This window comes from Nicotiana tabacum, chromosome 1 (assembly GCF_000715075.1).
Source record: "Nicotiana tabacum cultivar K326 chromosome 1, ASM71507v2, whole genome shotgun sequence".
Lineage (NCBI taxonomy): Eukaryota > Viridiplantae > Streptophyta > Magnoliopsida > Solanales > Solanaceae > Nicotiana > Nicotiana tabacum.
In genome coordinates, this window is record NC_134080.1 from 189,583,838 (window position 1) to 189,655,926 (window position 72,089).

A 72,089-nucleotide genomic window follows, 5' to 3' on the forward strand; every position below is an offset into this window, starting at 1 on the left:
ATCACTAAAACATAAATAAAGTAAAGATTATGAGTGGATACTTATGACTCAATTCTATCGCACAATCTGGATTAGGAAGAAAAGTAACAATCCTAAATATCATGTAGCCTCCTGTTTATAAATGTGGTGCACAACACACCCATAAACAAGACTCTACGAGATACGGCTTATAGACTCCCTAGGATAGAACTGCTCTAATACCACTTTTGTCATGCCCCGAGCCTGGGGACGAGACCGGCACCTGGTGTATTACCTATCCTTGCGTGCCACTTACGATTGAGAGGCTCTAAATATGTAATTCCATACTCTGTCCATAGGCCACATTACGAGATAATGTGCTAAGCAAAATATAAAACGGAATAGAGGCTAACACTGACTAAATGTCAAAGCTGGCTCGGCAAGGCCGTCATAACTACTATAACTGACAAGCCAACAAAATATATATTGATGCCCAATTTTTCCAATAATATTTTCAAAATTATGCTTTGGCATCAATTAGTATTTTCATACAATTTCTGTATTTTTAAAATATTTTAATTAATTTCTCCCAGCATTTTATTTATAAAACAATCACTAATTGCATCACAAATAATTTTATAATAATTTTTGTGGCTTAATTTTATCATTTGCATTTGTACTGAGTTTCAATTATTGCACAAATAACCACATTTGTATTTTTAGAATGCAATTGCAATTATATCCTATGCATGCATTATTATATTATGTTGCTAGAAAATAGCTTTTATATTTTTAAAATATTAAGTATTTTTTTAAAAATATTTCTAGGAATGAAAATCATTTTTTACAACCTATTAGCTATTTTTTAAAATTGTTTTATCAATTAAATAGGTATTTAATAAATGGCCTTCTTATTTTTCGGATTTAGCCTAAATTAAACAATTCAAACCCCTAGCCCACCAAGACCAGGCCCACCAAATCCTACCCAGCCCCAAACCCTCTAAATCCTAGCCGTTGATCCTAGAGATCAACGGCCACCATCACTTCTTACCAAATTTAACCAAACGACCCCCCTTCCAAACCTAGCCATTCTCACCAAGCAGCCGCCCTGAAACCCTCTCATCTCTAATTCTCTCTGAAACCAAGCTTAACCCTATCCGCTGCCACCCAAAACCAGCCTTAATCCCTGTGATTCCTACTCGATCTATGGCTTTCCATGGCTGTACGAGGCCTCTACTTGTCTCCTATCTCCCCTGGTTGCTCGATTGTGTGACCTTAAAGAGTCTATCTGTGGTCTGTGAGTGCTTTCTATCAAAGTTTCACAGCTCAAATCCTTGATCCAAAGGCCAGATTCTCTTTACCCTTTCTCTTTTCTTCAAAAACTTAGCATTTGGACTTGAATCCGTCCAGATCCTTGTAGATCTGGAGCGATTTGAGTTCATCGGTGCTTTTTCCTTAAGGCTCCTTTATTTCTTCACTGATTAATCGATTTCTGAACATTTTTTGTTATGTTAGGGTTTGTTTTATTGTCGTTTGTTGGTCGAACCTCTGGCTATCTGAAGTATTTTCAAACATTCATGGCTATTCTTTTGGGTTCTTTTACTTCTTTACTACTAACCGATTTTTAAGCACTATGCTACTTTAGATTTCGATTTCTACGATTTTTGTTGTTCGAATCTCTATGTGTTGACATGCTTTCAAGTTTTCCATGGTTGTTTCCTTCTTTAATTGTTTCAAATTAGAGTTCTTACCATACTCCTCTTCAAGAGGTTTTTCTACTTTCAATATTTTATATGTTCATCTCTTTACATGTTTGGTTAACTTCCGTATGTATGAACCCTAGATGTTCTGATGGTAGCACTGATTTCTTCTATTATGTTTCTTTCTGTGAACTAGTCATATTAACTGACTCTATTTAGGGTTTGAGTGATTTTCCTGTTAAATCCAGTATTCTTGGGGTTTTGTCGCTTAATTGATTTCTATTTAGGGAATTTGAATGATTCTTTCTTGAAAATCAGTATTTTTCGGGATTTGTTTCCATATTATGACAAATTACCCTTGCCTTAATTAGTTATCGGTCTTGGGGATTTGATGGACTCCTTATATGATTTGGTGTTGATTTATTGCCATACTTAAGTCCCAGTTCTGATTGCCCCCAATTAAGGGGTTTATTCTGAACTTTTTTTATAGGAATTGACTCTGTGATTGATTAATTGCTCCTAATTGATTGAACTATGATTCTTTACCTTATTTGTTGTACTCTCTAAAGTGCGATATATACACTCTCATTCTGTTCCTTCAAGACGAACATTAGTTCATCAACTACTCTTACACTGTAAAAAAGGCTCTTTGTTCTTCCTGCTACTTGTGATCTTCACTAGTCTAGTCAGTTGTAAGCCAAGGCTAGAAATTGCACAACACTTGTCTCAAATCTTGTGTTCTCTTTCCCTAACTGGTATGCCTCTAATTAAATTTTAGAATCCAAACCTGTGTATTTATTTACTGCCTAGTTCATCAGTCTTGAGCTCAATCCTGCTTCTGTTTACTACTTATCTAGCATGCCTAATACACCTTATTCAATATGTGATTAGCATGTATCAACTTACTTGTCTGTCTACTGTTTATCTAACATGCCTAAATACTGCCTTGTTCAAATATGTGATTAGCATGTCCCCACTTTACTTGCATGTTTACTATCTTGTTTAGCATGTCTTACACTGTCTTATTCCATATGTAATTAGCCTGTTTGCCTGACTACTGCTTATCTAGCATGCCTCAACTTTATTTTGTAAGTGTGTGATTAGCATGTCTACACTTGTTAATACTTACCTAACCTGTCCATTTAAGTTCTTGCATGTTCTGCCTTACTCCTGCTAAGTTATCTAGTCTCTCCAAGGCAACTCTAGTTGTGTTGTTTATATGCCCTAAACATGTTTCTGCTGTGATCTTTGCTTCATGTTTCAATGACCCACATTATAAATAACCTATTAATTCTGTAGAACCCCTTGAGAACTCTATGCACCCTGCTGTTTATGTGATCCACTATATACTAAGGTGTATTCTATGTGTCCCCAACCCCTCTCTCCTTGTGCGGAAACTGCTTGCCAAGTGTTTCTGAATAATGGTTGTTCTGTGATTGGTGTTTGACTTAAAAATGTTTTTCCATACTTTTCCCAAGCTATTTTTACCTCCAAAATCAGTACTGATTTTCAGAAAATCTATTCACTTCTAAGAAACCTCTCCATATTGTTTGCCAAAACTCTTTCAAATCATGTCAAGTACTCTCACTTATTCTTAGGTTATTAAGTCTTGTCCCTCTGGTATGTATACTGCTTAGAGGTCCCTGAGATCTCTCTAAACTCTGGCATATCAGGGCTGGCTCTTCCATACTGCACATAATCAGTCTTTATTTGAGAAAGTCTGGGTGTGAGCACTTCCCGGGAGCCTTGAGGTCCTTAGGGAACTCTAACACACTTGGACACAAATGTGGCAATGAATCTTAGGCATTTGAGACAAGTGAAGGCCTGGTACACCAGGATTTGCTTTGGGCCTACTTCAGGATCCCTGTAGCTTAATTTCTATCCTATTGATGTATTTTTATTCAATCATTGGTCTATAATAATTAATTGTAAATAGATATTGGGGTGACTAGTGAAAAGGGAGGGTAGTTGTATACTGTGGATAAAGTTGGGTAGATAATATGCCTATAGGGTTCATTTTGATTCAAATAAGTTTTGTTAGATAATATGCCTATAGGGTTTTGCTTTGGTCAAATAAGTTCTGCCTGCTTTACTTTACATGATTAGACACCATGCATATAGGGAATAAAATAACTAAGGTTCAGTTTCCATTACGGCATATATTTAAATTTGTCTCTTTAGAAATCATGCCTATAGGATCTAAAGTCAGTTTTGATTAGAACTCATGCCTATAGGATCTAAAATTAGTTTAATTAGAACTCACGCATGTAGGTTCTAAATCAGTTTAATTAATTATCCTACTCGTTTCTTTAATAGTCTTCAACGTTGTGTTAATTAATATCAATAGAAAGCATGACTATAGGATAAAGGACTTCAAAATGTCTTCCCAGAATTATGACTGCATATACACTTAGGCAAGACTTAGGGCATTAAATAACTGTGAAAGCAGTTCTGTTTATATGTGAGATTATCCAGGCTTAACATGCTATAAAACCAGTAGGCAAACTGGTTAGGATTCTGTCACTTTCCTTACGCATATCCTGAATCTGCAACATTCATATAGATATCATGTTCTTAGGATTTCTGAATTTCTTCAAAATTTGTATTTTAAACGTGCTGTTTGTTTGACTATATACATGCGGAGGTAAATGTGAGCATTCTAACTGCTTGTCCTATATGTTATTTGCCTGTCGCCTAGATTTTTACCTTTTACAGACCTTAGGCTGTCCAGAACTGTCCAGGTTTAGAGGTCCCAAATTCCTCCGGGACCATAAGGAAGGGACAGGTAGCAGCACGCTTAGAGGTCGATAATTAAATTCGCTCATATAACCACTAAGGGGAGGGTAATGGGTAGTAAAAGGATATGATGACCTGCGCATTAATGTCACATGTAGCCCCTCTCATTGAGGAGAGATTACCGGGCATTGCATGGGTATGATCCTGTAGGCTAGTCAACTTAGGATTTCCCTTTCCTAATTTCCCCTATGTGTTTAAATTTTATAAATTTCCTTTTCTTTACATATACATGTGCAAGTTGTTCAAACCTCTCTCTTGCTTCCATTACCTGAATCATACATGTATTTAGAATATGAAAACATGCCTTTATTTGCAAATATGTGTTGAAACTGTTTACTTGTTAATTGACTAATTCACATAGTTTAATTTCGGCCAGGACCCACCGTTATGGACCGCGAGGGGTGCCTCACACCTTCCCCTCAAGGTTATATCGAGCCCTTACCCTAATCTCTGGTAGTGCAAACTAGTTACATGAGTTAATTGCACTAGGTGCCCTAACGCACCATAATCCTTTAGGTGGCAACTCTTCAAATACCCAATTCCCAAAATGAAACAAGTTATTCCCCCATGAATGTTGAAACCCGAAACTTCCCCACAAAAAGGGAAAAAAGGGGGCGCATATAGGGCCTACAAGCCCAACATACTATACTAACTGACAGGATATATCTACAAGCCTCTACAACTGGATGTACTATGATCGGAATAGGGCCCCGACCTACCCATAACTCGTATACCTATATATACTGGATGTACACAAAACTCTAGACCCGGCAACTCCGAAGGACGTGGACTTACTGATAAAGCTGAACTCGAGCAACACCTACTGAGGATGTAAAACTGGGTTAGATTTTTTCGAGGGGTGCAATTTGCTACTACAAATGTGGATGATTGAGCATCTGTGTCACCGCCCTCAATATATGAATTATGGATCCACGGAGAAAAGTTGCATTGAAGATTTCGACAAAAAGGATCTCAGGGTTCAAATTGCCAGAAGGGTTTGGAGATTGGGTATCCTACCTTCGTTCCATAATTGCGGGGAAAATAGAGTGGACACTGAGTTGGCTTCCTATTGAAGAAATTGTGTATATGCCTGCCACCGGCCCATACCTCCTCCTAATACGTCTTCAAGGCATTCAGGAAGATGCCAGGTGACACACCCAGATGAAGATCTTATTGTTTATGCAGTCGAAGTCAGCTCCGATGGCCAATTTCATGAAGAAACAGTTCGTCATAATTGGAACGAGTGCCAGTATTTGACAGCAAACACTCGAGTGCATGACCTATCTAGAGGCGAGGTCTCACCCGCCTATCTTGTTTGGTATAGAAAGAAGCACACTGCAAGGGCCGAACCTAAAAGAACAACCCAAAGGCCCCACATCTAGGAATTTGTTGAAGCGTCACAGGAACAGTGGACTTGGTTGGCTAAGGAGAATGAGTACAAGGCCACAATAGGCAAATTGGAAAAACAAGTCAGGGATCTTCAATTTGAGAATGGTTTGTAAGTCGCCGCGGATGAGGGTGAAAAAAAAAGGTTAGCCAAAGAAAATGACGCCCTCCGAGCCCGAATTCGAGAAATGAAAATAGCAGTGGAGAACCCCGCCAGAAGTGCAAAAGATGAAAAGCTTGTAGATAACCTTAGACGCAAAGTGGGTGAATATGGTTTTGATCTTGAAAAGACCGAGGGAAAACTGGCAAAGGCTCGAACAAAATTGGCCAAGAATGCGGAGGAACGAGCACGCTTTGTTCAATCATTAAAAGGAAAATATGACAATGGAATCATGGGGTTGAAGAAAAAGATCACCGTCCTTGAGAACGAAATGACCAAGCATGCAAGATATTTCAAAGAAGAAAGAGAACATTGCTATGCCCTGATGTCGCAGCTAGAAAAAGACCTGCAACAGCTTTAAGAGCAAAATCATATAGCCGAACAAGTTTGGGGGCCAGATCAGCAGATCAGACGGTTGCTACAAGAGAAGGGTATTATCAGGGAAAGGGTTAGGAGGATTGCGGACTACATTGTGATGAAGTGCAACGAATGTGAAACATGACCAGGTCCATGTTCTTCGCTTCCATTATGATTTTGTCCGGCAGATTATGGATGACCTATTTTGCCTCCAAGAAGATATGGCGCGTAGGCCCGCGACGAGACAGACTGATGTCTCGCGGGCCCCTGGAGCAACAGTTGAGGCACTCATGTATTTTTTATTTTATTGTTCGAGTCTGTATTTTCAGTTTCTGTTGGAGTTCATTAGTCCATTTTTGAGTCTGTATTTTCATTTTTCTTTTGGAGTCTGTTTAGTCCACCTTTCAAGTCTGTTTGTATTTATGATTAATTATGTAGGAGAATTCGTTGTAATCAGGATGTTTTGTTTTTATTTTATTTTATGAAAAAGTGAAAACCCAAAAAAATGTATATTTCTTTTATTTTACACTTATCCCCTGAACTACGTCATGATCTGATTCATGCGGCATCATGATACGTAGGCAATCCCTATAGGATTCGATCATAACCCTAAAATAAAAAAAATGATGAAAAAAAGAGAGAAAAAGGGAAAGGGAGTAAAAGAAAAGAAAATTGAGTGGAAAGAAATAATGGCAAAACAAGAGAGAAAACGAGTGCAAAATAAAAAGGAACAAAAATAAGTGGGAAAGGGAAATAGTGATTAAAAGAGGGTTTGGAGTGAAAAGAGAAAAGAGAGAAGAGAAAGTGCAAAATGCGAAGAGTTAGTTAAAAGCCGGGATGAAGCATGCAGCCGTTCAAATGCACGATAAAAGCTTTAACTATCTAGATGCATTGCATCCCAAATGTGCGGTTGCCTGTCTGTTAATTCTTTAAAACTAACAAGTTCGTTGTTGTCATTGAGTACAGGAAGGTTGTTAGTTTGTTTGGCATTCTGGCAACCCATCCGTACAACACCAGGTCTAATAACAAGTTGATCATGGCTGGCCAAGAACCGGACGCAAGTATTATTGATCCACCAAGAGAGGTGGAAGAGTTTGAGGTTGGTTTGAAAGAGGAGTTAAATAAGTTAAAACACCAGATGGCAGAGATGTACCAGGCATGGATGAAAGGGCATCCCCCACCATCATGCCCCGCCAACCCTGTTTTCATCCCATCGCTAGCTCAGTCCCAAGAACCTCCCACTACATATTCATCCCCACAACATGAACCAGGCTTCACCCCTTACCACCACTATTATGGCACCACTTCCCAAACCATACAAGCTCCACCAACCAAAACAACCCCATACCCTCCTCAACCAGCTACCCCTATTTTTATAGCACCTCCACCAGCTACACTCCATCGATTTTCCAGTGAGACATTATTCCAGACCCAAGATAATCAGTACTATCCCCCAGAGCCTACTTTCAAGGCTCCAGATCATTACTCCTACACTTCTCATTTCGACCTCCCTGTTGAGACTGAGAAACCACCTAAAAACCTGGAACAGGAGGATATGTTTAAGAAGGTGAGAAGCTTGGAACAATCGCTCAGAAATATGCAAAGGTTGGGAGGTCAAGTAAGTGTAGCCTACAAAGATCTGTGTTTGTTCCTTGACGTACATCTACCTATTGGGTTCAAAATGCCCAAATTTGATTTGTATGATGGGCACAGAGACCTCGTGGCTCACTTAAGGGGATTCTGCAGTAAAATGAGAGGAGCCGGTAGGAAAGATGAGCTGTTAATGGCATACATTAGCTAGATTCTGAGTGGCACGACATTGGAGTGGCACACTAGTCAGGATCACAGCAGATGGTATACCTGGGATGATTTGGCCCAAGCATTCGCTCGTCATTTCCAATACAACATCGAGATTGTTCCAGATCATTTGTCTTTGACTAAAATTTGGAAGAAGCCTAGTGAAAGTTTCAGGGAATACAGTTTTCGCTGGAGAGAACAGGCAGCAAGGGTTAACCCTCCAATGGAGGAGAACGAAATGGTGGAATAATTTCTTCAGGCCTTGGAGCCTACTTACTTTGGTCATCTAATCTCGGCCATAGGTAAGTCTTTCAATGATGTAATAAAAATGGGAGGGATGGTAGAGGAAGGGCTCAAGTCAAGCAAGATCATGAGCTACTCTGCCATTAAAGCAACTACGCATGCAATCCAGAATGGTACCGGAGGCGTGCGTGGGAAAAAGAAGAAAGAGGATGTCGCTATGGTCGTTTCAGGATCATGGCACGGACCAGGGGATTCTCCTACCCACTACACCCAACCTCGAACCCAGTTTCAAGCGTATACCCCAACTCCATATAGTCCACCCCAGCACTACTTCCCCCTACTAGAGCCTCAATACTTAGTCAGGACACCCCAATATCATGTCCATCATGCATAGTCATATACTCAACCCCTTCCTCACCCGCAATGCCAGTCCCACGAAACCCTTACCCACCACCATAAACATACCGAAACCCCACTGGTCCAAATTTTCGAGCCAAGCCAGAATTCAGGAATGAAAGTTTGCAGTAGAAGAAAACCTTCACCTCACTTGGGGAATCTTATACCAACTTATTTCAAAGATTGAGGCAGTTGGATGTTCTGAGTCCAATTGAGTCAAAACTACCAAACTCCCCCTCCCCCAAAGAACCTAGATTATTCTCTCAGGTTTGCGTACTGTTCTGATACTCTGGGGCACGACACAGAAAAGTGTTGGCACTTGAAGAACGCCATCCAAGAGCTCATTGATATGAACTAGATTGTGGTCCAGAGCCTAGAAGCACCCAACATCAATCAGAACCCATTGTCGGCCCATGCTGAAACACACATGATTGAGATAGTGCACAAAGATGGGAAGCCCGAGAAGCCTTCACATTCTGTCATGATGGCCCGGTCTAGTGAAAGTATGTCAGTAAAGAACCCGGTTGTCACAAAAGCAACCTCTTTGATAGCTGAAGGATCGATGGACAAGTCGAGCATGCCAAATGATAAGCCAGTTGTGGTAGTTGAAAAGAGGTCCCCAAGTGATGTTGTAGCAATGCAAGAAAAGCCAAAGGTGATCGTGTTGGGGGTCGCAAGTAAACTAGTCATAATTGTGGAAGGTGCTCACACAGACCCTATCATTATCAAACCTGTGACCCATCTACCGGTGGCTGACACCAAAACTGTCCCATGGAACTATGAGCGAGTGATAGTGTCCTATAAGGGGAAGGAAGTGAAAGAGAAAGTTAACGAGGCCCAGGGATTAACTCGTTTGGGGAGATGTTTTGCCTTGGAAGAGTTAAGGAAAGCTAAAACGCTCAGAGACAATCCAGTTCTAGTGAAGAAATCGGTTACTGAAGAAGAAGCGGAGGAGTTTTTGAGAAAAATGAAGGTACAAGATTTCTCCATCATAGAACAGTTGAGAAAGACTCCTGCTCAGATTTCCCTGTTATCATTGTTGATCCATTCAGATGAACATCACCGGGCCCTGATGATGATTCTGAACGAAGCTCATGTCCCCGACAAAATCACTATGAACTATCTGGAGAAGATTGCTAATAAGATATTTGAGTCTAACCGGATCACATTCTCTGATGATGATTTGCCTCTGGAGGGTACAGAACACAATCGAGCCCTTTATCTCATAGTAAAATACGAAGATTCTATGGTCACAAGGGTGTTGATTGACAATGGTTCTAGTGCAAACATCTAGCCTCTCTCTACTCTGAACAAGTTAAAAGTTGATGATGAGAGGATTCACAAGAACATCATATGCGTCCGAGGTTTTGACGGAGGAGGAAAAGACTCTATTGGAGACATCATACTCAAGTTGACAATAGGACCAGTTGAATTCACTATGGAGTTCCAGGTGTTGGATATGGCTGTTTCGTACAATTTGCTGTTGGGTAGGCCTTGGATACATGTTGCTAAGGCAGTTTCGTCCTCTTTACATCAGATGGTGAAGTTTAAATGGGATAGACAAGAAATCATCGTACATGGCGATGAGAATTTATGTGCTTTCAATAATACCTCCATCCCGTTTATTGAGGGTGAAGAGGATAAGGGGTTGTGGGTCTATCAAGAGTCTGAGATGGTGTTAGTTGAAAAGGTTCCGAAAGGGGCATACATCCCAGGTCCAAAGTTAGCGTCTGTAATCGTCATGGTAGCGACCGAGATGTTGAAAAATGGTTTTATGTCGGGCAAGGGTCTGGGGGCATCTCTACAGGGTATCACACAGCCAGTTTCCTTGCGTGAAAATTTGGGCACATTTGGTCTGGGGTACAAGCCTGCAGGGGATGATGTGAAGAAGGCTCGAAAGTTGTACCCATCTGTCTGTCTGAACCTTCACGCATGAAATGCAGCGCCCCCACAAAGGGACGTTAGTACGAAATAATGTACCTAGTATGTAAGGCAATATACTGAAAGCTAAAACTGAACTGATAATATAATAACTGAAAGTAACTGGGAGTCAAAGATAATCTGAAGATATGCTCACCTGCTGATACTGACTCAACTCTCTCAATATAGTAAGTAAAATAGTTGTCCGGCCCTATAAGGCTCGGTATATATATATATATATAACTGCTCTACTGTAGTAGGCTCGCTCATAGGTGCTCGGCCATACTAGGCTGCTCTGCCATAGTAGGCTCGCTCATAGGCGCTCTGCCATACTAGGCTATGTATCTCGACCATGCTAGGCTCGCTCATTGGCGCTCGGCCATAGTAGGCTCGGTATATAACTTTCCATCTGATCAGAGGTTGCCCAATAAGGGCCTGCCCATCGATTATAGCTCGATATTAATGAAATTACTATAATACTGTATATATAGACTCTCTTCTCTCTTGACTGGAAGAAGGAAATACTCAATTGAATATGCAGTCCCCGATAAGGAGAATATTATCACTTACAAGACTAGGAAATATACGTAAAAGACGGGATATGAATTTTTCTTTATGCCTCGTTATCAAACGCGTGTAATCACAAGATCGTGATAAAATGAAGGAAGGGCTTAGCCTTAACATACCTAGAGTAGAGAAAAATTTGTATGATGTTCTTGGAAAAGGTTGCACCGTACTCCTTTAGAACTGTAAAATTTTACGTTGCTAAAGTGCTAAGAAATCTCGTTGGTTGAAGAAATTATGTTGTAGTGTCTTTGTAGGAACTTGTAGGAATTTGTAAGAAATTATATTGCTAAGGTGCTAAGCTCATGTTTTTTTATTATAGTTGTGTAGGGAATTTAGGAATCTGATTGTTGAGAATGAAATGTTACTTGTAATTAAAATCCTAAATGAAGTGTCTTGAAATCCATACATTAGGTTGCCACCTAATCCCAAATGACCCTTAGTCTTTTGTTTGGTTAGCTCCTTGCTTCCACGTGGGAAATATCAATTTTTATCCTCTTATTAGGTAATTAGGTAATGTCCAGCTACCCGATAATTAACCAATTACCCGCATAATTAAGAATTGTCTCAAATTACTTAAAATTCTATTGATTTTTATCTTTATACATCATACTATCACGGTCATATGGTACTAGTCCATAAATATCGGGTATTATAGCTTGGACCGTATTTTATCCCAAATCGACAACCTTCAACGAAACTCATTTTCTTTAATTCGTGTACCCTTTACCCTTCATGGCACTTACTTATAGCTTGTTATAAATAGCATAAATATGCTAACCTCAAGATAATCTCATCCCCGAGTCTATGTCAATTAATTAAAGACGAAATGTTAACGTACGAAAAACGCGAGATGTAACATTCTTCCTCCCTTAGAAACATTCGTCCTCGAATGTTTACTCTTAGATACCTTGGAAAATTTTTGCTAGAGTCTCCTCGGTACACTAGACTAAAACCACCCTACACACAGCCAGAAAATATACAATACATGCCATACTTGGCCTCGCATAGCTATCTATTATGAATTCAAAATGTCAAAAACAGGATCTTACCTGAGGACCTACTTGCCTGAATAGGGCTGTGCATAGGTATCCCATCTCGAGCCATATCTCCGGTCTGAAATAGGTGGGGGTATTTAGACCTCATTTATCCCTCCGCTTCCCACGTCATCTATTCCACATTCTTACTTCTCCATAAGACATTCACGGAGGCTACCTCCTTATTCTGTAGCTTGCAGATTTGTCGGTATAGGATGGCAACCGAAATTTCCTCATATAACAAGTCCTCTGTAATCTACACATCATCCGTGGGCACCACTCGGGTAGGATCGCCAATGCACTTCCATAACATAGATACGTGAAAAATCGGATGGACAGACTCCAATTTCGAGGACAATTCTAACTCATAAGCTACTTGGCCCACCCTTCGAATGATCCTATATGGCCCAATATACCATGGGCTAAGTTTTCCTTCCTTGCCAAACCTCATCACACCCTTCATAGGTGATACCTTTAAGAATACCCAGTCATTAATCCCGAACTCTAAAACTGGTCGCCGCACATCAGAATATGACATCCGATGACTCTGAGCTGTCAACAGTCGCTCCAGGATAAGCTTTACTTTGATACCACTTTTGTCAAAGGTTCTAAAAGAGAAGAAAATTCCTTTACAAGTTTCATGTAATAATCTGCCAAACGGAGAAAGCTACGAACCTCCGTCGGTGTTGTGGGTCTAGGTCAAGTCTTTACTGCCTCAATCTTTTGTGTGTTACCCCGAATACCTTCACCTGAAATAATATGCCCAAGGAAAGCTACATAATTCAACAAGAATTCACATTTAGAGAACTTTGCATACACCTTCCTTTTCTTTGTAAAACTTTGAGCATAGTATGCAAATGATCTGCATGCCCAGTCTTTGAACGAGTTTATACCAATATATCATCAAATAATGCAATCACGAATAGATCTAGAAAGGGTCTGAACACTCAGTTCATCAAGTCCATGAATATTGTTGGGGCACTAATCAAATCGAATGACATAACATGAAAATCAGGACTGGGTGAATAGTATGAGAATGCGGCTACATAATTGCCATAAAACCGGGACTACAAGACCCAGGAACAATAATGTCTCACCAGGACTAGGTACTACACGACAAACCCCTTAGAAATAAGTTGTACAAGTTAGTCACTTGTATTGGCAATTTTTTTCAGCAAACGAATGCTTATGTACTTTTGAAGATAGAAGGAATAAAATAAAGTCCTTTTGTTTTTATCTTGTTTATTGTCCAAACGGTAAATTGATTTTATCATTTGAAAGTTAACTAAAAACTCCAAATGCTTGTGCCAGAATGAATGGGAGACGTCCTCTTCAAGACTACCGTTAACATAAGAGGGTCCTCTCTTATGAAATCCTCATAGTAAAGGGTTGGTTCCGAAAGAGTTTATGCCTGGAACTCAAAAGCTATCAGAAGAAAATACACTCGAAGCCTTACCTAATTCGATGCAAAAAAAATGAATTTTGCGCAATATTTAAACAAAAAGTCTTCTTTATTTATCAAGCATGCCAAACGGTAGAAGTGCAAAGGTACAAATGGAAAATAGCAAAAGAAAAACGAAAAAATCTAAACTTTATCGCCAACGGAACTCGGGAAAAGAGAGGCATTTATGCCCCATCCCCGGGAGAAGTAGGCAAATCTGTCATCGGTGTAGTGTCACACCTCCTTTTTACACACCCGAGGGTAGTATAAGGGAGTTTTTCCAATTAAAGTGACATTAATCGAAATGGGATTATTTTATTAATTTCTTCAGAGTCACCACTTGGGATAGTTTATTTGGTGTCCCAAGTCACCGGTTTATTTTAAATCCCAAATCGAAGAAATTTTTATTTTTTTAAAAATTTGCGAACCAGAAATTCTAGATAAGGAGTTCTATTAATCCGGGAGAAGGTGTTAGACACTCCCGGGTTCTGTGTTTCTACCATGGTCGCTTAAACTATTAAAAACGGCCTATTATCTGATTAACTACATGATTTAATCTATTGTGCATTTTTAGATTTTATAACCGCTTTTAATTATTTTTTAAACCGCTTTTTAGGATTAATGGAATTATTTTTTGAACAAGTTACAATTATCGTACAATTGTCATTTTGGAACACACCGCGAACCACGCTACATGAAATGCACCCGCGATTCGCGATATGTTTATTTTTATTATTAATATTCGAAGTTGTTATGATCGGGTCACATGAAATGTACACCCAAATTGGGGATTATGTACCGTGACCATGCCATGGGAACCGTATCCATGGTCACGATGTTTATTATTAATCGCGCCTAAAGCAACTAGCGCAGTTGAATTATTTTCCTAATCTTTGAGATTGTTGTGATGGCAAATTTATGAACAAGATATTATTGGGGCAAATAGGCTAGCTAACATGATCTATTACTTGGCTAGATTCCTTATGGTCCAAAACCCACCTTATGGCCCATTCTTATTCCTTGTCAAGAAAGAAACAACTCAAATTTTTCTATCTACCCAATTAAAAGCACTTATTCAAGAACCAAGACCACATACATCACAATCGAAATAGAACTAATTAAAACAATTTAAATGAAAAAACTAAAACATGCTACTCAAACAACGTAGGATCACAAATCAACCAACACGAGCACCAAGCAATCATAACACAATAAAATGAGAATGAAAATTGAGAAATGGACCTTTTATTGATAAACAAAAGTTGAAAATTGCAAATCAATCGGACTAAACAAAGAAAAAATCCTTGGACCAAAATACCGAAATTATAAACCGGAACCTCGAATCGACACCGGAAAGCTCGAAACCAACACGACCTCAATATTAATTCCCTGTACTTGTTGTACCGAAATCACTGTATAATAGCTCCTCAAGCAAATTACAGTAATGTAACAGGAATTGGAATTGAAACTCGGCGGACGAAACCTTAAGAGTAAAAGGATGAATAACCAAAACTTTTCACCTTTTCACTTGATTTCATAGAATAATTATTTTTCGGTAAGTGAAACTTGAAAAGGAATGGGAGCTTTTTAGTGGACTGTGATAGAAATTGTGCTGCTATGTCCTAATGTTCATTTGGAGAAATGCAAAGATTGAACAGAAAACCAGCTTTGCATTGGGTCGTCGTTCTTTGTGAGGTGTAGGAATTGAAAGACTTAGGGTAGGGTTTCTATGATTGGATATTTTATATGGAGGTGGGAAGGGATGATGGTCATTAGATTAGAAGGAAATAGATGGCTAGGATTAAATCTTGCACTTAAATGGGCTAATGGATTGGGAAGAATGCACTAAGGGTAATTGGGTTGGACCATATCTTTTGGGTTTGAACTTAGGCTAAAAAGATCAAATTATACAATGTATCTATAAAAATGTAAAAATCACTCTAAATTAAAATAAACTAATATAAAACTAAATACTACGAGTGAAACTAATTTTTTTTGTATTTTATAATACTATAAATATAAATATACTAATTGACTTTAACCTAATGATGAAAATATTTATTTTATTTTTTATGATAAAATAAAGTAAAAGAGCCAAAACTATTTAAAATAATGATATTAAACCTAAACTAAATATTTTATGCTAAAATGTGTATAATCTTGGGGAGGGTCAAAAATCATATGTCTACAATTGCCCTTCTTTGACTGGAAACGTGAAGAGTTTTCAGACAAAGAATGAAAAGACAAGTTTTTTGACCCGACCCTTATTTGGAGAGGCCAAAAACTAAGAGAAAGGAGAATGTGATCGAGCCCTGGTATCTGAGCTGCCTACATATCCTTGTCTATAAAGGAATCAGGTCACGTGTAGTTCAGAAGTAGGAACAGTGATGGAGTACAGAGGTGGAGATCCGATTGAGGTGCCGTCGAGGTTTCGGTTCGCGGTCCTATTATTACATCAAAAATCAACATTGAAATGACTAACTAAGCCTACCAGCTACGAGTTATAAGATTCCTATCTATGAGTCTTTTGAAGCTTGATCTTGAGTCTTGGTTGGTTCTTCATACGAACTCTGACCTGAATCTTGATACTTGTTAGCTGCAGGTGTTGGTTCGATCTTCTTCAGATCAAGGCAAGACATGCAAAGCTTGTGACTTCGATCACGTCTTGAGCACTCCACATCTTTTCTCCGTTTCTGCACTTTGAATTCACTTATTGTTGTTTTTTCTTCTTTTCTCTTTTATTCTGGATTGAGACTCCTTTTTTTTGTCGTTTCAAACCCTGTGCCTCGAGGTAAAACCTGCTCAGACACCAAAACAAACAAACAAACGAAATTTTTCTGCCCCAGTTATCATTAGGAAAATTTCGTGAGTTATTGTAACAAACTTCTAAACTACTTTTTTATTGAAAGCGATAAAAGGTCAAGATTGTGTATCCCTGGGAAAAAGATATTAAGGAGTGGAGACCCTATATCTAAAATGAAATCAACTAGGGATTGGAGACCCTAAGTTGGAAAGATTACCAGGTTATGCTGGCATCAACTAAAGAGTGAGATCCTATGTTGGGAAAAGATTACCAGGTTATGCTGGCATCAACTAGGGAGTGGGACCCTATGCTGGAAAAGATTACCAGGTTATACTGGCATCCTATGTTGGAAGTTCATCAGACTAAGATTTCTATCCTAGGAGAAAGTTCATCAGACTAGGTCTTCTATCTTAGGATAAAAATTCATCAGACTAAGACATTTATCCTAGGAGAAAATTCATCGGACTAGGTTTTCTATCTTAGGAGAAAGATTCATCAGACTAAGACATCTATCCTAGGAGAAAATTCATCAGACTAGGTCCCTTTTTTGTTATCTTAGGAGAAAGATTCATTAGACTAAGATTTCTGTCCTAGGAGAAAGTTCATCAGACTAGGTTTCTTATCTTAGGAGAAAGATTCATATAACTAAGATTTTGATCCTAGGAGAAAATTCATCAGACTAGGTCCCTTTTTTGTTATCTTAGGAGAAAGATTCATGAACCTAAGATTTCTATCTTAGGAGAAAGTTCATCATACTAGGTTTCTTATCTTAGGAGAAAGGATTATCAGACTAAGATTTTGATCCTAGGAGAAAATTCATCAGACTAGGTCCTTTTTTTTGTTATCTTAGGAGAAAGATTCATCAGATTAAGATTTATATTGGGAGAAAAATCCATCAGACTAAGACTTTTTATCCTAGGAGGAAAAATGTGAGGATCAATGGCAAGATTTTATGCACAATAGCAAGACAAATATAGGCAAAGATTTGAGAAATTTCCCTTTGTCGGCTCTTCTCTTCTTTTCTTTTTTTTCATTTTTTCTCTTTTTTTCTATTTTTCTTTCTTTTTCTCTTTTCTTTTCCCTTATTTTTGTTTCTCTCTCTTTTTTTTGAACCATATTCCTTGTACTACTTTGTTCCTGTTGCAAACAAAGAAAATTTTGTTAGTTTTGAAAGTGGTGATCGATTTGTGGCCTTGAGTCTTGGGCGGCTTGGCTTTTGCTTCAATCAGCTTGAGTTGGCTTCAAGAAACTTTTGCTCTGCATGAACCATAATTGTTTCAAATCCAGTACCATTTGTATTTGTGGCTCAATCAACCTTATCCCAACTGGAGATCTTTCTTAGGTGACTTTTTCTGATATCTTGAATGACTTCATGCTTTTGAGCAATTTATCTGTCAGAGTGAATCACAAGTTATCTCTGCTTGCGTCAAGTAGGCTGACAAGAATCTTTTTTTGGGGGGAGCATTTGCATGAATCCTCAAGGCATGTTAAAAGTAACAACTGAGTGTGTTGGCCAAATTTACTTTGTGCAAGTGAAAAGCTGGTAGCAAATTTTGAAATCTTTTATTGCTTGTTTTGACAAGGACTGACTCAGAGTGAAGGACATAATGATACAAAGAAACAAGTATTAACAAGAAATGCCCCTGTCAGAAGGACAGAAGGAGGAGTGTTTTTTTTTTCAATAACTAGCCTTAATGAATCATGACATGCATTTTGGACTTAATTGCCGATCTATCAAACTAAATCCTATCTTCCCTTTTACCATTCTTATGACCTTTGAAGTCGGGCTTGTTTGTGTCAAATCTTTGCATCAACTTCACTACTCGCTTTCGACTAGTGGTGCCCCGAGGGATTTTCACCAACAAGTCCCTCTCATTTATTTATCTCTGTTTACCGTCGCTTTACAGTGCTCGTGAAGGTTTTCACTAATAAGACTCTCTCATTTTCTTTTATTTTTCTTTTTCTTTTTCTTTTGCTTTCTTGTACGAGCATCTTGACAGTGTTCTATGTCACGTGACAACCATTGCTCATTGCATGCTTCTCTTGGCATTATTGAAGACTGATCAGGAGGTCTTTATTTGGAAGATTTTTGGATAGGGTTAGAAAGAAAGGACGGCATGAAGGCTCAAAGTAGACTCAAAATGAGGGGTTATGGACTTACAACTCTTGGAATCGACTCTTTCAAAAGTGAAATAAAATCTCTGCCCCAATTTCAGATACTGGGGATTTTTGGATTTTTCTTTTTCTTCTAAATTCTTATTTGGTTGGACTGAACCGTGAGGCTACCTACGTATCCTTTTTAAAGGAATCAGGTCTAACATAGTTCAAATATCTGACCTAACTATTTTTTTCATCTTTCTTTCTTTACCTTTGTCTTTTTTTCCTTTTGTCTTTTTTTGTTTCTTTTTGTTTTCAAAACAAGTTGCCCCCGCTTCTATTTTTGAGGGCATGGACCTTTGACAATTCTTTTCTTCTTCTTTTTTTTACACTTAGAACTTTCTAAAAGCTGCCCCAGTTTGTACTCTTGGGGCATGGACTTTTATTGTTATTTCATTTTTTTTTTTACTTTTGACTCTAAACTTGATTCCAAAAGAGAGTGGTCAAAGAAAATAACACAGGCTCAAAGGGGTGACAAAGGGTATTGTTTGGGTAGCAGAAAAAGGGCCTCCCAACCTCGAGAACGCCAGACATAGTAACTTTTTGCGATCACGACATTGGCGAACATGTTTGTCTTCTTGGTGTGTCGTGGTCACAAGACACTTTCCATCCCTTAATGTCAAACTTTCTAACAAACTTCAATTGATTAAACATCTTCAAGCCCGATCTTCACAATGATTTGAAGGTGAATTTTACTCGACCTTAGTTCCAAAGTACTTCAAATCTTTATTCATCCTCAAAAGTGTTTTTTTTCAGTTATCCAATTCCAGATTAAATCAGTTTCTAAGATCTGGCCAAAATTTTTGCATTCATGTCATGTCATTAGAATTAGCGAGAAAAGAACTAGAAATAGAATGACACAAAAGGACAAACTATATTTTATTGAATAAGGATGTAAGGGTTAAACAACAAGGGTAAAAAACCTAAAATCCGAGTTACAACCCTAAAATAACCCGGATAATGAAAATAGAAAGTGAACAAACAGACAAGACTCACACAAACAGAATGGAGGGATAGAAGAGTTTGACTCAATAAAACAAATAAAATCTGGGTAACAACCCTGAAATAACCTAGATAGTAGAAAAAAACATCAAAACAAGCTACCAAGATTCCTTCCTAGTAAGGAGAGAATGACTTTTCAATTTCTAAGCTTGACATTTAGCCACAAATTTGCTCATCAGAATCACCATGGCCTTCTCCAATTTCAGTCGGCAAGCTCCCAAGAGGATTCTCATACTCCATGTCACCGGGAATCATCCCCACAAAGTGTGCATCATCATGTGTAGGTAAAGGGTTCTGCACGATATTCTGGGTGTCACTGTCTTTGGTCACAATCAGTTTTTCCTGGATCATCCTTTCTATTTCTCTTTTCAAATCTCGACAGCTTTCAACATTGTTCCCCTGGGCATTAGAATGGTATTCACACCTTTTAGAAGGGTCAAAGCTTCTTGAACATGGATCCACATGATTTGGAGGAATGGGTGCAATCATATCATGATGCTTTAACTTCTCAAATAAGCTTGCATAGGACTCTCCTATTGGTGTAAAATTATCTTTTAGCCGTTGTTCCCTTCTATACCCCTGGCTTGGATGTGGGTCGTAGGGCACTTGAAAATTTTGTGGAGGCTGGTAGAGATTTTGTGATGCTCGTGCTCGCCTTCTTGGGTGATTTGGTGGCTGAGCAACATACTGAGGTGGAGCAACAGAGTATTGAGGGTTATGAGGTGGATAATAGTGCTCAGGGGAGTCATGGAAAACCTGAGGAGGCTGCTCATACCTTTGAGATGTTCTCCTGGGACCTCTTCTCGACCCTGATGTCATCATGATTTCTTCAACCTTCTCATTCGTGTCACCAAAATTATCGGATTCAATCTGGACAGCCTGAGTTGCAGCTTTGAGAACTGCTTGACTTATAATTCTGCCTGTCTTAAGGCCATTCTCTACCATTTCTCTCATTCTAATTGCTTCCGAGAAGGATTTTATAACTGTGGACATCATGTTTTGAAAGTAATATAGCTCTTGAGCCTGAAGGAAGACAGTGATTAGCTCGTGGTCATTCATGGGTGGCTTAACTCTAGCTGCTTGTTCTCTCCATTTAATGGCATATTCCCAGAAACTTTCAGTTAGTTTCTTCTTCAGGTTTGCAAGGGAATTGCGGTCTGGGGCAATGTCAATGTTGTATTGGAACTGTTTGACAAAGGCATGTGCCATGTTATCCCAGACGTACTAGCGAGATGTGTCTTGATCCATAAACCATTCGGATGCTACTCCCGTAAGGCTTTCCCCAAAATAAGCTATTAACAATTCTTCATTTCTTTCCGCACCTCTTAGTTGATTGTAATATCTTTTTAGGTGGGCTATGAGGTCTCCATGTCCATTATACTTTTTTAATTTGGGAGTCTTGAAACCAGGAGGCAAGTGGACATCGGGGAACATATATAGATCCTTGAAGACAATACTCTTCTGACCTGACAACCCTTGCATGTTTTTTAACTGTTGTTCTAAGCTTTTCACTCTTTAGGTCATTTCTTCTTGTGCCATCTTTCGGGCAGGCTCCTCAATATTTGCAGGAAGGTCAAACAAATATGAGTGGTGCTCAGGAGAGTGGTACTGCTCTTGCTGGGTAGCAAATTGTGACTCATGACTTGGCTGTCCTTGGCCATTGGCTCATGCTTGACACATTTTGGTCATTTGCTGTTTCAGTATTCTATTTTCCTCAAACACAGTAGACTCTTGTCGAACCTTCTGACCCTGAGTCTCTTGTGCACTTGTAACATTTTCAATGTCAGTTATCATTTTTTCTTGGATCTTGTGTTGTCCGCTTACCACAAACCAACCACCTCAACTTTCTTCACAATTCAAAACAAAGCATGTTAGAATGGACTCAGTTAGTCCTTATTATTATCATCTTTCCCTCTTGTTTTTCATTTATTTTCTTTTTTTCTCTTTTCATTTGATCGAACCTGATGTGGGTTACGTACATATCATGCGGGAACATGAATCAGATCTTGCGTAGGTCGAGAAGATCAGGAATAAAGTAAATAAACTAACTTTTTTTCGAATTTTGAATTTTGAATTTTATTTTTCGAAAGAAAGACTTATAAAGAAGAAAGAGAATATTTTTGGATTTTGATTTTTCTTCAAAATATTTGCAAAGAAAGACTTCTAAAGAAAAGAGATATATTTTTTTTGAATATCAACCTTTTTTCTTCTTTTTTTCTTTTTTGGAATTTCGAAGAAAAATTTCTAAAGAAGAAAGAAAATATTTTTGGATTTTTGGAATTTTATTTTGAATTTATGAAGAAATGCTTCTAAAGAAAAAGAAAATATTTTTGAACCTTGAATTTTCTTTTTAATTTTTGAAAGAAGAATGAAAAATATTTTTTTGGATTTTGAGAAGAAATTAAAAGAAAATATTTTTGTATATTTTTTAAAAAAGAATATTGGGGTGTAAAAGAAAGACTTTCTAAAGAAGAAGTAATGAAAAATATTTTTGGATTTTTTTAAAAAATTGTGGGCCGAAACCAATGAAGTTTGCCTACGTATCTCATATTCGGTGAGAATCATACCCGCGTAGTTCGGCCGGTTTTGACGGAACAAGGAAACATGACTTTGGAAACATTGGCTTCTTTTTTTTCTCTTTTTTTTGAATTTCGGGAGAGTTTCAGAAATTTCAAATACCTACCTCTCACTCTTGGTTTTTCCCTTTGATTTTCTTTTTTTTTTCTTTCTTCTTTTTTGATTTTCTTTTTTCTCGTTTTTTTCATTTTCTTTCCCTATTCTAGAATTCGGTCAACATGCAAGCCGAAACAGACAGATACGCAAGTAGTACGTAAGATGCATCAGGATGGTCTTTTAATTTGGGTACACATGTCCTAGATGAACCCAACCCCTGTGTTGAGTCCCGAAGGTCAGATGCACGTGATGCAAACAAGTATTCCTACTAGGGATCCGGCATGAGGCTATGTTATTCTAGGTTTAAAAACTTGGGTTTATTTGTTCTAGACCTGGCTTACCCAAGCGGACAGCTCAAGCCGAGAGGGTGCAACGTACCGGGAATATAGAAGCTTCACCAGCTTTGCAACTTGTCCGAACCTCGTTCTAAAATTGAGATATGACTCTAACAGAAGAGAAGTCACACGAAATACATGCTTCCCAGATGATTTAGAAGACTCAGGGAGAAGAGAGTTTCGTAACAATTTATATACAGTCCAAACAATATCAAAACGGTAAAAAACGGCATTTAGTACATTAGGCTCAAACATGTAAAAATCACATAATAAATAAAGTCAAGTATAACAGTTATTCTAAGCTCGAATTCTGAACCCTGAACCAGAAGTTCTGGGTTCTTTTCCCCAGCAGAATCGCTAGAGCTGTCACACCTCCTTTTTTACACACCCGAGGATAGTATAAGGGAGTTTTTCCAATTAAAGTGACATTAATCAAAATGAGATTATTTTATTTAATTTCTTCAAAGTCGCTACTTGGGATAGTTTATTTAGTGTCCCAAGTAACCGGAATATTTTAAATCCCAAATCGAGGAAATTTTCTGCGAACCAGAAATTCTAGATAAGGAATTCTATTAACTCAGGAGAAGGTGTTAGGCATTCCCGGGTTCTGTGGTTCTAGCACGGTCGCTTAAATTGTTAAAAATGGCCTATTATCTGATTAACTACATGTTTTAACCTATTGTGCATTTTTAGCTATTATAACCGCTTTTAATTATTTTTTAAACCGCTTTTTAGGATTTATGGAATTAATTCTTGAACAAGTTACGATTGTCGTACACTTATCGTTTTGGAACACACCGCGAACCATGCTACATGAAATGCACCCGCGATTCATGATATGTTTATTTTTATTATTAATATTTGAAGTTGTTATGATCAGGTCACATGAAATGCACACCCGAATTGGGGATTATGTACCGTGACCATACCATGGGAACCGTACCAATGGTCACGATGTTTATTATTAATCGCGCCTAAAGCAACTAGCGCAGTTGAATTATTTTTCTAATCTTTGAGATTGTTGTGATGGCAAATTTATGAACAAGATATTATTGGGGCAAATAGGCTAGCTAACATGATCTATTACTTGGCTAGATTCCTTATGGTCCAAAACTCACTTTATGACCCATTCTTATTCCTTGCCAAGAAAGAAACAACTCCAATTTTTCTATCTACCCAATTAAAAGCACTTATTCAAGAACCAAGACCACATACATCACAATCGAAATAAAACTAATTAAAACAATTTAAATGAAAAAACTAAAACATGCTACTCAAACAACGTAGAATCACAAATCAACCAACACGAACACCAAGCTATCACAACACAATAAAACGAGAATGAAAATTGAGAAATGGACCTTTTATTGATGAACAAAAGCTGAAAATTGCAAATTAATCGGGCTAAACAAAGCAAAAATCCTTGGACCAGAGCACCGAAATTATAAACTGAAACCTTGAATCCGGAAAGCTCGAAACCAACACGACCTCAATACTAATTCCCTATACTTGCTATACTGAAATCACTGTATAATAGCTCCTCAAGCAAATTACAGTAGCGTAACAGGAATTGGAAATGAAACTCGGCGGACGAAACCTTAAGAGTAAACGGATGAACCAACCTTTTTCCATGACTTCCAACCTAATCCTTTTGAAGAGATCAACAGTGACCCGCTCTTGAAAAACGTATTTGAAGTACCAAATGGGAATTTTCAAGAATCATAAAAATTGAACCAAAGATCTGAACTTTTTAGTTTTCCAATTGCTTTTCAACTTGTAATAAACGTAAAGAAGACTCTTCAAAACTCAAATCTGACTCAAAGGCTAAATAGTTTGGTAATCTAAACTTGGTTATTCATTTTTCTAATACAAAAAATATGGTACAACTGGAAAAAGAGAAGAAGAGCGCAAGAAATGTAATACTACCCCAAAACTTTTCGCCGTTTCACATGATTTCATAGAATAATTATTTTTTGCTTAGTGAAACTTGAAAAGGAATGGCAGCTTTTCAGTGGACTGTGACAGAAATTGTGTAGCTATGTCCTAATGTACATTTGGAGAAATGGAAAGATTGAACAGAAAACCAGCTTTGCATTAGGTCGCCGTTCTTTGTGAGGTGTAGGAATTGAAAGGCTTAGGATATGGTTTCTATAATTGAGTATTTTATATGGAGGTGGAAAGGAATGATGGTCATTGGATTAGAAGGAAATAGATGACTAGGATTAAATCTTGCACTTAAATGGGCTAATGGGTTGGGAAGAATAGGCTAGGGGTAATTGGGTTGGACCATGTCTTTTGGGTTTGAATTTAGGTTAAAAAGATCAAATAATATAATGTATCTATAAAAATATAAAAATCACTCTAAATTAAAATAAACTAATATAAAACTAAATACTACGAGTGAAACTAATTTTTTATTTTGTATTTTATAATACTATAAATATAAATATACTAATTGACTTTAACCTAAAGATGAGAATATTTATTTTATTTTTTGTAATTTTTTTATTTTTTGTGATAAAATAAAGTAAAAGAGTCAAAACTATTTAAAATAACGATATTAAACCTAAACTAAATATTTTACGCTAAAATGTGTAAAATCTTGGGGAGGGTCAAAAATCATATGTCTTCATGTAGGATCTTAGCCTTCATCATCCTTCTCTTCAAGTTCATCCTCGATTCTCGAATACTCAGAACCGGTACTCGAAGAGTCAGCTGCGTCAAGCTTAGCTGGGAGACGTTCCCGAGTAGTTAAATCCAGCGTTCGGGCCTTGGTGGTTTCATCATTAATATCAATGACGCTCGCTTTAGCCTCCTCTAAGATTTCCCTCCTCATATGATACATAGAGTATGTCTTTTCAAAGACGAGGGATTCCCCTTGGTGTTGGAACTTTGCCTTACGTCTATAAACTTCGTCCAAAAGGCCATCCCACTCGGATCTTGTAGTGCCAAGGCTAAGATCAAGATCACAAATTGTAGATATGTGAACCCGATTTTGCTCCATGATCTTTTTATACCTCTCTTCCATGCGGGCCCGCTTTTCCTCGACAGTAGCAACTTCTTCATCTTTGGAGTTCAAGGCTGCCTCCAAATAATTCACTCGTTCATTGGAGGCAGACTCGCACTCGGCAGCAGCGAGCACATCACCTTAGACCTCAGCCTATTTAGCCTTAGCTTCTTGAAACTCTACATTTAGCTAAGAGGGTCTTAGCTAAGGGCCATCACTTCCTACTCACTTAGCTACAACCGAGCCTCTGGCTCACTCGCCTCAACAACTTTTGCTTCCAGCACCGGGAGGTGAGCAACAATTTTGTCCCTCTCGACCACAGCTGATCCCGTTCGGACATAAGTCCCTCTTTATCGAGGAATAATCTCTGAAGGCCCTCGAAAGCAACAAAGTTGGCCTGCAAAACGTATATCAAAGTCAAAAACCTTGTTATAACAGATGAATAAAAACAAGCAGTAAAAGAACAAGCACAGTACCGCTGCCGCATTGTGCATGGCATTATTCAACATACACTCCTTTGAAAGGGAGTGTATTTTCTTCTTATCTTTTCCTGAAGCAAGCAGCTCAGATAGTTGGCAAACTCCACCGGCCAGGACAGTAAATGGCACCCCTTTGAAATTAAGAGAGTCACACTCCTCCTTCCTCGTGAATTTGGAGAAGGGGGTGAATAATTGTGCCCCAAATTCCCATGATCAGGAGATTGGGGAGGAGAAGCAGCCTCCTGTTGGACATTTGGGACCGATGGAGAAGATGTAGCAGTTGTTGGTGATGAAGGCGCAACCGATTTGGAGGGGGTAAAGGTGATGGTGTTGTAGGTTGAGAAGCAGCTATGACAAAGGCAGTGCTGATTATTGGTTGCTCATCAATAAAAGGCAGAAGAGGACCGGTTTCCGACCTTACAGGATAGGAAGTGGCAACTGGGACCGAAAAGCGAGAATTGACATTCTCTACTAACTCCATTTCTCCCCAAAGCGCTCGAACTTTGCCCTCGGTTGGGGTTCTAAGCTCTCTAGATTGAGCATTTATGTTGAGTTGATGAAGATCGTTGTCTCTTTTGAATGGAAGCCTCTCCATCACTAGCTTCCCCGTCATCTTCAATGACCACAATAGTTGCGTCCGGCTCCGGCGTGGCCTTCTTTATTTTCTTATTTTTATCCCCAGCCGAGGAAGAACGCCGCATGTTTAGTTGCTTGTTCTCTAGATGTGGACTCCGATAGGAAGCACCTGCACCAGAGGCAGATCCGAGGGCACCGCTCCGAGTGAGAGCCTCCTACAACAACCTTGCAGCCTCCGCAGGATCGGCCAAAACCTCAACTTTGAGGCACGTAATAGAACCTTGCGAGAGTCCTGAATCAAATAAAAAGATATGGTTTTCACATTTTCTTATGTACATAGAGAGGCGGAAATTAGAAAGAATCAGTTTACCATGGTTCTTGGCCTTCCACCCGTATTTGGGGGCCAACTCCTTCCACCGATGGGTCTCTGGCGTAGTAATATCCAGAATCTTCTGAACTCATTCGCCCAGGCCTTCAACCCTTGGTGGTATCCACCGAGTAGCTGAAATAACGGAAACAAAAGGGTTAGCAATGATAGGGAACAACCTTTTACGGAGAAAGAGATAGATTACAAACTTACGTGAACGACTCCATGATTCGAAAAAATATGGAGTTGTGGCTGGGATGATATCCCTAGTTGCAATGATGACAAACTGCTTCATCCATCCACGATCATCGTCATCATCCATGCTGGTAAGCAAAGCATGGTGGCTACACTAGCTGAAGTTTATTACTCCCCCGTCGAAGATTTTTGGGGGAGTAGAGGTTTATCATATATGCCAGGGTTACGGTTTTCCCCGTCTCCGTGCACAACCGGCGCAGACAAGCCACTGTTCACCACACTGAAGGGCCTACTTATGCCAAGCAGACCTGCTACCGGTGGCATAACTCCAAGATCATGGGGTCAAGTCTCCCGCTCAAAGAAAATGGGCCTAAAGTGAAGGGGTACGCATAGGCATACGTAAAATCCTTCTTGGTGAAGCTCACCCGCTCCACCAGGTCAGGGGCAATGATGTTTAGGTCATGGCAATTACAATCCTCCTTCACAGTAGGATTACTAAAATGGCAAATAGAAGAAGGATACCTACTAACAACCTAAGTTCAAGTATTTGCAAAAGGGAACTTCTCTTGAAAGTCATTAACAATGCTCAAGTGTTTGGATATAATGGTGCTTACTGTAGGAGGATCAACATCGACATCAATCTCTTTATCTTTACTTCTCTTCGGACCTCCGCTGAAAAAGAAGACTAGAGTTTTTAGAGGATTCACTAAAAGAAGCCATGACAATAAAGAGTTTATTGGTTAAGAGCAAAGAAAGTTGGAAAGAGATAAAAGCAGAAGAGCGTTAAGAGCAAAGAAGGTAATAAACTTATGATTTGTATGTAAAACTCGTGATTCCTTTGCTTTATTGATGCATGAATAAGAGACATATATAGTTTGATGGACAAAAAAGTTTCTCAAAAAGCGACAAGTAAAACATTTAAGAATACCGAAAGAGTATTATTATCAATATAATTGGTTTATATGAAATTCCATTCAAAAGAGTAAATTAATTAAATTTTTTGTAGAATCATCTACCATTTAGAATTTACTGTCCATCGTAATTTATATTTACATAGCGTAGAGCCCATAAGGGAGAAAACGCTAAATTTTACAATCTTAGATTCAAATCCGAGTAAATTTTATATTAGTAGTGTAAATAGTTGTAAAGTTACTTTAACGCGAAAATTATAAGAATGTTCAAAGTTGACGTGCTATATTCTGGAAATGTTCAATGGAGGTGCTGGTAGACTTCCGAAGTCAACGGAAATCACTTTGGAAATTTAACAAAAATAGAGAAGAAGTCAACTGGTCAACCGCCAACTGTATAGGAAAGTGGAGAACCAAAAAATTGAATTTTTTTACAAAAACCCGTGTCTGCCGACCCACACAGAAGCTCCGTCGAACACGCACACACTGAGTTCAAGTGGGTTTCTTTGTTCCTGACCACTGTTTGCATCAAGCGTAGGATTCAAATAAGTGAATAAAGGTTAAAACTGGTTGAAGTAAACAAGTGGATTAGCTTATAGTCCACTCAAAAGTTTTCTCAAGTAAGACGGATAAGTAAATTTAGACTAATTAATAGGTCTTAAATAGTAGTAACTTATAATTCAAAACATCCAACCCGCACAACTTGAATAATAATGTTTCTATGGGCTACTTTAACACATAATATGATTAAGTAATTTAACACAGGAAGCCACAAATTAAAATAATAATTTGATCCTGATTAAAAGTTAAAATATTATTTAAAAGATAATTTTCATGCATATATTAGTTTAATAAAATTATCTATGTGAATAATATCTAAGATAATTGACAACATTTGAATTTTTTGGGTAATTAAGTAGGCTTTTTATTAATCACCAAAACAATTACAAATCAGTAGCTCAGCCAGCTAGTCTCAAAGTAGAAACATAATAGTATCAAAACTTCCAGTTTTCCTGTACAACAGTGCTATGTCTAGTTTAAGGAAGCAAACTTGGAAAACTAATTTTTGCACTAAGCATTTCATAGGCCCAACAGCCCTATAGCAATAATCACGTGCTATCTCTTTTGCCACTCCTTCACAATCTCTGGACACCCTTTCAAAGACTCTTGAGTTCCTCTCCTTCCATATGGCATATATAACCCAGCATATATCATCTTAATGAGATTTTCCTTTGTTGTCTTCCCTTGTATACTTTTAACAATCTCTTGAAATTATAATTCCCAATTACTGCCAGCATAGAGTTGTTGTTGCGCTCACTTGCTGACTTTGTTCTAAAGTGCCTGAGCATATCTGCTTTCAGCAAATAGATGGCTTCTTGTTTCATTATAAGATTGACATAGAACACATGCAGCTTGTGCATTGAGGCCCCAGTTCAGCAATCTATGCAACCATATTGTGAATAAGGTTTTTGGTCTTGCAGAGTTCTGGAACATTAGCTTTCTCCACCTTACCTTTTGGTATTCTGGTATCAGTTGTAAGTATATTTTCCTAATGACACTTATATTCAACAAGAGGCCTATTCAGTTGCCTAATGATATCTCTTGCCCACAGAATTCTTCTAACCATCCAATTGGAGGTTTGTCGAATAGTCATAGTTTCCACATTCTGATACTTGATGTAGTAGGCATGGATCTATTTTATCCAAAGTTTTATCTCTCTTATGAGTCAAATCCCAGTGTGTCTTTGCAATTGCAGCATTGTTCCATACCTAGAGATTGTGCAAATTGAGCCCCCTTGTAGATTTAGGTAGGCAGATCTTCTTCCAAGCAATAAGAGCCTTCTTTGCGATTGTATTACCCCTAGACCACAGGTAGCTTCTGCAGTGGGCTTCAACCATTTGTATCACCTTAGCTGGTAGAGTGAAGATTTGAGCGCAATATGATTGTGTTAGTTTGAATGCCCGTATGGATTATTAAAGAACTTGGTTCTTTACTGTGTTCCATAAGCGTAAAGTAAATAAGCAATAAAATGAACACATCGATTTTTACGTGGAAAATAACCCGATTCAAAAGGTAACCACAACCTACCACGTAGGATTTTCAACTCCAATTTCACTAGAACAATGAGCCAAAATGTGTCTATTACAAGATTGTAATTAAATACTCTCCAGTCCTACTACTCCTATTTGATTCACAAGTTACTCTAACTTGTAATGTAAAATACTCACTCCAACTCACTAATTGTTTATGACACTTGATTACAACTCAATTACCTAAAACACATTCACTAGATTGACTCATGAATAATACAATGCAAGTAATAGACTCAAGTAAATGACTTATGACACTTTAGTTGATGTATGAAAGGATGGTTCAGAAGTCCAAAGTCGATCATATTTAAAACGCTTCATCTTGAGATCTTCTAGGAGCCATATTCATAGTCATCTTCCTTTATGATAGGACTCCTACTCTTCCAAGGATTCCACAAGCTTTGGGACTTTTATCTCTACCTGAATTATCCGTATCTTCTTGAGCAACGACCCTTATCACATATAGCAGCCTTCTTCCACCAAACTCGAACCTAGGTAACTTTGAGATAAAGTTACTATCTTATACAAACGTACAAGTATCAAGATGAGTAGCTGTCCTTTCTCTTGAGGAGCTGGTTCTTCAAAACAATTAAGTAGCTACGTTGAGTACTTGGTTTTTTGAACATTTAGTCATACTTTTTAGTCATCAAAATTTCAATACTCAATAGATCACAAATAACACTGTTTGAATCCCTTGGACTCTTCCGGCATTTGATAGCTTCTTTGCCATCCATGAAGAAATGTTTGCCATTATTTTTGCTATGAGTGATTGCCACTGTATCATGGTTAGTGTCTTAGTGTCTAATGGCACCCTAGGTACTTAAAAGGAAGTTCACCTAGTGAGTAACCTAGTAGTTGAACTATAGCCTCTCTCTCCCTCTGTGCCATTCCCCAATATTTGACTTGCACTTTATTTTTTGGTAACTAAAATTTTTATTAATCACCAATTGAATTTACAAAACCATAGCTAGATATAATCTCTGCTAGCTATCAACTCATCTCAAAACTACTACATAACAACTTATCTAAAATATATAACTATGTACTATGGCTTTGATTCTAGGAGGGGATCGTACACAGCAGGCATAGGCAATTTCTTTTGCTATTGAGTCCCAGTTCCTACTTCTCTTTTCAAATATCCTTAAATTCCTTTCAATCCAGATATTATACACCCATTCTGTATATATCATTTGAATATTTGAGTGTTCTGTGATTTCCCTTTAGCTCTGTTGATCACCAACTGCTGATGTTGCTCCTAGTTTGTGGCATTAAATCCTTGTACCTGCATCCACTTTGATAATTTGTCCCAGAGTCCTGTACCAAATTCACATTTCACAAATATTTGTTCCCTAGTTTCATTAGATTTCTGACACATGATGCACTTTGCCTCCGCTTCCATACCCTATTTGGCCAGTCGATTGCCATGCATTTGCATGCATAGACAGGGTTGTGGTACATAAAGCGCTTCCATGGAACTCTAGGTCTATCTTCTAGGATCTGAAGATATAAGTGCCTAATTAAGTTTTGCCCAGGTTTGTTATTGTATTGGTTCAACTCCAGAGTTGTTCTAGCTTCATATATTTTCCTTATCATCCAACAAGCCTGTTGTGGCACATGATTTCCTCCAAATGGTTGGCCTTTTATGTAGTAAGAGTGCACCCACCGTATCCAAAGTTTGTCTTATTTATTTGCTAGATCCCAGCATGTTTTAGCAATGGCAACCTTGTTCCAGCAATGAAGATTAGTGATGTTCAGTCCACCACAACTTCTAGGTGTACACACTTTGTCCCAAGCAATTAATATTTTTTTTTTGTGATTGAGCTGCTTCCAGACCACATATGGCTCTACAGTGTGCTTCAATAATTTTAAGAACTTTAGATGGTAGGGTAAATAATTACGACCAATAAGACTGGCTCCCAAAGATGATAGATTGAATAAGCTAAATTCTTCCTACATATGATAAATTTTTCGTTGTCCAGGAATAGATCCTAGCTGTGATTTTAGTAATGAGGGGTTGCCACTGTACAAGAGATACCTTCTTTGTAGACACTGGAATGCTAAGATATTTGAATGGCAAATCCCCACATGTAAATTCCTAACTATGCAAAATCTTCCCTCTTTCAACTTGTGTGACGCCCCCAAAAATACTAAACTCTTTCTTAAGTTTGCTTGTAGTCCAGAAGCTTTAGAGAACTGAGTGAAGCATCTGTTCAAAACAGTCACATATGAGAGATCTCCTCTAGCAAATAACAGTAGATCGTCTGCAAAACATAGGTGAGTGATGCCCGGCTTTGCACATCTAGGATGGTGGTGAAACTCTTTTACATCAGATAGCCCTTTAAGCAACCTACTGAAGTATTACATGGGGATAGTAAATAAAAAGGGTGATATGGGTCACTTTGCCTCAACCCTCTAGCAGCATTGAACATAACATAATAGTTCATTGTTCTCGGACATTCCATTACCCATGATATGAACTTCCCGGGAAGCTTAATTCTATCATGACCTGCTCCGGGTATACCCATTTTACAGAATCATAAGCTTTCTGTAAGTCTATCTTAATTATGCACTTGGGCGAAATATGTTTCCTGTTGTATCCCTTGACTTGCACTTTAACAAGACATATTTGAGCTCTTTTTTTTATTACCGAAATTTTGTTTAAGAAAATATGCATATTTTTTTTAATTTCAAAAATGCATATTTTAATATGAATTTCATATTAGAAAAACAGTAACATAATTTTAATAAACATTTACTAATATTTTACTTGAAATATACTTTTATTTTCACAAATACACATTAACAGAATGTACATTAGTATTTTTCAGTATTACTAATACGGAATAAGATTAATACAACATTTAATCTATCTACATTATATTAAAAGAAGGATAGTGAAGCATGAGGTTAAGCCAAGTGATATGTTGAGAAAATACCACTTGGCACTTTTAAGAAATAATCTAAAAATATTTTAGACAAATCTAATAAAGATTAAGACAAGATTTGATCAAATTTAATTTACATAGTTATTAGATTGTCTTTGACTACATATCATTTTAATTTGGTTATAAGATTTTGTACGTTCTGGGTTATTATGTAAGGAAACAATGATTTAGTTTGAGTTATCAAAAAAAAGTTATCGACCCATATAATTTTCTCATTAATGCTACATTAAATAATAAAATAAAGCAAGTAATCTATATTATATTAAAAGGAGGATAGTAAAGCATGGGGTTAAGTCAGGTAGTATGTTGAGAAAATGTCATTTGGCACTTTTAAGACATAATCTAAAAATATTTTAGACAAATCTGATAAAGATTAAGACAAGATTTGATCAAATTTAATTTACATAGTTATTAGATTGTCTTTGACTACATATCATTTTAATTTGGTTATAAGATTTTGTACGTTCTGGGTTATTATGTAAGGAAACAATGATTTAATTTGAGTTATCAAAAAAAAGTTATCGACCCATATAATTTTCTCATTATTGCTGCATTAAATAATAAAATAAATCAAGTAATCTATATTATATTAAAAGGAGGATAGTGAAGCATGAGGTTAAGCCAAGTGGTATGTTGAGAAAATGTCACTTGGCACTTTTAAGACATAATCTAAAAATATTTTAGACAAATCTATTTTATTAAAAGGAGGGTAGTGAAGCATGAGGTTAAGCCAAGTGGTATGTTGAGAAAATGCCACTTGGCATTTTTAAGACATAATCTAAAAATATTTTAGACAAATCTAATAAAGATTAAGACAAGATTTGATCAAATTTAATTTACATAGTTACTAGATTGTCTTTGACTACATATCATTTTAATTTGGTTATAAGATTTTGTACGTTCTTGGTTATTATGTAAGGAAACAATGATTTAGTTTGAGTTATCAAAAAAAAGTTATCGACCCATATAATTTTCTCATTAATGCTACATTAAATAATAAAATAAAGCAAGTAAATACTTAATACTCAAAATAATATTTATAAGTTTAAACACTATAAAATGAATATTAAAAGTAAATGGAAATTTTATTTTAATAGAAAGAAAGCTCATATTCATCTATATATAATATGTTATAACGGAAATAGCGAACAAAGGTATGAAGTAAGTAGCAAGCTAAAAAAAATCACATAAATAGTGTGACAATATTAAGTAATGGATAATGCAATAACTCTTTTAAATTTTGCCTCCAAAATCTAGGATTTAAGATAAATATATTTATAAAATTAATTACAGTCAAAAAATAGATCATAAATTTAAAAATAAAATTAAAACTCAACATTTCGATTGAAAATAAAGAGAACGGATATTTAAGCTTGAAATAACTACATATGCAATAAGCTATATATTTTAAATTTATGTAAGTAATAATAATAATAATAATCTATATAATAATAATAATAATAATCTATATCGATATTATATTAAAAGGAGGATAGTGAAGCATGAAAGTAAGTCAAGTGGTGTATTGAGAAAATGACACTTGACACTTTTAAGACAAAATCTACATATATTTAAGACAAATCTAATCTATATCTAAATCTATATCTATCATATATACATTTGCGATAACTATGTAATTGTACCTTTTTATTTTGAATTAATATGCTTGATTTTTGGCATTCATTATCAATTTTTCTTCGTTAAAATTCGGCTATTGCATTTATTAAGTTAAGTTGGAATTATGGTTTGTTCAAATATTTTATTTTGAAATATTGACTATCACGTCGCTTAAAAGTATTTGACCCAAGATATAAAGAAAATGAACTAAAGATATAAATTCATATTAAAACGAGGTAGGTGATATATAAATTTTTTGTGTAATTTGAATTTTCAAACATACATTGTATAAAAAAATGTTCCTTATAATATCTTTCCACAATTTTATTTACCGTGTTACAAAAAAAATTTAAATAGTAAGATTTATTTGAATTTGAAATCAGAAAGTATTTCTGAGTTATGACGAGAACAATTATACATTTTTATAATAGCACGTAATTCAAATTTTAATAGATAAAGCCAAAAACCAAAAATATTAGGCAATAAAAAAATTCAAAGCAAAAACTTACAATTTTAAGAGATTATTTAGTATGATAATATTTATGTTTAAAGTTCAATATTTTATATTGTGATGACCCAAAAGGTCATCACTTGTTTTAAAACAAAACTTCCGTATTTCGAGACCTTGAAAACCTCATTTAGAGTTACCTCGATTTGTGTGCGCAATCCGGGCGCATAGCCGGAAAGCTTAAATACGATAATCTGTGAAAAATGATAAGTTTTGATTATAAAATGAGCTAATTTGACTTCGGTCAATGTTTTGGGTAAACGGACCCGGACCTATGATTTGAAGGTCCCGGAGGGTCTGTAGGAAAATATGGGACTTGGGCGTATGCCCGGAATCGAATTCCGAAGTCCCGAGCCCGAGAAATGAATTTTCAAAGAAAATTATTTTCTGATACTGTTTAAAGAAATTTGAAATGAAATTTGATTAGAACATGATGGTATTGGGACCGTATTTTGGTTTCGGCGCCCGGTACAAGTCTTACATATCATTTAAGACATTTCTGTGGAATTTGGTGAAAAACGGATGTCATGTGACGTGATTCGGACTTAAATTGCAAAATTTATGTTTAAAGAAGTTTAGAGAAAATTTCATCGATCTCGAGATTTAATTTGATGTTCATGAGGTTATTTTGATGATTTGATTACACGAGTAAGTCCATATGATGTTCTTGAGTTAGTATGACATTTGGTTTGGAGCCCCGAGGGCTCGGGTAAGTTTTGGGATATTTTTACACTTAGGAAAAAAAATTGCAGATTCAGAGAAGTTCCAGGTCTCTGAAGCCAGGCTTCGCGATCCGCGGTGGAAGCTTTGCGGCCGCGGTGGGGGCTCCGCGACCGTGGTGGGAATTGTGCGGTCCGCGGTGAGCAAGGCCAAGCCTTCGCGGCCGCGCTCGATTTCTTGCGGTCCGCGGTGGAGCACCGTGACCGCAGTCCTTTTTATGCGGTCCGCGGTGGTGCTCCGCAGCCGCAATCCTTTTTATGCGGTCCGCGGAGAGGGCCTGAGAGGAGTATATTTAAACGGACTTTCCAGTTATTTTTCACTTTTCAAAACCCTAAAACATAAGAGGCGATTTTTCAAACAACCTTTCTTCTCCAAATCAATTGTAAGTCATTTTTAACTAATTTTCTTCAATCATTAACATCTTTTAACATGATTTCAACTTCAAATTAATGATTTTCATAGGGGAAATTTGGTGTTTTGGGTAGAACCTAGGTTTTTCAAAAATTGGGGATTTAGATCTCGATTTGAGGTCCGATTTCAAAACAAATTACATATATTGGCTTGTGGGGGAATGGGTAATCGAGTTTTGGTTCGAACCTCGAGTTTTGACCACGTGGGCCCGAGGGCGATTTTGACATTTTTGGTAAAACTTTGGAAAACTCATTTTCATGCATTCAAATTGATTCATTTAGCGTTTATTGATGTAATTAAGTAACTTGTGACTAGATACAAGCGAATTGGTGGAGGAATCGAGGGGTAAAGCTATAATTGAAGCTTGAGTTGTGTTCGTGGCATCGAGGTAAGTGTTTGGTCTAACCTTAGCTTGAAGGATTAGGAGTTGTGTCCTATTTGCTATTTGCTTCTTGTCGAGTACGACGTATAGGCATGGTGACGAGTATCTATACGTTGGTGTCAAACATGATCGTGAGTCTTCTCTTGTGATTTTCATGATCTTATTGTATTATTCGTGCCTTGGTGAAGATTTCTATTTATTTTGTAAAGTTGTGGAGAGAATTTTGACCTATGAACATTGAGCAGTGTTGGCTCCGGTTGTATAACAAATTGTGAAAGTATAAGTGATAATCGAAACCTTAGAGCATTGGCTCGAGTTGTGCAGTGAATTGTGAAGTAAAAGTGAGAAAGAGAAGAGATCATTATGTTGCCCCCTTTTCGGGCTATTGTTGAGTTGAGGTTCCCTTGCATTGTGTTCTGAATTGATATTACGAACGCTTAAGTTGATGATTTTTCGTGTTAGATGTTGAAACTAGTTGAGTTATAGTGGAGATAGTTAGATGTTGGAACAGGTTTGGTTATGGCTATTTCTCCCTTGCCGGGACGGTTAGTTCTGATTATTGTTGATTGTATATAATTGGATCGGGTTGCACGCTACAACAGATATTATATTGGATCGGGTTGCACGCCGCAACAGTTATATATGTGGATCGGGTTGCACGCCGCAACAGATATTATATTGGATCGGGTTGCATGCCGCAACAGTTATATATGTGGATCGGGTTGCATGCCGCAACAGATATTATATTGGATCGGGTTGCACGCCGCAATAGTTATATATGTGGATCGGATTGCACGCCGCAACAGATATTATATTGGATCGGGTTGCATGCCGCAACAGTTATATATGTGGATCGGGTTGCATGCCGCAACAGATATTATATTGGATCAGGTTGCACGTCGCAGCAGTTATATATGTGGATCGGGTTGCACGCTGCAACAGATATTATATCGGATTGGGTTGCACGCCGCAACAGTTATATACGTGGATCGGGTTGCACGCCGCAACATATATTATATTGGATCGGGTTGCACGCCGCAACAGTTATATATGTGGATCGGGTTGCACGCCGCAACAAGGTTAAATGATAAGGGATCGGGTTGCACGCCGCAACAGTATTATTATCGTATTCATTGTAGACATCGAGTGTTCTTTCATACTTTATTAAGTTTCTGATAGAATTGGTATGTTTCCCCAAAGCATGTTTTCCCCTCCCTTTTAAACTGTTATTACCTGTTTATATTTCCGTTGTATATTATATAACTGCACAGGTTTATCTGGAGTATGGTCCTAGTCTCGTCACTACCTCGCCGGGTTAGGCCAGGCACTTACCAGCACATGGGGTCGGTTGTGCTGATACTACACTCTGCCCTCTGTGCAGATACTGGAGCAGCGTTTGGTCAACAACAGTAGTTTGGGAGCCAGCCTTCAGTCCACCAAGACACCGAGGTAGCCTTGCAGACGTCCGCAGGCTCGGCGTCTCCTCTATCCTATTTTATGATCTGTTATCTCATGTATTCGAGACAGGCAGTATTATCTCTCTTTCAAACTGATGTATGTAGTAATCTTAGTAGTCCGTGGATGTTGTGACACCAGGTTCTGGGTAGAAATATGTATTGGTTTCTAGATATTTGGGTTTCATATTTATTTAAGACTTCCGCTAAATTTTATTTTTCGCTATTATTTAAATGCTTGATCATGGATAAATTAACTGGCTAAACATGTATAGAAATGAATGAGTTAATGGTTTCTAAGCTCATGGCTTGCCTAGCTTCTACGAGTAGGCGCCATCACAACTCCCGATGATAGAAATTTCGGGTCGTGACATATATTAATGATAAAAGAAAAGAATAATTTAATTGATATGGCGTACAATAAGAAAATATCAAATATTTCAAATATTAAAAAAATGATAGATTTATAACAAATAAACAGAACTTCGGTTTATACTTTGGAACAATTTGAAATCACAATTTAGTATAAAATGTAATATTATGACTATAGAAGAATTCTAAATGGAAAAAATTAATTAAGATATCACATAAAATGTACAAAAGGTGGACAAAAATAGTATGAGGATATTATACTTTGACTTGATTTAAAATGAAATAAAGTAACAAAATAATACACAAAATATTATTGATAAATTTAAATTATATAAAAACCTATGAACACTTAAATTTTTGTAGTAATAAAAATCTATTTTATCTATTTAATATTAAAAAATAATAATACATAACAAGAATTTACTGTGCAAGCTAATAAAAATTATATCGCAATGTAACAATTCTAAGTAAAAATAATGTAAGAAGAAGGACAAGACTTATTTGAATTTGAGATGACAAAACCTTTTTTGAATTATGATAAATATATATATTGGAATCTTAACAGACAAAGTCAAAAAATAAAAAATATCAAATCTTAACAGACAAAGTCAAAAATCAAAAATATCAAATACTGAAAAAATTTCAATCAAAATAGTAAATTTTAAATATATCCTATATTAAATATTGTTGATAAACTATTCAAGAACTGTGATAAATTAAATTTTCGAAGTTACTAAAAAAATAATAATCAATAACATTAAGTCAAGATTCAAGCTCCTAAAAAATTACGTCGCAATATAACAATTGTAAATAAGAATAATGTCATAATAATAAACCAGTAACAAAAGGACAAAAGTTTTAAAAAATTAAATATAAAAATATAGAATGATAAGACCTATTTGAATTTGAGGTGAAAAAGATTTTTTTGAATTATGGTGAGAAAAGTCATATATACAATTATTACGACCCGGATTTTCCACCCTTGAGAGTCGTGATGGTGCCTATTCGTAGAAGCTAGGCAAGCCATTAACTTAGAAATCATTAACTTCTTTATTTAAAACTTCTTACAAATTATAATAACAAGGAAATAAATCGTTAAATAATAGCGGAATATGAAATTTAGCGGAAGTCTTAAATAAATAGAAAATGAAAATGTCTCAAAGACTATCACGTGCCTCTAACCAGAACCTGGTGTCACAACATCCACGGACTACTAAGAGTACTAAATACAATCGTTTGAAAGAAATATAGCATTGTTTGTCTCGAATACATGAGATAACAGAATATGAAATAAGATAGAGGAGACGTTGGGCCTGCGGACGCCTGCAAGGCTACCTCGTGTCTCGGTGGACTGAAGGCTGGCTCCCGAGCTACTGCTGCTGACCAAAGGCTACTCCGGTATCTGTACAGAGTGCAGAGTGTAGTATCAGCACAACCGACCCCATGTGCTGGTAAGTGCCTGGCCTAACCCCGGCGAGGTAGTGACAAGGCTAGGACCAGACTCCAGATAAACTTGTGCAGTTATATAATATACAGCGGAAACATAAACAAGTAATAACAGTTTAAAAGGGAGGGAGAAACATGCTTCGGGGAAACATACCAATTATATCAGAAACTTAATAAAGTATGAAAGAACACTCAATGTCTACAATCAATACGATAACAATACTGTTGTGGCGCGCAACCCGATCCCTTATCATTTAACCTTGTTGCGGCGTGCAACTCGATCCACATATGTAATTGTTGCGGCGTGCAACCCGATCCACGTATATAACTGTTGCGGCGTGCAACCCGATCCACTATAATATCTGTTGCGTCGTGCAACCCGATACACGTATATAACTGTTGCGGCGTGCAACCCGATCCAATATAATATCTATTGCGGCGTGCAACCCGATTCACATATATAACTATTGCGGCGTGCAACCCAATCCATTATATACAATCAACAATAATCATAACTAACCGTCCCGGCAAGGGAGAAACAGCCATAACCAAACCTGTTCCAACATCTAACTATCTCCACTATAACTCAACTAGTTTCAACATCTAACACGAAGAATCATCAACTTAAGCGTCTGTAATATCAATTCAGAACACAATGCAAGGGAACCTCAACTCAACAATAGCCCGGCAAGGGGGCAACATAATGATCTCTTCTCTTTCTCACTTTTACTTCACAATTCACTGCACAACTCGAGGCAATGCTCTAATGTTTCGTTTATCACTTATACTTTCACAATTCGTTATACAACCGGAGCCAACGCTCCTCAATGTTCATAGGTCACAATTCTTTCCACAACTTTACACAATAAATAGAAATCTTCACCAAGGCATGAATAATACAACGAGATCATGAAAATCACAAGATAAGACTCACGATCATGTTTGACACCAACGTATAGATACTCGTCATCATGCCTATACGTCGTACTCGACAAGAAGCAAATAGAAAATAGGACACAACTCCTAATCCCTCAAGCTAAGGTTAGACCAAACACTTATCTCGATGCCACGAACACAACTCAAGCTTCAATTATAGCTTTACCCCTTGATTCCTCCACCAATTCGCTCGTATCTAGACACAAGTTACTTAATTACATCAATAAACGCTAAATGAATCAATTTGAATGCATGAAAATGAGTTTTCCAAAGTTTTACCCAAAAAGTCAAAATCGCCCCCGGGCACACATGGTCAAAACCCGAGGTTCGAACTAAAACCCGATTACTCATTCCCCCACGAGCCCAAATGTGTAATTTGTTTTGAAATCGGACCTCAAATCGAGGTCCAAATCCCCAATTTTTGAAAAAACCTAGGTTCTACCCGAAACACCCAATTTCCCCCATGAAAATCATTGATTTGAAGTTGAAATCATGTTAAAAATGTTAATGAATGAAGAAAATTAGTTAAAAACGACTTACAATTGATTTGGAGAAGAAAGGTTGTTTGAAAAATCGCCTCTTATGTTTTAGGGTTTTGAAAAGTGAAAAATAACTGGAAAGTCCGTTTAAATATACTCCTCCCAGGCCCTCTCCGTGGACCGCATAAAAAGGACTGCGGCCGCGGAGCACCACCGCGGACCGCATGAAAAGGACTGTGGCCGCGGAGCTCCACCGCGGACCGCAAGAAATCGAGCGCGGCCGCGAAGGCTTGGCCTTGCCCACCGCGGTCGCGAAGCCTCCACCGCGGTCGCGAAGCTTCCACCGCGGACCGCGAAGCCTGGCTTCAGAGACCTACAACTTCTCTGAATCTTCAATTTTTTTTCCTAAGTGTAAAAACATCCTGAAACTCACCCGAGCCCTCGGGGCTCCAAACCAAATGTCATACTAGCTCAAAATCATCATATGGATTTACTCATATAATCAAATCATCAAAATAACCTCATGAACATCAAATTAAATCTCGAGATCGATGAAATTTTTTCTAAACTTCTTTAAACATAAATTTTGCAATTTAAGTCTGAATCACGTCACATGACATCCGTTTTTCACCAAATTCCATAGAAATGTCTTAAATCATATATAAGACCTGTACCGGGCACCAGAACCAAAATACGGGCCCGATACCATCATGTTCTAATCAAATTTCATTTCAAATTTCTTTAAACAATTTCAGACAACAAATTACTTTGAAAATTCATTTCTCAGGCTCGAGACCTCGGAATTCGATTCCAGGCATACGCCCAAGTCCCATATTTTACTACGGTCCCTCCGGGACCATCAAATCACGGGTCCGGGTCTGTTTACCCAAAACGTTGACCGAAGTCAAATTAGCTCATTCTATACTCAAAACTTATCATTTTCATAGAATTTCATATTTAAGCTTTCCGGCTACACGCCCGGACTACGCACGCAAATCGAGGTGACTTTAAATGAGGTTTTCAAGGCCTCAAAATACAGAGTTTCGTTTTAAAACAAGTGATGACCTTTTGGGTCATCACAACAATGGACAATAGCACGTATCTTAATCTTAATAGATAGAGTAAAAATCAAAAATATCAAATACTGAAAAACTTCCAAGCAGAAGAGTAGATATTAAGTAAAATATGTGAACTTATCTTATAGGAAAGTAAATTAAATATAAAACACATAATTTGAATTTTATGTTAAACATAAAAAGAGAGTGGAAATTTTTTATTTGCTTATTGCATATAGTATAATAATAATAATTATTAAACAAAAAAACTTAATAGTAAAGAACACATTCAAATTCATAATTAGTACTGCATATTTGTTGATATTTATAATTTGAATTAGTTTTAAAAAAATTAATAACTTTAGACTTTTGAAGATGAACAATAGAATAAAAGTTTCAAGAAATATTTTAGGAGTAAGAAAAATATATATCTGTGTTATATTAATAGGCGAGCAATTGAAAAAAAAATTAAGTAAAGTGACAAGCTAATAAAACGTAATGAAATAATACTAAATATGGTAGATTATGTAATAAAGAAAAATAATGAACTGAAAAGCTATTTGTGATTATATGAATCTTTCTATAATTTCATAAGATTCTTTTATTGGTATGTTTCATTGGGTAATAAGAAGATAGTTATAATTTAATTCAAGCAATATGATAGAATGTGCTCAAACAAATTAAATCACATAACATAATTTAAATTCTGTAATATTCTTCGCGCATCGCGCGGGTACTAATACTAGTATTATATTAAAAGGAGAGTAGTATGCATTGTGGTTAAGCTAAGTGGAAAGCTAAAAAATGAAGCCACTTGGCAATTTTAGGACAACATTAATAATTAAAAATTATAAATGGAAACATAATTAATGAAAGTAGTTTAATAAATCTTATACATAATCCAAATAGATCTTAGACAAATCCAATATTTATATCTATATTTATATTTATATGTATATTTGTATATATATAATCTATATCTATATCTATATTATATTAAAAGGATAGTAGTATGCATTGTGGTTAAGCCAAGTGGCAAGCTAAAATGAAGCCACTTGGCAATTATAAGACAATATTAATTATTAGAGTAGTATGCATTGTGGTTAAACCAAATGACAAGCTAAAATGAAGCCACTTGGCAATTTTAGGACAACATTAATAATTAAAAATTATAAATGGAAACATAATTAATGAAAGTAGTTTAATAAATCTTATACATAATCCAAATAGATCTTAGGCAAATCCAATCTTTATATCTATATTTATATTTATATGTATATTTGTATCTATATATATATGTCTATATATCTATATTTATATTATATTAAAAGGAGAGTAGTATGCATTGTGGTTAAGCCAAGTGGCAAGCTAAAATGAAGCCACTTGGCAATTTTAGGATAACATTAATAATTAAAAATTATAAATGGAAACATAATTAATGGAAAATAGTTTAATAAATTTTATACATAATCCAAATAGATCTTAGACAAATCCAATCTTTATATCTATATTTATATTTATATGTATATATATATATATATATATATATATTGATTCACTCATAGATTTTCTTCTATATTAGCTAGAAATATGGAGGTAAAAAATTAATTAAAAAACTAGAATAAAAAAAAATAAAAAATATAGAAAGACATAGATTGAGATAAGCTATGACTTTGTACTTTGGAGCTATAAAATAAAACTAAAATTTACTTACGATACCTGGGGAGGGTAGTGTGTACGCAGACCTTACCTCCATATTAGCTAGAAATATGGAGGTAAAAAATTAATTACAAAAACTAGAATAAAAAAAATAGAAAGACATAAATTGAGATAAGCTATGACTTTGTACTTTGGAGCTATAAAATAAAACTAAAATTTACTTATGATATTAAAAATTTATTGTATTTAAAAATTAAATAAATTCAAGCAGCATATTAAGATCTTACATAAAGTATACAAATTATTTATAAGGTAAAAAAATATTAAATAATCAAGAAAAAATATTTTAATAACAAGAATAACAAAGTCATATTAATATTGATAAATCATGCAAATGAATATTTTATACGTAAATATTACTGCAACATTTAGATATAATGTGTTCAAGTAATTAAGAAAATATTTTTCTATGATTAATATTTAAATTGAGTGCAGTTATTTTAAATTTGTAAGCATAACATACTTTTTTAAAATGCGGTCTAAATTAGAAAATAGAATGACAAAAATTATTTGAATTTGAGATGAGAAAGTTTTTAAATTTCTATCAATATTATATTAGAACGAGTGTGGTAGAAATAGATATTAAATTCAAACAAGCCTAATAAAAATTCACATGAAAATGTAATAATATTAGTTATTGAATAATATAATATTAAAAATAAAGAAAAAATAGAGAAAAAATTAAAATTCAGATTTTTTATCATAGAGAAAAGGTTAAAACTTATTTAAATTTGAGATGAGAATTTTTTTTATATTATGATAAGAAAAGTCATAATATGGATAAGTCCACATAACTCAAGTCTAATAGATAAAATCAAAAACTAAAATATTGAATAATAAAAATAAATTAGAGATATGAGGAAATTTGTAAATCATAAGTTTAGAAAATAAAATATATGTAAATACACAATACTTACAAAATTTAAAATGTTCTAGAAATATTTTAAAAACAAAATAAATATTTATTTTATGATTACAAAAATTTATATATATTAATAAATAGAGAAATAATAAAAATTCAATTTTTTTTATCATAGAGAAAAGGGTAAAATTTATTTAAATTTGAGATGAGAAAGCTTTTTATATTATGATAAGAAAAGTCATAATATGGATAAGTCCACATAACTCAAGTCTAATAGATAAATTAAAAAACTAACCGGTCATTTTGAGCTCTAGCGTGTCGTTCAGCAGTCTGAGGCCATGAGCAGCTTCATTTCAGGTATTATGACTTGTACGTGTGGTCGGAATTAAATTCTGGGAAGTTCAGAGTTGATTTGCATAGAGAATTCTCATTTCGTAAGCTTTAAGTTGGAAAAATTAACTAAGATTGGATTTCAGAGTAAACGACCTCAGAATCGGGATCTGAAGGTTCCAGCAGGCTCGTATGATGATTTCGGACTTGGGCGTATGCCCGGATCGGGCTTTGGATGATCCGGGAGCGTTTTGGCGCCTATTGTGGAAGTTAGCATTTTGGAAGAAATTTCATAAGTTTGTCTTGAAGTGCATTTCAGTGTTATTGATGTCCGTTTGGGAATTCCGAGTCTTGGAGTAGCTCCGTATGGTGATTCTGGAGTTAGGAGCGCGATCGAAAGTGAATTCGGAGGTCCGTAGGTCATTTTGAAGCCATTTGGCTAAAGATAGGAATTTGAAGGTTTTTGAGAAGTTTGACCGGAAGTGGACTTTTTGATATCGGGGTCGAATTCCGATTCCGAAAGTTGGAGTAGGTCCGTAATGTCAAATATGACTTTTGTGCAAAATTTGAAGTCAATCGGACGTGATTTGGTAGGTTTCGGTATCGAATGTAGAAGCTTGAAATTTCAAAGTTCATAAAGCTTGAATTGGGGTGTAATTCATAGTTTTAGCGTTGTTTGATATGATTTGAGGCCTCGAATAAGTCTGTAACGTGTTTTGGGATTGGTGGGTATGATTGGTTGGGGTCCCGGGGGCCTTGGGTTGATTCCGGGTGGTTAACGGATCGAGAATGAAATTTTTGGAAGGCTGAGGTTGCTGGTTGCTGTCATAACTGCACCTGCGAGAAAGGGGCCGCAGAAGTGGCTAGGAGGGCGCAGGTGCGGCTTTTGGTCAGGAGCGAAGGGACCGCAGATGCGGTCAGGGTGCCGCAGAAGCGGGACCGCACCTGCAGAAGAAGGAGCGCTGAAGTGGAGAAGGGGAGCTTGGAGGAAACCGCAGATGCGGTAGCGTGGCTCGCACCTGCGGAACCGTAGAAGCGGTCGAGTGACCGCAGGTGCGGAAAGTGCTGGAGGCATTGTGTTCTTTTAAAACCGGGTCTTGGCTCATTTTCACTTCATTTCTTCCATGAGAGTCGATTTTGGAGCAACTTTGGAGTTCCATTTTGGCCACCAAGCATGAGGTAAGTGATTTCTACTAGTTTTTGAGTAAATACAAGATTTACATATGGATTTAGGCATGGGAATTTGTAGAAAACTTGGGGTTTGAGGGAAAACCTAGAAAATTAGTATTCTTGGAATTTGACCACGATTTTGGGTATGGAATTAAGAGAAAATCATATATTTGAGTTCGTGAGTTCATGGGAAGACTTTATCTTCGAGAAATTTCGGAATCTAGGTACTTGGGCCCGAGGGCGTTTTTGTCAACTTTTTGATTGGGGTTAGAAATTGTTATAAATTGGATTGTAATGAATGTGAGCACGTGATTTTTGCCCTATATGAATTACTCCCATAAATTCAAAAACAAAATAATTTCTTTTAGTGTTTGCAATTTTGCGGATTTTCATGGCATTTTCTGCTAATTGTTTGTATTTTTGTTTGTGCATTTTAATTAGTGAAAAATTCAAAAAATATATTGCATTTGCATTTAGGATTTAATTCTACATTTTAAGATTAATTATTAAATTAGGTGTTTTATCAAAAATGAAAATCACAAAATTGGTTTAACTTTGCATTTCTAGCCTTTTAATTATAAATCAATAATTTCCCTTTTAATTTAGAAGTAATTAATTTTTGTAAATATTACATTAGGTTTTTAGCTTAATTTAGTAAATTAATTATTTTTAGGAGTTTTTAAGTTAAGTTTTAATTAATTAAAAAGGAAAAGAAAAATAATTAAATAAAAGAAAAGGAATAGAAATGAAGAAAAGGAATTTGGGCCAAAATTAATTGAACTATATCTAAGCCCAAAACGTTTTGCCCTGGAACCCGCCCAATTTTTGGCCCAAACCCGCACCAATATCCGGTCAAGCCCCACCGCCTATCCAAACGACCTCGTTTTGAAGCCTTCGATCTGGGCCATTGATTTTGTTTAATCGGACGGTTGGGAACTATGGGTTTGATAGTATATTACTGTCCTAACGCACCCCCTACCCCCTCTCATCGTCCCCATACACCCTCAGAGAACCCTCACCGCCTCCGTCGTGAACCGTCTACCGAAAATCGTCTCCGCCGGCGGCGTTGCTCCAATCATCCCCATTTTTACACCATAGATTCCTCTCCTTCTCCTCTTTCCAAATCTCCAAACCCCCTCCCTTGAATCCCAGCCTAACCTCTCGAATCTTGAATCAAAGAGAACGACCAAAACCCTAACTCATCCAATCGGCCCCAAAATAACACCCCATGACCTCCAAGACCCCCTCTTCCCAAATCTTTACTCCATTCCCCTCGAATATAACTGAAACTCGTCGAATATTGAATATGAGTTCAGGCCCTAAAAGCCTAAATCGAACCTGTGCATGCAAGGCTGTTTTCTCCGAAATCCCTGAGTGCTCAAGGCTGTTTTATCACAAAATAATGACGTTCGTTTGTTCTTGACCAAGAACAAGCGATTAACATTGTCTTGGGGTAACTCAGAATGACAGTATCGATTTCGAGCTTAGTCGGTGAGTTTCCCTTCATTTTTTCTGTTCATTTTGGTGTTACTACACCTCTTATTCTTCTTCTTTTCTTCTCCTTTTCTTTAGTTAGATTTTTTTCTTGCTCGGGCTGAAAACTTGACCAATTTTCCGAGTTTAAATTGTTTGATGTTCGTTTGGTCCCTTTGTTTCTTTTCAAATCGTATAAGTTTGTCCTTGGTCTGTTTGGTTTGTGTTAATGGCATGTTCAAATTCTGATTTTTCACCCTTTTGTCTTAGCCACCTAGTTTAATTCAATTAGGTCGTTTTGATTTAATAACTTAGTTAATTCTTTGCATATTTGTGACTTAGTTTAGATTTTGATTGCGGAAATCATCTTAGTGTTTGTGTTGTTCTGTTTTTCCAGATGCTTATAGAATTTTGTTGGGCTAGTTTATTGTTTGGGCTTTTGGTTGTTTCTGACCCATTTGCAAAGTGCAATCTGGTTTAAGTCACTGGGTCAAATTAACCCATTTTGAATTCTGTAGCAATTTTCATGGTTTTAAGGGTAGTCTAGGAAATCTAAGTAGGGAACATGTTGGTAACTGTCTAGGAAACTTCCTAGAAGCTGAAAAAGAGCCTTACTTGGCAGACAAGTCACTAAATGAGGGACTAAGTAGCAAAAATAAGAATGGTAAAAGGGCAGAATTGAAAGAATTGAAATCTGACGGTTGCCCTATGGCCTTGCCTATAAAGGTATCCTAAACTTGTCTTTCAAGGCAGACCCAAGAGACTTTCAAGAGAAAATCCAGAAATAGTACTAACGGCTGAAAACTTTAGTAAAATATTGTTCCATCTATTTTCTTTTGTGATTTCTGAAGCTTTCTAATTCTGAAACCATTGCTGGTTTAATCTGGGGGCTAAAATTGTTTGATTCTGGGGTCTTGAAAAGCTGATTCGAAGTGTTGGTTTTAAAAGTTACTGTTTCATTGGCTAAGTCTAGTGGATTTTTTTGCTTGGCTTCCTGATTCCTGAGTGCCGACTTACTAGTTTGCTATTTCTTATTGTTGCCTCATTTTTCTCTACCCTTTTCCATTTCCAGGTATTCTCTTGGATATGATAGCTGCTGAAGTATTGAAGCATGCTTGATGTATGTAGTTGTGATGAAAAATGGAAAAATTCTGCAGACCTTCTTATGTATCTTTGTTTCGGAATTTCTAAGTTATGCTTAGTTTGCTTATTTTGGTTTGTATAATTCTCATCGAGTGGTCGAGTAAACAATGAGTTTGGGAAGAAGTGCATAAGTATTAAGATTTAGACTATGCTAGCCACATAAGCTGCCCCTTTGGTTAATTCAGTGTTTGGTTTCTGCATTTTCCATTCATGTTTAAGTTTGTTATTTTGGATGTCATTTCAATTTTGATTGCAGAAAGCTTTCTGGTTTAGTTATTCGACTGTTAATTGGCTATTGAAATTGTAATTATCATCTGCTTGCAACCATGTTAGGATGTTTTATTAGTGTAGAGGTTAATATTTTTAAAGAGTAGATCCATGATTCATTATTGATTTGTAATCAGCTGTAAAAATAGATTCACGACCTGGTAATGCATGTTCATGTCTCTTTGCTCTTTTCTTAAAATCTCAAAAGAAGTTGGGCCTGACTTTGGCCCATGCCATGTGGTCCATTTGGACTAGCTGTGAAGCTGATGTTATTATTTTTCCTCTTCAGGGATTCGATCCTGAGTCCCCGTTTTTCAGCTGCAACGTTTTTGAATTGGGCCTGTTGTTTGAAGTTTGGCCCAAATCATTTTAAAATCAATGGTTCACTAATTGCAGTAAGTTATTGGGCTCAGGCTTTTAAAAAGAAAGGGACCTTTGTTTACTTATTCCGTTTTTTTGAGTTTAAACTTTAACATAGAACACCTTTTGAATTCCTTTAGGCTTTTTCTTTAATTAAGCTAGACTCTTCACAAATAGATTGAGGTGAGCCATATTAGACAACATAAATAGCTTATGGCCCTCGTTTATGTTAATCTTGTTTTAATCCTTCGAAATCGAGGCATGCTATTTAGGCAAATTTCCATGGCCCTCGCAAAAGTTAAAAACGCGTAGCTGCTTTAGGCGCGTCGTTAAATAACATTACCTTCCTAAATTCGGGTGTGCATTTCATGTGACCCAAATCAAAATCTTAAAACGTTGACTAAAATGTGTTTAGGATTGCAGGTGCATTTCATGTGGCGCGATCCAAAGACACGTTTTAAACGACGTTCAATCTTCTTTAAGAATTAATTAAAAGCGGTTAAAACTAAAATTTGCACATAGGTTCATAATTGCTTAAAATTAGATAATTAAGCTGAATATAACAGTTGAGCGACCGTGCTAGAACCACGGAACTCGGGAATGCCTAACACCTTCTCCCAGGTTAACAGAACTCCTTACCCGGATTTCTGTATTCGCGGACTGTTAAACAGAGTCAAGTTTTTCCTCGATTCGAGATTCAACCGGTGTCTTGGGACACCATAATTTATCCCAAGTGGCGACTCTAAATCTTTAAATGAAATAATCCCGTTTCGATTGTCCTTTAATTGGAAAAACTCCCTTATACTCTTCCGGGGATGTAGGTAAAAAGGAGGTGTGACAGCTCTGGCGACTCTGCTGGGATCGAACCCAGAATCTCTGGTTCAGGGTCAAGAATTCGAGCTTAGAATAATTGTTATAGTTGGCTTTATCTATTATATGATTTTGTTACATGATTTGGGCCTAATGTGCTAATTGATTGCTTTTACCGCTTTGATATTCCGTGAACTATATATAAACTGTTGCGAAATCCCTCTTCTCTCTGAGTCTTCTAAATCATCAAGAAGTGTACACTTTGTGTGACTTCTTTTCTGTTAGAGTCATATTCCATATTTAGAACTAGGTTCGGACAAGTTGCAAAGCCGGTAAAGCTTTTGTATTCCCGGTACGCTGCCCCCCCCCCCCCCGGCTCGAGTTGTCTGCTCGGGTAAGCCAGGTCTAGAACAATAAACCCAGGTTTTAAACCTAGTATAACAAAGCCTCATGTCGGATCCCTAGTAGGAACGTTTGTTTGCATCACGTGCATTTGACCTTGGAGACTCAACACAGGGGTTGGTGTCTAGGACAGGTGTACCCGAAATGAAAAGACCATCCTGATGCATCTTACTTTCTACTTGTGCATCTATTTGCATTTTAAGACGGCTTATGAATAATAGGAGAAAGTTGGTAAAAAGAAACTCAATGTGAGGGCTCGGAGAGATAATTACTTGTTTTGAAAAATCAGTGTCCAAAATATGCTGAAACTCTGCCGAAAATCTTCTGTTTTAAAAAATAGTTGGTTTATTTTCGTCCAATCTGCCCGAACTATGCCAGTTTAATTCTCACAGGGTGTGAGATACGTAGACAACTCCCATCGGGTCCAACTTCTTTTTTGCAAAAATAGCCCAAAAGAACAAAAATTTTACTTCAATTTGAAAATAATTAGGGTGATGTCATTCTTGTCAGAAATAGCCGAATATCCCTAAAAGGGCGCCGAAAGACTGTTTTTGCAAGAACAGCCACCTTTAGTCACTTTTAAAGGTTTTGGCTGGTTAACCGACACAGCCTTAAAATCTTCATTTTCGAAGTGCTGAAAGGCCGTATTGGCAAGGCCAGATATTTTGTGAAAATTTTGAAAAATGGTCATTTCTCTTAAGTTAAAGTGAGTCATAGTTTTCTTTTAATTAAAATCACCTTAATAAATGTGCAGGATGAGCACAATTCAAAATGAACCTTTCTCAGTCCGTGAAGAGATCCTTTGGAACTACATATGTGGTGGCATGATTTGGGGAAATATAGCAGAAAGGTTGTGATAAAAGCGTTGGGTGGTCTTATCGGGCTCTTGATGGTTAAGCCAAGAAATGACATGATTGAGGCCTTGATACCATTTTGGGACCCAGCACAGAATGTATTCCACTTTGCCGATTTTGAGTTAACTCCTACACTGAAAGAGGTAGAAGGCTATGCCGGTTTCGAAGGGAATCTTAGAAGTCAATACCCGGTGGCACCGAGAACAGTAACCCCTCACAAATTTTTGGACTTATTAAGCATCAGTCGAGACATCCGAGACGGAAATTTGGCCAAAGGATTCTGTACCTTCTACTTTTTGTATCGACGTTATGGGAATCCTCATGGCTTCGAAATGCTAGATACCGGTCTTACTCACACGGGAAACCAAGACAAGTGGGAAGCTCGAAGAGGATTAGCTTTCATAGTGGTTTTCCTGGGTATTTTGGTTTGCCCCAGAAAAGACGGGAACATAGAGTTGGGGCTTGTAGGGATAGCTGACTTTATGATGAAAAAGGCAAATGGGACTATAGTGTCGTTGATCTTGGCAGAAATTTACCGAGCTCTGACCCTTTGTCGGGAAGGAGGGAGGTTCTTTGAAGGGTGCAATATGCTGTTACAACTATGGATGGAGGAACACCTTTGCCACCATCCCGGGTACTTGAATTGTGGCATTACTGGCTTTGAATGCATCGAAAAACATGAAAAGCGGGTAGAGGGTTATGAGTTCCCGGATGGTACGGGAGCATGGCATGCTCATTTGAGATCTTTGATTGCAAACAAGATCGAATGGACAATCAGGTGGCTCTCGGTCAGTGAAGTAATCTATATGTCGGCTGAGGTGTGTTTTTTGCTGTTGATGGGTCTTCGGAGTATCCAGCCTTATGCTCCGCACAAAGTCCTACGTCAGTTAGGACGATACCAGACCATCCCACATGATGAAGATTTGAGTCGGCATGTCATTGAGTTAGAACCAAAAGCTGCCTTCCTAGAAGAAAAAGTGCGTCAGATTTGGCATCAGTGCAGATTCTTAGGGCCTAATACGCAAGTACGAGATCTATCCAGAGGTGAGGTGGACCCTAGTTACACTGCTTGGTATGGTAAAAGATCCTGAGTTCATCATGAGCCTGAAAGGCTCGCAAAGAGACCCCATGTCCAACAGTTCACCGACGGAGCACAAGTGCAATGGGACTGGTTGACCAAAGAAAACGAGTACAGGGTTACCATAAGCAAATTGGAAAAATAAGTCAGAGAACTTCAATTCGAGAATAGCTTGCAAGCCACGGCGGACGAAGGAGAAAAGAAAAAGCTAGCCAAAGAAAATGAAGCCCTTCGAGCCCAAATTCAGAAAATGAAAATAGCGGCAGAAAATCCCGCCCGAAATGCCAAAGATAAAAAACTCATAGATAACCTGAGGCAGAAAGTGAGTGACTATAGTTTTGATTTAAACAAAGTAGAAAGTGAACTAGCCAGGGCTCAAAAGCAATTGGCTAAAAACGTAGATGAACGAGCATGCCTGGTTAAGCAGTTGAAATAAAAGTACGACAATGAGGTCGCGGGATTAAAGAAAAGGGTCATCGCCACAGAAAACAAAATGATCAAACAGGCAAAAGATTTCAAGGTTGAAAGGGAACATTGTTATACACCATTGGCACAATTAGAAATGGATTTAAAACAACTTCAGGAGCAGAATCATGTGGCCGAGCAAACTTTAGAAGCCAGGGCCCAGCAGATCGGGCGTTTGTTACAAGAAAAAAGAGTCATAAGAGAAAGAGTTAGAACCATAGCCGATTACATTGTTGTGAAGTGTCAAGCCTGTGAGGACATGAATCACACCACCTTCTTCGCGGCAGTGATGACATTTGTTAAACAGATAATGAGTGACTTAGATCGACTTCAATGGGATCTTGCATATAGGCCCGCGGCGAGACCGAATGATGTCCCGTGGGCACCAGGAGCATTAATGTATTCATGATTTTTCATGTGAGTCTATATTTCCTTTTCCGTTAGAGTGTGTCAGTTGTTTTGAGTTTGTATTTTCTTTCTACTGGAGTCTGTCAGTTGTTTTCAAGTCTGTATTTTCTTTTGTTGGAGTATGATAGTTTATTCGGAGTCTGTATTTTGTCTTCGCATCAGAGTCTGTTAGTTTCTTTTGGAGTCTGTTAGTTTTGAGTCTTTGTAATCAAAGCATTTACTTTTTATGAAAATTGAAAATCCCAAAATGTTTTATTATTTACTTTCATACTTATCTCCCAGAACTACGCTCGGTCTGATTCATGCGGGGTCATGATACATAGGCAATCTACATAGGATTCGACCATAACCAAAAAAAAAGGAAAAACAAGAGAGAAAAAGAAAAGAAAAGAGAGAAAAAAAAGAAAGCCAAGAGAAAGAAATGATGGCAAAAACAAGAGGGAAACGAGAGAATGAAAACAAAGAAAAAGCAAAGGCCAGAATGAAAAGAGAGAAAAAGGGGGAAAAGAAGTTGCAAATGGAAATAAGGAAAAGCCGGGATGACGCAAGCATCCGATCAAATGCATAATAGAAACGGTTAACTGCTCAGGTGCATTCATTCCCCAAATGTGTGGTTACCAATTTGTTAAGGCCCTAATCACTAACAAGGTTGTTGTTGATATATTGAGTCCAGGCAGGTGGTTAGTTGATTGACATTCTGGCAACTCACTCCTACAACACCCGATCAAAAGACAAGCTGAACATGGCCAACCAAGAACCGGAGACAAGCATTGTTGATCCGTCAAAAGAGGTGGAAGAATTGGATGTTAATGCGATGAAGGAAGAGATTTATAAGTTAAAGCAACAAATGGCTGAAATGTACCAGGCCTGGGCAAAGGGTCATCTACCACCGGTTTATCCTGCCAACCTTGCTTGTATCCCACCATCAGCCCAACCTCAGAAGCCTCCCACTGTGAACTCATCTCCAGCCTTCCCCCTCTACCAACAATGCTATGGCACCACTTTCCATACTTCTCAAGCTCCACCACCCAAAGAAGTCCCATACCCTCCTCCACCAGTCACTCCCATTTTTGTGGCACCTCCACCTACTGCATTACACCGATTTTCTAGTGAACATCCGTTCCAAACTCACACAACCAGTATTATCCCCCTGAACCCACCTTCAAAGTTCCGGAACCATATTCTTATACCCCTCATCTTGATCTCCCGACGGAGACTGAGAAGCCACCCTAAAATCCCGAGCATGAGGAGATGATCAGAAAGGTCAAAAGCTTAGAACAATCGCTCAGAGATATGAGGGAGCTGGGAGGTCAAGTAAGTGTAGCCTATAGGGATTTATGTTTGTTCCTAGATGTTCAGTTACCAGCAGGGTTCAAGATGCCCAAGTTTGATTTGTACGACGGACATGGTGACCCAGTAGCACAGTTAAGAGGATTTTGTAGCAAGATGAGAGGGGCAGGCAGAAGAGACGAATTATTGATGGCATATTTCAGCCAAAGTTTGAGTGGATCGGCATTGGAATGGTATACTAGACAAGATCACAGCAGGTGGTACACATGGGACGATTTGGCCCAAGCCTTCGCCTGTCATTTTCAGTACAATCTTGAAATTATCCCAGACCGTCTGTCATTGACAAATATTGAGAAGAAGCACGGTGAGAGTTTCAGGGATTATGAATTCCGTTGGAGGGATCAAGCAGCGAGGGTTGACCCTCCGATGAAAGAAAGTGAGATGGTTGATTATTTCTTACAGGCTTTGGAGTCCACTTATTTTGGTCACTTGGTGTCAGCAGTGGGCAAGTCTTTTAATGAGGTTGTAAAAATGGGAGGCATGGTTGAGGAGGGACTCAAGTCCAACAAGATCATGAGTTATTCAGCAATCAAAGCGACCACCCAGGCCATTCAAAACGGTACTGGAGGTGTACTTGGGAAAAAGAAGAAAGAGGACGTTGCGACAGTTAAGTCAGGAGCTTGGGTCGGATCCAGGGGCCCTTCACGTTACTACAACCAGCCTCGACCCTATCACCAAACTTACCCCCACACTCCATATAGCCCATCGCAACACTATTACCCACCACCAGATCCCTATTTTTCCGTCCATCATGCACAAACATACCCTCAACCTCCTGCCCACACGCAATGGCGTGCGTCAATTCCACATAATCCCTACCCAGCCCCGCAAAATACTTATCCACCCCGAGAGCCTAACAAAATCCCCCTGGAACAGGTTTCAGGCCCAATCAGGCCACCAAGAATGAGAGGTTACAGAAGAAGAAGACTTTCACTTCATTGGGAGAATCCTATACCAGTTTGTTCCACAAGTTAAGACAATTGGGTATGCTGAATTTGATCAAGCCAAAATTGCCAAATCCTCCCCCGAGGAATCTTGATCGCTCTGTGAGTTGCGAATATTGTTCTGGTGCTCCGGGGCACGACACGGAGAAGTGCTGGCAATTGAAAACAGTTATTTAAGAGCTCATTAATACTCATCGGATTGAGGTCCAAGCTCCGGAGACACCTAATATCAACCAGAACCATTGCCAGCTCGTCAAGAGATGAATATGATTGAGATAGTGCATAAGGAAGGGGAGCCTAAGAAGCCTTCGCAAACTGTCATGATGATTCGGTACAGCGAAGCCAGGCTGTTCGAAAAGTCAACAAGTGAGAAGTTTGCTATCAAGTTGAATGGGGCAAATAGTGAACCATATGTGGTGGTCAAGAAGGGTTCCTCAAGTGACGTTGCAGGGAAACCTGAAAAAGCGAAAGTGGTTGTGCCAGGAGTGGCGAACAAGCCTGTGGTAATTATAGAGGGTGCCCACACAGATCCTGTCATTATCAAGTCGGTAACTCAATTACCAATAGTCAATAACAAGGCAATCCCGTGGAATTATAAACGAGTGACAGTGACTTACAGGGGGAAAGAGGTTAAAGAAGAAGTTTGTGAGACCCACGGTTTGACTCGATCGGGGAGATGCTTTGCCCCCGAAGAGTTGAGAAAAGCTAAGACCTCTAAAGATAGCCCAGTATTGGTGAAGAAAGCGGTGACCAAGGAAAAAGCATAGGAATTCTTGAGAAAGATGAAAGTGCAGGACTATTCCATTGTGGAGCAGTTGAGGAAAACACCAGCTCAGATTTCATCATTGTCATTATTGATCCATTCAGACGAGCACCATCGGGCTTTGATGAAGATCTTGAATGAGGCCCATGTTCCTGACAAAATCTCAGTAAACCACTTGGAAAAGATAGCTAACAAGATATTTGAGGTAAACAGAGTCACTTTTTCTAATGAGTTGCCCGTGGAAGGTACTGAGCACAATAGATCCCTCTATCTGACTGTGAAATGTGAAGATTCTGTGGTTACTCGGGTACTGGTTGACAATGGTTCCAGTGCAAACATTTGCCCTCTTTCCACTCTGAACAAGTTGAAGGTGGATGGTGAAAAAATTCACAAGAACAATATCTTCGTTCGGGGATTTGACGGTGGAGGGAAAGATTCAGTCTGGGACATAGTGCTCGAGCTTACAATAGGGCCAGTTGAATTTACTATGGAATTCCAGGTGCTCGATGTGGCTGTTTCTTACAATCTGCTGTTAGGTCGACCCTGGATTCATGCTGCCAAAGCAGTACCGTCCACTCTGCATCAAATGATTAAGTTTGAATGGGATAGACAGGAAATTGTTGTGCATGGCGAAGATAATATGTGTGTTCCTAGTGATGCCATTGTTCCGTTCATAGAGTTTGAAGACGACAAGGGGTCATGGGTTTATCAGGTTTTTGACACGGTATTGGTAGAGAAAATTCCTGAAGGGAAGTGCATGCCAACTCCAAGGGTAGCTGCTGCATTAGTCATGGTAGTCGTTGAAATATTGAAAAATGGTTTTGTACCAGGCAAGGGTTTGGGTACATCTCTACAAGGTATCGTACATCCGGTTTCTCTTCCTAAAAACCTGGATACATTTGGTTTGGGATTCAAGCCTACAGTCGCAGATGTAAGAAGAGCCAGAAAAATGAAACAGAAGGCATGGGCCCTTCCAAAGCCGGTCCCGCGTCTTTCCAGATCATTTGTCAGGCCTGGTACCAGAAAGCGCCCAGTGACGACGGTTCCCAGTTCAGTGGTTAATGTGGATGGAGATTTGATTGAAATATTCGAGAGGTTATTCGCCGATGTGAACATGTTGGAAGCTAGAGAGGGTTCGAGTAAAGCGGATGTACAGTTTGTGGGGCCCAGTGCAAAGATTAACAATTGGGAAGCTACTCCTCTCCCCACCAGGAAGGAGTTTTGGTAGTTTGCTTTGATTTTCTTTCAGTTTATCTGGATTATTCCAGGGGTGTAATCCAGATTCTATGTTCCATCCGTTTGGATGTATAAACCTTGTTATCTTTAATTTCAATGAAATGCAATTTCCTTTTTTCCCTTCCTGATAGTCTTATTTTTGTTTTTCTTTTATTCTCTGTACAGTTCTTTTTATGCTGGCTTCAATGATATGACATGCATGAGGAATCTCCGGCCCAGTCTTAAAAGTCAATCTAATTCTGAAATAATAATTCAAGAAGCAGAGTGTGATGACTGTCACACCTCCTTTTTCCGCACCCGTGAGGGTACAAGGGAGTTTTTCCAATTAAGGGACAATCGAAACGGGATTTATTTATTTATTTCAGAGTCGCCACTTGGGAGATTTAGGGTGTCCCACGTCACCAATTTTAATCCCGAAGCGAGGAAAATAATGACTCTATATTACAGTCTGCATGCCAGAAATCCGGATAAGGAATTTTGTTAACCCGGGAGAAGGTGTTAGGCATTCCCGAGTTCCGTGGTTCTAGCACGGTCGCTCAACTGTTATATTCGGCTTGATTATCTGATTTTATACAAGTGTGAACTTATGTGCAAAATTTAACTTTTAAACCGCTTTTGTCATTTACTGTTATTTTATCAAGAATTGCAACGTCGTGAAAACATACCTCGAACCACGTCACATCAATGCACCCGTGGTTGTTGACATATTTCGACTCGGTTGAGATTTGGATTTGGGTCACATAAATGTGCACCCGAATTAAGGAGAATAAATTATTAAGACATGCCTAAAGCAACTAGCGTATTGTTGTTTTGGGTAAGGCCGAAAAATTCGCTAAACGGCCTGTCCCGAATTCTAAGTGTTTTAATATATATACAGTTAGAGGGCCCCGAGGCTGTGTATATTTTTGTTTGACGAGGCTCGTCTCGTTCTACTTTTAAAAGGAATTCACGACGTCATGGACATGCCTCTCGAACCACGTCACAATCAATGTACCCGTGATTAGAAATACACTTCGAATCCGTCGAGATTTGGATTTGGGTCACATAAATGTGCACCCGAGTTTAAGAAGGTAAGGTTTATTAAAGCGTATCCTAAAGAGACTAACGTGTAGTTATTTTTAGGAGGGTTGTGAGGTTTGCTAAACAACCCGTCCTGGAAACTAAATGCTTCAATAATATACATTTAACAAGGGCCCCGCATCTGCGCGTTTTGTTTATTTCCATCGAGGCTCATCTCGTTCTTGTTTTAAAAGGATATCCTATAGCAACTACGTTTCTTGCCGTGTTTGTCTCTATCAATTGAAAAAACAGTAGATAGTCCTAATTAATTACATGCTGGAAAGTTGTTTGTCTCTATCAATTGAAAAAACAGTAGATAGTCCTAATTAATTACATGCTGGCAAGTTGTTTGTAACGGAATTCGGAAATGCTAAAAAATCGGGACCGAAGCTGCGTGCACAGTCGGCCGAACAAATAATCATGGGCCCAAATCCAGCCCACGCGCGGTTGGCCAGACCTGGGCCACTGCTCGTTCGATGCGGGTCTACCTGGTCTGTTTTCGACCTGGGCTCGACCTTCATGAGGTTGAGATTGTAAACCCTGTGTTCTTTATCTTAAAACATGGTTTTAACAGTTATATGGCATTTTATGGGAAAGGAAAGTACTTAATTAACAGTGTACGATTTTCATGCTTGGCATACATTATATGCTTATACTACACCATTGCACCAAATCTAAGATACAACCTACTGCCTTAGGCATACTCTTATCACCATCCCATATACACAATTCAACTACCATTCGTTAACAGTTGTTGGGCCTGAAGGCTATTTCCAGCATCCAAAAACAAGAATAAAATTTTTCTACATTACATGATATTTAAAGTAGCAAACTATGTATAAAAAACATTCTTCAGGTCTTTTCATTTACATTCATGCTCAAGTTTCCAGCTACATCGGACAGTGTATTAGGTGTGTACCTAGTATAGAAAGGAAAGGAAGAAAGAGAGGTAATCATCTGAGTAGTATGCAACGAATACAGCAGCAGCAGACACCCAGCAACAACACAGCAACAACCAACCAAACCAAGTGTTTTCCACAGCCACAGACAACCAACAATGTCTCCCAGAATACAAGGACTAACAGATAGTCGAGTACCAAGCCAGTAATCCCAGGAAAGAGTAAGGAAATAACAGCAATAACTGAGGGTTCAAATGCAGTAAAACCACCAGTTCAACAACCACAAACAACTCAGTCAATGCAAGCAACAGAACTTGGCCAAGACAGCTTGACCAATATGCACTCTTATACAACTTTCAGGCAGTGTTTGGTTACAATGTCTATTGGAAACTACCTTATGTTTATACTGTTATGATTTGGGACTCACTAGACCTCTCTTCAGACTAAAGTTTTTTCAGCCTTTTGTTTTGTTTTTCTTTTTGAAGACTCCCCCGTCCAGCACTTCTTAGGTTCTCAAAGGACCTATTTATAGGCCAAATGACCCAGTGCAGCTGAGCTGCCCTCATGCTGTAACTCGCAGCCTGCCCATACTCTGTTAAACCCATGCTTGAGCATCTCTTGATGCCAGCCATTGGTTCCCCACGCCTGGTTTTGTTTAATCAAGAGTTATGGGCTCATTTTATTATTCATTTTAAGCCCCATACCCTTGTGTCTTGTTCCCCATTGGTATTAGTTTAATCTTAATTAGTACCCTACTTGTCAGCTTCATTTAAACTAACCTTTTCTGCCCTTTTCAAACCCCAGATTACCCCTGTTTAACCTTGATTATTACTGCCCTGCCTATTGCAGCATCAGGGCACTTTGGGCTTTGATCATTCGATTTCAGAACTGCCCCAGCCTGGCTTTTAATTGTTTACAATGTAGTTACAAACTAACATTCATAGGTAATGCCCAATATTCAAATCACAATACAGGCCCATTCAGAATATTTGAACATTCAGTCGTAGGAGACTAATCGACGACATTTATCAGGTCGACTACACTAATTATAACAGGTAATAATCAGTCGCTCATATAAACAATACGTTCAGGGACCTAAAGGGCATCAGACAACTTTTGTTCAATTACTGGGGGCCTATATGAATTAACTCATTTGACGACTAATCTAATTGACGCACATGTATATCACAGAGTACATTTAGAACACAAACAGAAAACAACTGACCAAATAAGAGGCCTTTGACAGAGATGGAAGAAATCCGAATGAAAATAACAAAATAACAAACAAACATAACGAAGCATGCTGACAACTTAATTAGAACCAAACAAAGAGAAAAGGAAACTTACCGAAAAAGTTTGAAATCAAAACGGACCCAAATCAGACTCAACTTCGAACTCTTGAGGCCGAACAAACTTTAATCAGGGTGTTCTCACATGAGAACACCTTGATTAAGGTCTATTAGACCTCAAACCCTTGTCAAGACCGGCCGGATTCCCCAGGTGCATGTGTTCTAAGGTCTGGATTTTCAAATCTGGATTTTTAGGAGTTGTGGGTAGATTCGGACCAAACCAAGCTTGGTTTGGTCACGAGGACGGTCAGGGGAGTGTCTGATACAAAGATGGTGAGGTTTGGTATAGATCGAGTTTTGTCTCGAATCTTCAAATCCAGGTTCGAGACGATAGGAGGTGATTCGAGGTTCATGGTTAGTGGATTCGTGTTCAGGGGAGTGAGGGGGTCTTAGGGTGTTCGGGAGGTGGCCACCGGCGTTCATGCCGCCGGGTTTTGGTGGAAGGGAAACTAGGGCGGCTTGCTAGGGTTTGGGGGTTTCAGGTTGGGGAAGGAGACGAGTGAGGGGTGGGGTTCGGATAGGGGGTGCGGGGTAAAGGGCTGAGTTTATATATGGGGAGGTTGATCGGATCTGAGCCGTTAGATCAGACGATCTCAACGGCTTGGATCTGATGGTGAGAAATGAAACGGGGTCGTTTGGTAGTTGAACGGGGTCGTTTGGTTTAAGTGAGGGGTTGGGTCAGATTGGTTATTGGGTCGGGTTTGAACATGGGTTGCTGAAAGAGGTCCTGAGCCGTTGGATCGAGAGTTTGAACGGCCCAGATCAGACGCATGATGCGGCGTCGTTTCGGGAGGTGGTCAGGGCAGGCCTGGTTTGGACCGGATTTGAGTGCTGGTTTGGGCCTGTTTTTGTCTTATTTTTGGGCCCAAATTGATTTCAACTCTTTTTCTTTTGTTTTCCAATTTAAAGAAAAAATGAAAAATAACAAAACAAAATAAATAATAAGACAAATTAAAACAAATAACAATGTAGCACTTCAACGTAATTATCATACCAAATTAAATGTTTAAGTAAGTTAAATCACAACCTAGAACGAACGATGCATATATATATTTTGAACTTTCTTTTAATGACACATATTTTTGTATTTTGTTTGATAATGATTAAATGCAAAAAATGGACAGACACACAAATGACTAGCAATACATGTCATGAAAAATTTGTACTGCGGGGTCATCTGTCACTATTATTTTTTGTTTTCCTTTTGGAGTGATTGCTCGTGAAGCAAAAATCACGTGCTTACAGCTGCCCCTCTTTGCACGAAGACACGAAGGGTTTTCGCGCAAAGATAAAGCGAGCGATTTTTGCCCGTCCGAATACTCCGTGCTAAGCATTTTTTTTTTAAAAAGATTTGACCGAACCCTTGCTTCAGAGGTTTCCTACATATCCTGGGTTGAACAGGAATCAGGTCAATGTAGTTCGGGAAATTTTGGTAGCTGGGACTACCCTGTGACTGTAGTGCTTGCTGCTGTTGTGCGCTGTTGTATGCTGCTGTAGGATGCTACCGCTCACTGATCTCCTTGTTACATTGATCTTGAAAGGAAAAACAAGAAGTTAAGCTAGAGTATGAGATCTCATCTATCTCCAATTTGTTCTTGTTGTCTTGCTTTCTTGTCGGCTAGCGCTTTCCTCTGACGCCTTTTGTGAACTTGGCAGATTATGCTGGTCCTTCGCCTTTCTGAATGCCAGTTTTCATCACTTTGTTTGATTTGCTGGGAACATGGCTTTCTTCTTTAAATCTTCCAATGGTTTCTTCAGTGGTATGTTTCTTCATCAGCATTGTCATACTGGGCATGCTACAATGTTTCCGAACTGCTTCTTCTGAGACGCGTTCCTTCTTCCTTTTGAATGCGCGCTTGCTTTCGCAGCCTTCTGCTTCTTGGCGCTGGGGATTTTATTCTTCCCTTCTTGGGGATCTCTGTTGTAACCTTCCGTCTTCAGGTGGGGCTACTGATTCCAAAATCTAGAGCTAAAAAGTATTCCCGCATTTTACTGGTGGGCGACCTAGAACTTAAATGTATTCCCGCATTATACTGGTGGGCGACCTAGAACTTAAAAGTATTCCCGCATTATACTGGTGGGCGACCTAGAACTTAAATGTATTCCCGCATTATACTGGTGGGCGACCTAGAACTTAAATGTATTCCCGCATTATACTGGTGGGCGACCTAGAACTTAAATGTATTCCCGCATTATACTGGTGGGCGACCTAGAACTTAAATGTATTCCCGCATTATACTGGTGGGCGACCTAGAACTTAAATGTATTCCCGCATTATACTGGTGGGCGACCTAGAACTTAAATGTATTCCCGCATTATACTGGTGTGCGACCTAGAACTAAAATGTATTCCCGCATTATACTGGTGGGCGACCTAGAACTTAAATGTATTCCCGCATTATACTGGTGGGCGACCTAGAACTTAAAAGTATTCCCGCATTATACTGGTGGGCGACCTAGAACTTAAAAGTATTCCCGCATTATACTGGTGGGCGACCTAGAACTTAAAAGTATTCCCGCATTATACTGGTGGGCGACCTAGGACTTAAATGTATTCTCGCATTATACTGGTGGGCGACCTAGAACTTAAAATGTATTCCCGCATTATACTGGTGGGCGACCTAGAACTTAAATGTATTCCCGCATTATACTGGTGGGCGACCTAGAACTTAAAAGTATTCCCGCATTATACTGGTGGGCGACCTAGAACTTAAAAGTATTCCCGCATTATACTGGTGGGCGACCTAGAACTTAAAAGTATTCCCGCATTATACTGGTGGGCGACCTAGGACTTAAATGTATTCCCGCATTATACTGGTGGGCGACCTAGAACTTAAAAGTATTCCCGCATTATACTGGTGGGCGACCTAGAACTAAAATGTATTCCCGCATTATACTGGTGGACGACCTAGAACTAAAAGTATTCCCGCATTATACTGGTGGGCGACCTAGAACTTAAAAGTATTGAAATTGCTTCCCCGTTCTTTCGAGAAAATTTTCGACAATCGGCAGAAAATTTTCTGCCCCGGTTCTTGGTGATTTCCCTGACGTTACATCTTGCTGCCATCATTAATCCTTTGTTTTCCTGCAGCAGACAAAGGGATTTAATTAGTTTTTATCGTGGTGGTAGATGGTGCCTTTCTGGCGGATGATTTTCCTTTCTTCTCTTTTCTTGCTCCACGTCCCAATTGATTAGTGGGCAAAGTTGCCTGTTGGGGGCCTCTAGCCTGCTGGGGATTGGCTCTCATTTAATCCCCTTTTCTACTTTCTCTTTAAGCATATTCTGTGGGAGTCTGGTTTTAACTCCCGAAACCACTCCCTTTAGGAGCTCACTTCCTCCAAAATTGTCGGGCATGATCCCTGCATTGGGTGAATTCCCCTCCGGTTTCTGGTAGTAAGCTTTGAAAAATTCTTTTCAGGACAAATTTTAGGAAGAGAAAATAAAAGCTAGAGGGAAAAAATCTTTCTGAACCCATATTTGGTGGGGAGAAGAAACTCAAAAGAACTTATCTGGAGGACATGACTGGTCCCCGTGATCACGACGTGCACCATAGATTCCCGACCCAGTCTATTTGTATCAATCGATTTGCCGTATGGTCTGACTTGCTGGGGGATAATAAATGACTGTCCATTTTGTTGCAAATGTGGTAGCTTTTGCTGATTCGTCTTGTCGCCTCATAGTGCCCTTCGAGGGGTTTTCACTAATGAGACTTTCTCTTTTCTCTCATCTCCCGGCGCCTTATGGTGCCTGTGAAGGTTTTCACCAACAAGACTCTCTCATTTCATATCCCTCATCTTACATCGCCTCTCGGTGCCTGCGAAGGTTTTCACCGATAAGACTCTCTCATTTTATTTCTTTCGGGGAATCGGGGCGTTGTAGATACGGCCCTCTCTTCTGGAGATTCCTTTGACCATCAATTCATTCCCATTCTTACGATCCTCTTCTTTGCTGGGGATCGGTGTGTTATTCTCGGCCTCATTGCTTGACTTGGCATCTCTCGAACATTGATCGGGAGGTCTTTTGGATGTTGATGTTGGTTTTGGTGTGGGGTTAAAGAAAGGCTTATAAAAATAAAAACAACTTGAAGGGTGATGTGCTACAACTTTAGGAATCAAATCTTTGTTGGAACTTAAAACATAACTTCTGCCCCAGATTTCTTGCTTGGGGAATTTTATTTCTTTACACTTATGTTGAGCTATGCGCGTTACGCACATTGTGCCATATTGTGCACACTGTGTACATTATACATCCTATATTTATTATGATGCACACTATGACCGAGCCGTGAGGCGCCTACGTATCCTCTTTGAGGAATCAGGTCAAACGTAGTTCCCACAGGTTTTGTATTTTCTTATGATTTTATCTTCTTCTTCTTTTTTCTTTTTCCTTTTTTCCATTTTCTTTTCTCTTTTTTTTTCATTTTCTTTTCTTTTCTCTTTTTTCATATCTTTCCCATTAGTGATTCCAAAAGAGGGGTATGAAAGAATAACTTAAGGCTCAAAGGGGGAAGCAAGGGTTAAACAGTGTTTGGGTAGAAGAAAGAATTGCCTCCGTCATCTCATTATCCAATAAATGCCAAATACAAACAAACCAACCAAAAAAAATTGCCATAATTAAAGAAATTACGCATAATATCTCTTGACTGCATCTGAATTGATAGCCATGTCGACGCATCTACCTTCGACATCTGTCAAACACAAAGCACCATTGGACAATACTCTGGTCACGATATAAGGCCCTTGCCAATTTGGGGCGAATTTGCCTTTTGCCTCGACCTGATGTGGGAGGATCTTTTTCAATACCAGCTGCCCTACTTCAAACTTCCTGGGGCGTACCTTTTTATTATACGCTTTTGCCATTCTCTTCTGGTACAGCTGACCATGGCACACTGCTGCCAATCTTTTCTCATCTATCAGGCTCAACTGTTCCAATTGAGCTTGGACCCATTCATCATCATCAATTCCGGCTTCAGCAACAATTCGGAGGGACGGAATTTCGACCTCCGCTGGTATCACGGCCTCAGTTCCATACACCAACAAATAAGGAGTTGTGCCTATGGAAGTCCGGACGGTAGTGCGGTAACCCAACAAAGCAAAGGGTAATTTCTCGTGCCATTGTCTGGACCCTTCCACCATTTTTCGCAGTATCTTCTTGATATTCTTATTGGCTGCTTCGACTACTCCATTTGCCTTAGGACGATATGGGGTGGAATTGCGGTGTGTAATCTTGAATTATTGGCATACCTCTCTCATCAAGCTGCTATTCTGATTCGCCCCGTTATCCGTGATGATCACTTTTAGGATCCCAAATCTGCAGATGATATGGGAGTGAACAAAGTCCACCACTGCCTTCTTGGTTACTGATTTGAAGGTTTTAGCCTCAACCCATTTGGTGAAGTAATCAATGGTCACTAGAATGAACCTATGACCGTTGGATGCTGCTGGCTCGATGGGCCCAATGACATCCATGCCCCATGCTACAAACGGCCAGGGTGCTGACATCGTATGTAACTCTGTTGGCGGAGAATGAATCAAATCTCCATGTATCTAGCACTGATGGCATTTCCTCACGAAAGTGATACAGTCGTGTTCCATGGTGAGCCAATAACACCCTGTTCGAAGGATCTTTCTTGCCAACACATACCCGCTCATGTGTGGTCCACAAACTCCAGCATGTACCTCAGCCATAACCGTCATTGCTTGACTGGCATCTATGCATCTCAACAATCCCAAATCCGGGGTTCTTTTGTACAATATTCCCCCACTGAGGAAGAAACCATTCAACAAACGCCGAAGGGCTCTTTTTTGGTCTCCAGAGGCATGTTCCGGATATATCCCCATCCTGAGGTATTCCTTGATATCATGAAACCAGGGTTTGCCATCTGCTTCTTCTTCTACGGCATTGCAGTAGGCGTGCTGATCACGGACCTGCATGTGTAGAGGATCAACATACATTTTGTCAGGGTGGTGCAGCATTGATGCTAAGGTGGCTAAGGCATCCGCAACCTCATTGTGAACTCTCGGGATGTGTTTGAACTTTACCGATCGAAATTGCTTGCTCAGATCATGCAAGCATTGTCGGTATGGTATGAGCTTTAGATCTCGTGTTTCCCATTCACCCTGAATTTGATGTACCAAGAGGTCCGAGTCTCCCAAGACCAAGACGTCCTGGACATCCATGTCAGCAGCCAAGCGCAGAACCAGAATGCAAGCCTCATACTCGGCCATATTGTTGGTGCAATAGAAGCGTAGTTGAGCCGTAACAGGATAATGCCGTCCTGTTTCAGAAATGAGTACTGCTCCTATTCCAACCCCTTTTGCGTTTGCAGCTCCATCGAAGAAAAGCTTCCAACCCGGTTCCTCAGGTAATTCCGACTCATTCGTATGCATCACCTCTTCGTCAGGAAAATACGTTCTTAAGGGCTCGTATTTTTCATCAACGGGATTCTCTGCCAAATGGTCTGCCAGTGCCTGGGCTTTCATGGCCGTCCTCGTTACGTAGATGATATCAAACTCTGTGAGCAGAATTTGCCATTTTGCCAACCTTCCCGTGGGCATAGGTTTCTGAAAGATATACTTCAATGGGTCCAAGCGGGATATGAGATAAGTAGTATATGAAGACAGGTAGTGCTTCAACTTCTGAGCTACCCAAGTTAGGGCGCAGCATGTTTTCTCGAGTTGAGTGTACTTGACCTCATGCACTGTGAATTTCTTGCTAAGATAGTAGATGGCTTGCTCCTTCCTTCCTGTGTCGTCATGTTGCCCCAACACACAACCAAATGAATTTTCCAAGACCGTCAGGTAAAGAATTAGGGGCTTCCCGGGCTTAGGCGGGACCAATACGGGTGGATTAGACAGATACCCTTTGATTTGGTCGAAAGCCTCCTGACACTCTGCCGTCCAACCTACCGCATCATCCTTTCTCAGCAACCGAAATATGGGCTCACAAGTTGCTGTGAGTTGAGCGATGAACCTGCTGATGTAATTGAGTCTACCCAGCAAACTCATTACCTCTGTTTTGTTCCTTGGCGGTGGCAAATCTCAGATGGACCCAATTTTGGATGGGTCTAACTCAATCCCCCGTCGACTGACGATGAATCCTAGCAACTTTCCTGATGGAACCCCGAATGCGCATTTGGCCGGGTTAAGCTTGATGTCATACCTTCGGAGTCTTTGGAAAAATCTCCTTAGGTCTGCCACATGGTCCTCCTGACGCCAAGATTTGATGATCACATCATCGACGTACACCTCGATTTCCTTGTGTATCATGTCATGAAACACAGCAGTCATTGCTCGCATGTATGTTGCCCCGGCGTTCTTTAAACCGAACGGCATTACCCGATAGCAGTAGGTTCCCCATGGCGTAATAAATGTTGTCTTCTCAGCATCCTCTTCGTCCATTAGGATCTGATGATAACCCGCATAGCAATCCACAAAGGATCCGATCTCGCGCCCAGCGCAATTATCGATCAGGATATGAATGTTGGGTAGCGGAAAATTGTCCTTGGGACTTGCTTTGTTGAGGTTGCGGTAGTCGACGCACACCCTGATTTTTCCATCCTTCTTTGGGACTGGTACCACATTAGCCAACCACTCGGGATATCGAGTGACCCGAATGACCTTCGCTTGCAACTGCTTAATCACTTCTTCTTTGATTTTTACACTCATTTCTGTTTTAAATTTCCTTAGTTTTTGCTTGACCGGAGGGTATGCCGGGTCAGTGGGCAATTTGTGAACCACTAAATTGGTGCTTAATCCAGGCATATCGTCATATGACCATGCAAAAACATCTTTGAATTCCATGAGGGTATCGATCAATTCTTCTCTGACACTCGGCTCAATGTGGATACTAATTTTGGTTTCTTGGACGTTATCAGCGTCTCCTAGGTTCACAGCCTCAGTGTCATTTAGGTTAGGCTTGGGTTTCTCTTCAAATTGGCACAGTTCTCGGTTTATCTCTTCGAAAGCTTCCCCTTCGTCACATTCAAATTCATCGTCACAAACGACCTCTTGCATCATTGAGTCGGTTTCAGATTGATTTATTAGACTAGGTCGAAGATCCGCTGTGCATGCCATGTCATTAGAACCAGTAAAAAGAGAACTGTTCAGAAAGAAAAAGAACAAAACAAAATTAAAATGGAACAAAAGAAAAGAGCTTTATTAAACATTGCGGGATAAAAGGGTTCACACTTTTACAAAAACGAAAGTAAAAATTTGGATTACACCCTTGAATAATCCGGACAAACAAACAAACAAAACATTAATCAAAGCTTACTACCAAGACTCCCCTCGGACTGGAAGAGGAGTAGCCGTCCAATTGTTGGTCTTGGCATCAGGCCCCACAAATTGTATCTCTGCTCTGCTGGAACCTTCTCCAGCTTCCACCGTATTGACATCCGCGAATAGCCTCTCAAAACTCTGATTCAGGTCTTCATTTATATCGATCAAAGGTCCTCGAATCTTTGGGACCGGTGAACCCTTGGCACTTGCTTTGACAAAAGACCTTGAGAGGCGTGGTACTGGTTTAGGCAGAAACCATACTCTCTTCTTCATTTTTCGCGCTTGCTTCCTGTCTGCTGCGGTTGGTTTGAACCCCAATCCGAAAGTTTCCATATTTTTAGGAAGGGAGACAGGTTGGACTATCCCTTAAAGCTCGACTCCCAGGCCTTTTCCCGGCACGAATCCGTTTCCCAGCATTTCTGAAACCATCATGACTGTTGCGGCAGCTACCCTGGGGTGTGGGATGATTTCTCCTTCAGAAATTTTGTTGGCCGACCCTGTATTGAAAATCTGGTAGACCCAAGGCCCTTTGTCATCAGCGGTCTCTATGAAAGGTACAATGGTTCCGCCCATGGTGCATGTTGTATCCTCGCCGTGTAACACGACCTCTTGTCTTTCCCACTCGAACTTCACCGTCTGATGTAGGGTGGAAGGCACCGCTTTGGCTGCATGAATCCAGGGTCGTCCTAACAGCAGGTTATAAGAAACTGTGGCATCTAACACCTGGAATTCCATGGTGAACAGGACTGGACCAATGGTCAGTTCAAGTACAACATCCCCTACAGTGGCTGTTCCGTTTCCGTCAAACCCCCGGACACAGATGCTATTCTTCCGGATTCTTCCGCGGTCGATCTTTAACTGGTCCAGAGTGGATAATGGACAAATATTGGCGCTTGAGCCGTTATCCACCAATACTCGAGTTACCACCGAGTCTTCACATTTGACAGCTAGGTATAGAGCTTTGTTATGCTCCGTACCTTCCACTGGCAGGTCATCATCTGAGAATGTTACCCTATTCACCTCGAAAATCTTGCTGGCAATGGTTTCCAGGTGGTTTACAGAAATCTCACTAGGTACATGAGCCTCGTGCAATATCTTCAATAGGGCCCGACGATGTTCCTCAGAATGGAGGAGTAATGACAATAGTGAGATCTGAGCCGGTGTTTTTCTCAGCTGCTCAACCACAGAATAGTCTTGTACTTTCATCTTCCTCAGGAATTCTTCAGCCTCTTCTTCGGACACTGGCTTCTTGGTTGCCACTGGGTTGGTTTTTCTTAGCTCCACCGGAGCAAAACATCGACCTGATCGAGTCAGCCCTTGAGCCTCACAACTGACTTCTTCCACCTGCTTTCCTTTGTACATCACCAACGCCTTTTCATATTTCCAAGGCACAGCCCTGCTGTCAATCATCGGCAGCTGGACCACAGGCTTTATGGTCACCTGTTCTCTACATACCCCTTTCAACACGACCGCCGGTGTGGGCGGGATCCCTGGTATTACCAACTTGCTTGGCTCAGGTTTTGCTTGTTATAGCGGACGGGCTCTTTCCCAATATCACTACCGGCTTGACGCCTTCTCCCTGCGACTGTACACTCGTTTCTCCACTGGTTGAGACTTCCTTTTGGGCGGCTTGGATCATCATCACTGCTTGTGAAGGTTTTCTCAATTCTCCTCCTTCACACACCAACTCAATCATGTGAGTTTCGTGGTGCGCTGGCAATGGGTTTTGGTTGATGTTAGGAGCTTCTGGTGTCTGGACCTCGATCTTATTGGTGTCAATAAGATCTTGTATGGCATGCCTTAATTTCCAGCACTTCTCGGTATCATGCCCGAGCATCCTTGAACAGTATTCACAACTGATTGATCGATCCAAATTCTGAGGTGGGGGATTTGGTTCTCGAGTCTGGACAGGACTAACCAAACCCAATTGCCGCAGCTTGTGGAACAAAGCGGTGTAGGTTTCTCCCAGCTCCGTGAAGGTTCTCTGCTTCCGCAACCTGTCATTCCTAGCATCTGGATTTCCCCGAAAGCCTATCCCTGAAGGGTTTCTATATGCCCTTGGTGGAGGGTAGGTGTTTTGCGGTGGGTAGTTATTATGTGGAGCTGGGTATGTGTTGTAGGGGGCCGGTGCGCGCCATTGTGGGCGAACTGGAGGCTGAGCGTATGCCTGGGCTTGGTGTACGGAACAATGTGGTTC

The 72,089-nt window shown here is 38.7% G+C and overlaps 1 long non-coding RNA gene across 1 annotated transcript; it reads right to left on the bottom strand.

Moving 5' to 3' along the window:
• Nucleotides 1-24,557: 24,557 nt before the first annotated feature.
• LOC142181877 (uncharacterized) lies at nucleotides 24,558-28,256 on the bottom strand. The gene is made up of 4 exons (XR_012710786.1): nucleotides 27,368-28,256; nucleotides 27,158-27,289; nucleotides 26,209-27,079; nucleotides 24,558-26,129 (listed from the first exon to the last, which is right to left on the bottom strand). It is a non-coding gene; the product is annotated as an uncharacterized LOC142181877 (long non-coding RNA).
• Between the last annotated feature and the right edge of the window lie 43,833 nt (nucleotides 28,257-72,089).